Source organism: Lytechinus pictus, chromosome 1 (assembly GCF_037042905.1).
Source record: "Lytechinus pictus isolate F3 Inbred chromosome 1, Lp3.0, whole genome shotgun sequence".
NCBI classification, from domain to species: Eukaryota; Metazoa; Echinodermata; class Echinoidea; order Temnopleuroida; family Toxopneustidae; genus Lytechinus; species Lytechinus pictus.
In genome coordinates, this window is record NC_087245.1 from 2,481,203 (window position 1) to 2,543,122 (window position 61,920).

The 61,920-nt window shown below is 36.6% G+C and overlaps 1 protein-coding gene across 4 annotated transcripts; it reads left to right on the top strand.

The window, feature by feature from the left end:
- Positions 1-17,655: 17,655 nt before the first annotated feature.
- Positions 17,656-59,367, top strand: LOC129255749 (uncharacterized). 4 transcript variants are annotated; one of them, XM_064105398.1, is made up of 7 exons: positions 17,656-17,897; positions 41,189-41,294; positions 43,811-43,931; positions 48,005-48,109; positions 50,904-51,512; positions 51,782-53,650; positions 56,480-59,367. In XM_064105398.1, the coding sequence occupies exons 4-7, from the start codon at positions 48,047-48,049 to the stop codon at positions 57,758-57,760; spliced, it is 3,822 nt and encodes a 1,273-aa protein (XP_063961468.1). In that variant the 5' UTR covers positions 17,656-17,897; positions 41,189-41,294; positions 43,811-43,931; positions 48,005-48,046; the 3' UTR covers positions 57,761-59,367. The 4 variants fall into 4 exon arrangements, with proteins under 4 accessions (XP_063961468.1, XP_063961522.1, XP_054750056.2 ...); XM_054894081.2 differs by lacking the exon at positions 17,656-17,897 and adding an exon at positions 34,238-34,303; XM_064105452.1 differs by lacking the exon at positions 43,811-43,931 and having other exon boundaries at positions 17,711-17,897.
- The last annotated feature ends 2,553 nt before the right edge of the window (positions 59,368-61,920 follow it).

Here is a 61,920-nt window from a genome sequence, read left to right on the forward strand (position 1 = left end):
ATGTCAGCTCTACTTTTACTTACATTGGGTTTAGTATCGCTCCACCTCCCACACCTCACTCAAACACGTAGTGTTGGGGCAAAAAGTAGCCTACATCCTTTATAAAGCATTTCAGTCTTTTTTATACGCTCATAATTCGTAACGAAATATATACCCTTTTGTCAGTATTTTTTTTTACTACGTTCAATCTTGAAAAGGAGATCCTTTTTACGAATTTTTACGCCTGGTATCGACTCATCAATGGAAGGCCCCCCCCCCTCCAGCCTCAAACGCAGTGAAGAATACGGATTAACTCTTGAGATCCCAAGAAAACAAGTGTTTAATCATGGTTTAATTGAGGTTTGCAATCACCTCAAAAGAGAAACAAGGTGATAGAGTATACTGTCATTGACCTATCTCTTTTGTGTCATGTTAAAGGGCAAACCTTAAATCCAAGAATTGTGAAATGTGTGGATTGGAGACTTATAGAAATTAAATAAAAAGTGAAAGTTGTCCCATACGTAGTAGTTCCATACTTTCAGCTGTTGATTTACATTCTAATTACTGCCATTGTAAAGATCCTATCAGAACTAAAACTGGAGTAGATTTTATATACACTATTATGTTGTCTGTGGCAAAAAGAAGCTGCTGAAAACTGCTTATCTAAAAAAAGAGAGCCAATGGAGTAAATTAGAAAGTCAAAAGGGACCTAAGCTTTCGATCCTAGCAGAATCTTCGTCGGAGTCTATCAGACTCAGACAATTGCTTTCTCAACAGTGTAAAAGACAATCTTTGAAAATCTAATATTGTTGACCAAAAACACATTGACCTTTAGTGATGATGGAAATGTTATGTTTGCTTGGCCTTTTGCTCTGTTTTAGATGTATTACATGTAGGTCTCATGTAATAATATATTTTTGTCTCACTCACCAGAGGTGAAGGGGAGACTAAGGGATCCAAATGTCGTCCGTTGTCTGTCTGTCTGTCAGAAACATGACATATAACTTTGCAACCATAAGTCACTTTTCAATCAGACTTGGAATGAAGATGTATTTAGGGGACCTGCGTGTTCCGGTGCAGTCAGCGGTCATGTGGTAAGGTCAAAGGTCATTGTGAGGTCAATGTTTAAGTTTAGGTGAAAGACTAGAGACCTTTCGTTTTCTGTGACAAGCCATGTGGACGTATGAGATTATGGAATTTTGGGAGCTCTGCGCATGCGCGAAGTAATCTGTGATGAGTCCTCTCCTTCTCTGCCCGTATCTGTGACTCGTATTTGAGGGTTTTGAGGTTCGGTGTCATAGTGCTTGAACGAGCTCTAGGTCGTACATGATGACGTCAACCAAACTGAGGAAAAATGAATGAAGCCGCATCAACATTTGACTTTCAGTGATTCAGCAGGGCTGGTAAACGGCAAGTTACCAGCTTGTCTATTACATTTCGTGTGTCATGTTTTCAGCTTTTACATCACTTGAAATATCACTTCAAATTGTTGTCTACACTGTGGGATTCATATTGGTGTATGTTCTCACATACGTAAACACGTTTTTAAGCATTCAAAGAGCAAGAGTGCAAATGCTGCACCCTCATGTCGACCCACCGGTTCGTGGCTTGATGCTACGCCTGATTCTCCGGCCGAGCATCGGCTCACGGCCCGCTGGCAGTCACGCTGGTCTATGCTGTGGCCTGGTACGGGTACGTCGACTGAAATCGAAACTGTTTTCATCAATGTACGAACGTGATACTGAACGAGCGGTGTCACCACTTCCGGTCAACTAGTGCTACGTTGCAGTCGCAGAGAATCGAAAGCTCGGAACTCTCTTATGACACATAACTCTGCAACCCTCTCTCACTTTTCCACCAAACTTCAAGTACTCTGTTCTCTTATTTTTTTCTGTAAATAATAAGCTCATTATGACACTACATCTTTTACTATACCACAAACACATTTTAATAATCTTAACGCATAAAATATCATTGCAATAATGTCATTCATATCAAAGTGGAGGTGGTACAGAGGAAGGTGAAAGGGAATAGCATTTCATGATCTAGCCCTTTTCAAATTTTATTTTGTTTTACATTCTATACTACATATTTCATAATGAGGTTTCGATACAATTCTGCTGCGGGACAAAGGAGATTACAATATTTATTCTTATTTTCACAAGAGAGCGAGACACATTATTGCTAATACCTTGTAAGTCAGTGTCGTTTCTATTTCCTTTAAGATGATTATAATCCACAGCAGTTGTATGGCATCACCTTTATTAAAACATTTGAAGATGCGGATATTCAAAGAATGCCCACTATAATGGGGTATTCAAAACTTAAAAAAAAATGATATTTCTGATTCATGCAGGTAGGGTATAAAATTTGGATGAAATTACTTGGATTAAATTCCAATAAATGAACCATGTGATTATGAGGAGCTATTCAACCTTTGTACAGATTAAAGCCAGCTCACTTTTAATCACTACACGTCTGTTTGGTTAATAGTAAGGAATAGGAGTGAATCATCCAGGTTCACTCATTCATTAAGTCAGCTCCCAATATTTGCCTTTCAATTTCTAAGAACACATGTCTACATACATGTTTGTTCTAGGAGTTGGCATTGGTGAAAAGGAATGCAGAAGAAAATGCATGCCTTTGAATGAGTAAGGATTCTTCCTTTGACTGATCTATGATAATTTTCATCATGTCAAATGTGTTGAGAATTTTACAAGCGAAAGTCAACTTTCAAAATTTCATACTTCTTTTAATTTTAAAAATACAAAGAGTACATGCTAACGCATAGTTCCTTTATACATGTAATATTGTAAATTATGGATTAAAATGACGGGCAGGCCTTCACTGTGACATTAAACAAATTGTACTCCTTTTTTTAATCAGGCATGATATTCTCTTGACTAAATTCGGAATTCTGATTTTTTTAAATAATTTTTTTCAGAATTTTTTACTTAATTTTTTTTTAAATGTGAAATCCTTTGCCCAAGAACAATCTCATGCTGTTTTTTACTGCATCTTTTGTCAACTGATAAAGCTACTATGCAGACTCGCCTTGAAAAATCACTTTCAATTTCTTCACTATGTAAGAGCTTGTAACCCCGACCGGGGCGTCTCGGACCTCGGCGGGGACTTACAGACCTGCCAACCAGTACGTTTTAGCCGTATTTAGTACGTTTTTGCAACCAAAATACGGCAGTACGTTTTTTCTTTGAAAAATAAAATTTTTGTAAAAAATAAAAAATAAAAAATAATTTTTTTATTTTTGTTTTTACTAAATCGTAATTTATTGAGAAAAATAATCTCTATATGTCTGTATTTCATAAAACGTCACAAATATGGTTATTAGATCAATGTAATTTCAGGTAACTTGTTTTTTTTTTCAATCATTTTGTTAAAACCAGGGTGAAGATATATACACATGTTTTAATTTTTTTTTTCCATCTGCAAGAGCAGTGCGCATTTTAGCTTGAGCTCAATTTAATATAAGGTGCTAAATGTCAATTTTCCATGAAATTATAGAGCAGTACTGCACCTTTGATTATTTATGCAAAACATAATTTTGTGACCAACATTGACAATGATAATATGTTTTCAACCTTGTTTTTCTCAAAAGATAGTGGTAAAAAAAATTTGCAGAAAAAACCAACAGGCTCTTTTTATTATACTCACCTTCCCTGTCAATTTTTTTAATTTTATTTGCCCCTCCATTGAAACAAAGTTCTACAGTTTTAGATACCATTGACTAATTTTCAATATTTATGTGTGATTTGTAATTTTTGTGATCATTTAGGTTGAAAAATTATTTTACATGCAAAATTGTTCACTCTGGCTCTGAGTTTGATGAGGGAGGCTGGTGAAGCATGAGCAGCGATGCGCAATTGGGAACCAAACGATCGGCTCTATTCTGTCACGCTGACCCGGGGGGGGGGGGGCACTTACATTGACGAGTGGATACCATGCGTGACCCCAAAATCATGTAAAAGGATGTCTTTTTCAAGATAGGGCATGTTACGTACGTAACGTAATAAGGGTGTCAAAAACACTAAAATAATGAAAAAAGGGTATCTATTTTTGCTAGGAAGCTACTTGTTTAGGGTCAAATTTGCGATGGTATAAAAAATTAAAACTAGATTGTTGTATAAAGGATGTACATTTTGCCCCAAGTGTCAACACTACGTGTTTAGAGTACAATTTGCGCGAGGTGTGGGAGGTGGTGCTGTACTAAACCCAATGATGTAGGTAAAGGTAAAACTGACAACCGACGTCTGGGCCGACGTCCGTGACAAAACAATTAAAATATTGCTGTATACTTGTTTAGGGGTTCAATTCAGGGAATACTTGCTGAGAGTATCGTTTTGTTTCCAATACTTGTTAAGGGTAGGGTTACATCACTCGCCAATACTTGTTAAGGGGTGCATTTTCAGAATATGGAAAATATGTGTTAAGGGTGCTATTCGAGACCCCATGGTCGCGCATAGTATCCACTCCTCAACGGAAGTGGAACTCCCCCCCCCCCCAGGCACGGTGGCAAGCCCTGTTACCAGCCACATGTGATCGCGCTAACTGAAAATGCGGCAGGGTCCTTAATATTTTGTGAGTACCGATAAACTTTTAAAAAACTTTTCCCCCTCCCTTCTGTAATTTTGCTGGTGAAATATGGGAAAATTTTATAAAATATCTTTAAACACTTGCTTGACTCTAATCTCTATTTTTTGTGTGTGGAAACAATAAGGAGCTCTTTCTTTATATAAGGCACCTGACTATGGCTTGAGAAGTGCGGTAGGAGTGCATGTGCAATCGTGCTCCTAAAAAATGAAGCCCTGTAAATGATTGAAACGTACTAATGAACTTTTGTAAGATCATACTTTCGGTTGATCAAATCTGGTACCCAAGTTATGAGATGGGCACAGTGCTAAATTCAAGAATCTGTTTGATGTCCTATTTCTAACACAAGCCATTCATGAGCTTAAACTTCTATTGCAATAACCATGTATGTTAATGAATTTGAAACTGGTACTAGGTCCTGAAAATCTCTGCATGGAACTTCAAAGTCAATTGGAATGTTTAAATACCACTTATTAGCTCTAAAACCCCATCGTGTTTTTGCAGAAATTAAAGAGTAATGGCTCCTTCCTACTTGTAACAATTCCCTGGTGTATGATAGTGATCTATTAATGCATCTATAACATCTTGGCTTCAATCGTGATCGCCTTGTAGTTGAAGTCTCGTGGTGTAGCAGTTCTGACTCTTGTCTTGTAATAAGAGGGTCGTGTGTTCAAATCCCACCATGGCATAACGTCCTTTGGCAAAGCATCAATCCACACTTTGCCACTCTCCACCCAGGTGTTGAATGGGTACCGGTAGGATATGAAAGCTTATGTAGTATGCCTAGCAATTGAGTCTTGAACTCTCGTTGGAATGCTTCTCAGGGAGTGTAGACAGTATGTTGGTATGCCAGGATCAGATGACCAGGGTGAGAATAAATTTGTAAAGCGATTATAGACGTCGTTCTGATGTATTAAGCGCTATATAAAAACGGATTTATTTTGTTATTAATTTCCTTTCAACACTTTCATTGAATGTCATGGGCCATCACGTATCACTTTAAAAATACCAGGAAACACTTCTGTTGAAAAAATATTCAACTTTGTTCTGCCACTCATAGGCCTATTTATCAACTGCACAATAACAAGACTCCCATTCCTGGCTCATCCCATACATGCACATAATATTTGCCTTCCATCTCTACTGTCCACTCGTCTGGCCTGATATCATTTTCTCATTGTCCTCTCCCCGAATCATCCTCTGTCATACAGACTATACGTACAAAGAAAAGATTTTCAAGGCTGGCAAAATATCAGAGTGTGGAAGAATGTCTATTTGAGAAATGTAAAACCCTGTCCTGCCCAGTGAGATCTTTTATGATGTTAGTAATGTGATTGCCTTGTAGATGGTTTATCTATATTGTCAGTCATTTAAGCCATGAAATTGCATTAATTCTCTACTTCATCTCTTGTGTGTGAACATTAACTCTTTTAGATCAGCATTAATGACACATTTGTGTTGTAGAAAATGAAGTTGTTCTCTTTTGTCTGGGCTCTTATGATGTTTCAACCATTACATCTTGATTTACTTGACTCCTTTCCCACTGATAGGCTGTTAAACCAGTCCCTAGTGTAATGCTGTCAATCAAATGAACGGTTGTAGCGATATGTTTGCTGATGAGCTATGTCAACCCAAGTGATAAACAGAGTTGGATTTATCCTACAAGTGGCTGGTTAAGCAAGACTAGTCGATTGACGTCACTAACATTATACATTCTGTGACGTAAATGTGAGCAATTAGGAGTGGAGAATTTCCCCTGGTGTCGTGCTCTTGTATCCGAGTTTGCTGCCAAATACTGAAGGATATCCAACCTTAAAGCTATAAATCAAGCAATTCTAAATTATTCTTTCTGATTAAAGAAATACCCAAGATCTTGAGAAGAGGATAAGACATTTTTGTGTGTCATTGCATATATATTGTCAGCTCTATTCTGAGAAAGGCTGTGTAGCAAGTCTTGCCACAAAAACACAATAGGTGTGTAGTAGGATGCTTTCTTACTATTTGTTTGCCAGAAGTGCTTTTCAGACTTGCTTCTTTTGTCATTGCTTCCCTATTCATGAATAGTCTTGAAGTCCTATACATGTACATGTACAATGCTTTCTTTGTACAAGTATCTCTCCTCACTTCAGTTTCATTTTTTATCTCCCCCTCTCTCTCTCTCTCTCTCTCTGCCTCTACCCCCCTCCCCATCCTTCATACCCCACTTGAGTTAATGCTGTTCATATTGGTGTTTTAGTGAGATGCCTATGCAGATCATTATGGATTCCTTTAACAATCCCCAAAACACAGTAATGATTACAAAATCTAAGCAAAGCTTGTATGTTTTTTTTCAATTCTTCCATATAGGCATACATGAGAGGTTTGAATATGGTGTCTATCGCTGGCCTGTTGAATAGTGTGTAAACCGTTTGATGTAGGACGACTTGAGTCTCTTCAGATGAAGGAAACAGCTCTGTCTCCTAGAGACTAGCAAGATTATTTGGGAATGTTAACTTCATTTTTTTCCACTTTCCACTGCTGGTCTCTGATTGCTCCATCATTCACAGAGATGAATACTCTCCGAACTAGCTCAAGATTTGACTGGCCACAAGAGCGTTTTAGCCCTCCAATATCTACCAATGCTAGTCTTTCACATGTCCAAGATCTAAAGATTTGTTAATGTCTAAATTATTTGGGCCAGCCGAAGTTTTATACTCTTTCCCATCAGAGTTCAATGCTTTCACATCTAACTTTTGGTTGGCCAAAAGGCTACACTGTAGATGGGATCAAAGAGGTGCAAGTTTGCAATGCTTTTCACAGAAACATTTTTGAGATGTTGCCACCAACTACTGAAATTTCTTGGAGACATTACCACAAGAGAAACCACTTAAAGAGAGTGGCAACTTTAGATTGGATTGTTTGTCACTTGGAAATATTATGGAAAGGTTTGTTGGCTTTGGGAAAACACGTGATTTTTTGTTCTACAATTCGCAGTGACTGATGAGCCAGCAATGCATCTTATCTACTATAAGAATTGCAACTTTAGTTGGTAGACTATAGGGAGACTTAGAAAAATCAACAGATTGTAATGAAGGCCTGCCCTGCACACAATAACACAGACAACTAAAATTTATTTTTAATGTAGACCTACACCCTGAGGCTGAAAAAGGTGTATGATCATCATGACTCTTCCCAATTTATCATAGGTACCAGATGGCAAAACAATTGTTTACTGCGTTTTAAACAAATGGCCGTATTGTTTTGATTAGTTTATATGCATATTTCACATGGAATCAAGTTGTACATGTATGTACAATTCAAATATATGAATATAAATGTTTACAGTAATGTAATTAAAGCACGGAAAATGAAACATTAAAATGATTTTGCTTGGATTCATATTAGCAATTGCAATTGTAATATCGGGGGGGGGGGGGGGGAGCTTAATATAATATCCCTGATATAACTATTTCACGATTACTCCATCAACAATATAAAAGAGAACATGGAAATAGAGACAATAAATCATAAGATTACCTTGGATCTCCTTTTATTACGCAAAGCGCCCTCTTGCGCTAACAAAAATTGCACATGTACATGACACCATGCATTATGAACTTGCCCCATTTTGTTACCTCGCCTAAATCTAATAGCACAACTTTCGGTATACAAATGGTCATAACTTAAAAATGATTACTCTATCGATACAGAAGTACTTGTATACTTTTACTGAAAGGAAATCTAAGGATTACAAAAAATGGCTTTAATAAATGGGGTAGGGTAAAATGCTTGATTCTTATAACTGAATATGTTTGACTTTCGAGGACCCCCATTGTATTTTGTTTTGAACATCCATTTTTTTCTGTATGCCTGTACCATAATTTTACTATCATATTTCTATTGCTCGTGAAATTCCCAATATAACCCAAAGGGATTTAATAATTTCATTAAGGGCATTTTGATAAGATTGTTTAAATTTTGGACATGAAATTCTGATAATTTCATCTTATTTTGTTTTTAGTTTGCATCAAATCATTATCAATTAATGAATTTATGTGTATTGAGGTGTATTATTAAACCTTTTATGTAATGAACCTTAAAAAGAGAACATCACATGTAATATGTACCTCTCACAAATTACACCCCACTTGTTTTTCTAGCCACATATCAAAAGTGTACTGGAGGCAGGGGGTCATCGGCATTTGTAACTTAACAAAGGCTTAGTTTTTGAAATGGCATCATTAGGCGGTGCTGCACCATCCCGAGTTTGCTCAATCTCGAGATTTTAGCCCGATCGGCCCACTTCGCGATTAATCTCGAGATTCAAGAAACCCCGTCTGCACCATCGCAAGACAGCGATTCCTGCTCGAGCGAGGCAACAAACCCGATATTCCGAGCATGCGCACTTTCGGATCTTGGAGTTTCAACGGCCCGCGCTTTTTAATAACTTCCCGCGATATGCAAGCAATGTACTCTTTTCACTAGCACTTTCGCCGAATTCGACCGGTGTTATGCAACAATCCTCTCAGCTCAGCGAGTGAAGAAGTGATGTATTCTTCGTTAAATATGATGGCGGAGTAGGAGGCAACGACAGAGAGAGAGAGAGAGGGAGAGAAGGAGGAAAGAAATGCTATTTGCTCACATTTTGCGAAGGAATAAGACGACACTGCTGTCAGTGTTGTTATTTAATATGACCATCGTCGATGAGCGCCTCCCCCTTCGGTCTGGTCTCTCCCAAAATCCATTCACTGGTGGGACACCATCGTTGCTGATTAGGCAATTGATGAATGCTATTCGCGATAAATCTATTCGCATGTATAAAGTTGACTTTCGCACGTGTTTATGTTTTGACCAAGGCGGAAGTGGAACGCGAATTGCATTATGGACTGACGTCATGAATAAATTACCCCGAGTCCAATCTCGAGTGCGTCTGCACCTACAAATTAGCGGGATAATTCGTAAAATAGCGCGCTATTTTGCAAATAAACCCGAGTTGACTTGGGATTGCAATCTCGAGATTAATCCTACGAACTAGCGCGATAATTGCGTCTCCACTGCAAACTATCTCGAGATTTTTCAGATCGGGATAATTTGCCGGATCAGAAATAGCGCGCTAATTTGAAAACTCGGGATGATGCAGACGGCCCTATTTTGAAAGTACATGGGTCGACTTTATGAAACTTCGGGTAATCAAGTATCACTGATCACCTTACATATGTTTTCAGTCACATGATCAAGGTCAAAGGTTATTAAGGGGCCAATGAAATGAGTTGCAGCAATTAATGTCTAATGTATTAAGGCACTTGTCAGTCCAAATTGTTTAGTCCTTGGAGGAAAAAAATGAATAAACATTATTTCATGTAGTAAAATACAAAAGAACAAGTGGATATATGACATCAATTTCCTAATTGAATATTAGAACTGTTTCATAGAAATATTGAAAATCTTTAAAATTGACATCAATTTCCTCATTGAATATTAATTTTAAAAAGCGCATAGAACTGTTTAATCAAAATAATGCAAATCTTTTGAAATGACATAACTTTGTTATTCCTTGTCCGATTTTGATCATCAAATTGTCAGTGTTTTGTTTGTGTGTTTTTTCTTTATCTCTTCATGTCATATATACGTTTCAGCCTGGAGTATTCATTTATTATAGGTGTTTCCAGAACCACTACGAGGTGTTTCCTTGAATCGCTTTAATAGGGTAGTTCATTAAACTTTAGTGATTAATTTTACCAGAGGCCTCAGAGCCTGGGAGAAATTTTGTTGGTAAATAAAGAATGTTGATCAATCTTTAGTATTAAAGAACACATGCATTGCCCTAACTTGACAGATCGGGGGCCTGTTGGAAGAGAGTTGCAATCATACATGAGCGGCACTGTAGAAATAAGAAATGAAACATGGAAATACAGTCTATATGAAAGCTAGTTCTTTTCTTCCTCAGGTTGTATTCATGATTGCACAGATTCAGTGGTTATACCTGTATACCTGACCTGATGAAAGGGTACAAGGCTCAAAGAAAGAAGTCATAAATAGAGAGGTTTAAGCAAAATGGAATACTGTGGACAATAGATAGTATTTGAGTCATTATAGAGATCACAAATGTCTTCATCCATTAATTGACACAAATGCTAAGTTATGAGCGCTGCCTTGCATGTATACCAGGTCAGTATCGTATCAGTTCTGAGCTTCATGTAGATAAAGAAGAGAGTTTTATAACTTTTTCCTTTAGTCACTTCTTTGAAATCGATAGATAACAGCTTTATATCTAGCATGTGACGCAAGTACTCTCCGCCACAGAGGTAACAAGAGGAGGATGTTTATCCTCACATTTTTTTTCCTTCCACTTTGCATTGTTTGAAGGTGGATGCGTATCATAGCTATATCGGACTACCGAGTCTAATTTATGCACTGGCAGGTACAATGTCTGTATTGGTTGCTAGGAGACCATTTCCTCTCCAAATGGAAAACTTTTCCTGGTTGGAAAGTTTTTCTTTTTATCGATGTACTTGTGAATTCAGTTTGAAATGGGTCATTAGATTGCTGGGGTCATTAAAGCGACATGTCCTACCTGTTCTCGCTTGCTTGTGTATGGATAAATGGTAGTTTGATTTTTAATAAGAAGCTTGTTTAACCCATTTGTCATAGGACCTTGGCCATCCTGTGTTCATTCAAGTTATTGTTCAGTAGTGAGAGAGTTGGTGCCTTGTACATATATGCTTTGTCAGCTGGAATAAACATGGCTGGGCCTACATAATTTTACAATCAAGGTGACATTTATTCATGCACATTTCATATAAGAAAACAGGATTAAAATAAAGTACCGGCAAAACATACTTTATGTCACCACCAAGCAATTTCCAGTCGATCCAACTTTGCCTTATGCAGACCTGCCAACCAGTACGTTTTAGCCGTATTTAGTACGTTTTTGCAACCAAAATACGGCAGTACGTTTTTTCTTTAAAAAATACGTTTTTTTTTTTTTTATACAAAATCGTAATTTATTGAGAAAAATCATCTCTATATGTCTCTATTTCATAAAACATACACAAATATGGTTATTAGATCAATGTAATTTCAGGTAACTTGTTTTTTTTTCCAATCATTTTGTTAAAACCAGGGTGAGATATACACAAGTTTCAATGGGTTTTTTTTTCATCTGCAAGAGCAGTGCGCATTTTAGCTTGCATGCAGCTTGAGCGCCGTGATGGGCGAGTGCGCCAAGCATTTTATTATGAAATACACTTTTTTGGGGGAAAATACATTTTTTTGTATCACAGAATACAGTTTTTCATTCCCAGAGGTTGGCAGGTCTGCTTATGATATCTTACAGCTTGGTTTCCTTGAGTTATTTTCCAGTTTCATTTTTCTAAGCTTTACAATGATGTAAGAATTATTTTTGTTTGACAAACTTAGCGTTCACGTTTAAGCTTTAAATAAACATACTTCAGACCACAAGCCAATGGCATAAGCTGTCATTATATTGGCTGGGCGTGTATACGGCTTAGCCTGACTTGTGCAAGGGGTCCAAACAGCGTTAAACACTTTAATAATGTTTTTTGTCTTTTTGTTTTGTTTGTTTGTTTTTGTCTCACCTGCATAGCAGAGTGAGACTAAAGGCGCCGCTTTTCCGACGGCGGCGGCGTCAACACCAAATCTTAACCGAAGGTTAAGTTTTTGAAATTACAGCATAACTTTGAAAGTTTATGGATCTGATTCATGAAACTTGGACATAATAGTAATCAAGTATTACTGAACATCCTGTGCAAGTTTGAGGTCAAATGATCAAGGTCAAAGGTCATTTAGGGTCAATGAACTTTGGCCAAATTGGGGGTATTTGTTGAATAACCATCATAACTTTGAAAGTATATTGGTCTAGTTCATAAAACTTGGACATAAGAGTAATCAAGTATCACTGAACATCCTGTGCGCATTTCAGGTCACATGACCAAGGTCAAAGGTCAATGAACTTTGGCCATAATGGGGGTATCTGTTGAATTACCATCATAACTTTGAAAGTTTATGGATCTGACTCATGAAACTTGGACATAAGAGTAATCAAGTATCACTGAACATCATGTGCGAGTTTCAGGTCACATGACCAAGGTCAAAGGTCATGTAGGGTCAATGAACTTTGGCCATGTTTTTGTTGTTGTTGAATTACCATCATATCTCTGTAAGTTATTGGTCTAGATCATAAAACGTGGACATAAGAGTAACCAAGTATCACTGAACATCTTGTGCAAGTTTCAGGTCACATGACCAAGGTCAAAGGTCAATGGATATTGGCTATGTTGGGGGTATTTGTTGAATTACCATCATAACTCTGTAAGTATATTGGTCTAGTTCATAAAACTTGGACATAGAGTAATCAAGTATCACTGAACATCCTGTGCGAGTTTCAGGTCACATGACCAAGGTCAAAGGTCATGTAGGGTCAATGAACTTTGGCCATGTTTTTTTTGTTGTTGAATTACCATCATATCTCTGTAAGTTATTGGTCTAGATCATAAAACGTGGACATAAGAGTAACCAAGTATCACTGAACATCTTGTGCAAGTTTCAGGTCACATGACCAAGGTCAAAGGTCAATGGATATTGGCTATGTTGGGGGTATTTGTTGAATTACCATCATAACTCTGTAAGTATATTGGTCTAGTTCATAAAACTTGGACATAGAGTAATCAAGTATCACTGAACATCCTGTGCGAGTTTCAGGTCACATGATCAAGGTCAAAGGTCATGTAGGGTCAATGAACTTTGGCCATGTTTTTTGTTGTTGTTGAATTACCATCATATCTCTGTAAGTTTATTGGTCTAGATCATAAAACGTGGACATAAGAGTAATCAAGTATCACTGAACATCTTGTGCAAGTTTCAGGTCACATGACCAAGGTCAAAGGTCAATGGATATTGGCCATGTTGGGGGTATTTGTTGAATTACCATCATGACTCTGTAAGTATATTGGTCTAGTTCATAAAACTTGGACATAAGAGTTGTCAAGTATCACTGAACATCTCATGCGAGTTTCAGGTCACATGACCAAAGTCAAAGGTCATTTAAGGTCATTGAACTTAGGCCATTTTAGAGGTACATGTAATTATTAGATTGCTGTCATAACTTTCAAAGTTTATAGATATAGTGTATAAAATGTGGATATAGGGGTAATCAAGTATCACTGACAAGTTTTAGGTCACATTATCAAGGTCAAATGTCAATGAACGTAGTATAGTATCATAAGAATGGTGTTTTTTGTGAATAATTATAAAAGGTTGTTTTTCAAAGTCAGCACTGCTGAGCTTGAATCACGTGATGCAGGTGAGACTGCCAGAGGCATTCCACTTGTTTGTTTTTTTGTTTTTTGTTTTTGCTTTTTCTTCTTCTTGGGGTATACTGCCCAACACCTCACAGTGGGAGCCAACCGAGCAGGAAGTGCGTAGATGTTGATGGCGCAGAGAGAGAAGATGCTTTTTAGGCTTTACTTTGCTTTGTGTAGATTTTAAGTATGTTTCGTTTTAATGTTTTGGTTCTCTTGATTTCAATTGTTAGGGGTGTGAGGGAGTTCCAGTCTGGGATGGTTCTTGGGATGAATGAATACTTGTACCAGTTTTTGTTGGTGGCGATGGGTATGAAGCTTAATATGGAAGAAGATTTCTGAAGGGGCCTATGGACCAGGCTCAGGACTTTTCATACTGGAATGGCTAGGCGACCGCAAGTGCCTCGCGCAAGGTTGTTACACGACTAACTTTCCGGCGCAGGTGCAGCGGTTCTCAGTCAAGCCTCTGTTTCATGGCCGAGACACTGTTATACCAAGAATAGTCTGCAGTTACAAACCGACCTGCTCCATTTGTATACCTTCAATTTGATTCAATAGTGATTGCATATGTTGTAAAAGAATTTCAGAAAATGATATTTAAATTTTCCCTTGGTGTCCCCTTTCACCATATACTTTATACATGTATAGCATTGACTCATGCATTTGACCTCAAGTTTTTTACAAATGCCTCTAAATGTGTATAACTTTGGCAAAAGCGTTCTAGTTTTGTGGTTCTGATTATCACCTTTCAATCAGAGGGTCGTGGGTTCGATTCTCAAACATGACTTTAATTTTCTCCAGCAAGGACTTTTTCCTCACTGTGCTGCACTCAACCCAGGTTTGGTAAAGGGTTACTTGCAGGATTGATCTTGGAAATGCCTCTATGGTGTAATAGGATGTGGGGCTTAATGTGGGGAGATAGTATCCAAGGCCTTTGGAGAAAAAAAAGACATAAATGAATAATGGTAATACTTTATTCATTAACTATGCTGATAATAATCAAATATATATATTATTTATTATGTTCACAAACTCTGTACGCACAGCACCCACATGTGCCACAATTCCTCTGTATTCATTCGAGCTGTCGAATACCAGATATATGTTTTTCTTAAGTACACTCCCCAAAATTGCATTTAAATCTTGCATTTTAATTGAACTCTAATTTCCCTTTCTATTGTAGATTTGCAGGGTTCAGATGTTAGATAGTAGTATTTTTCTAGCTCATGACCTGTAAAGCAGTTTTAGATGCCTTTTCTGTTTGTTTTGTTGTTTGTTTTTTTGCTAATTTCGTAGCAAAGTTGTGGGTCGTTTAGTTTTATACTGTGAATACCGGTACAAGTGTAAACCCTACAGAACCTTCCTCTTACCACGGACCTATTACGAATGGACATTCAACGAGAGCATTTTATGACCACCACCTGTTTCCAGCTGTCAAAATCGCTGTCTAACCCTTAACTTTCTCTTTACACGGTTTTTACGACGACCGCCCGGGGCGATTGTTTACACAAGCTCCTTTCGGCCATTGATCGTCACCGATCGATCACTGGCCCTCTTTCGACCAAAGACGGTCATGTTTTAGCCCCGATCGCCAATAGGGAAAGTCCCTACATTACCTAGAATGCAATGCGCAATTCATATCAGGTTTTTCAGTACATTATTTTAGGCTGTCTATAATGTGCGATTGTTGTCTGACCATAAAAAAAAATCCCGTTAAATTTCATCAATCCTGTGGAATTTTATGCCCAAATGAAAATCAACTTCTGACCGAAGGTAAGCGCTACTATTGACATCAATACTGTCCGAAAAGATGAATTTTTAATGTTTTTCCGCACATTTCTCCGTCAAATTTCAACTGCGTTTTTGCCGTAGATATACGGATCTGCAAGGTGATGTCAATGCATTTCATGTGTGGTTGTTTGCGATGTACGTAAAAAATACGTTTATGCACGCCTGTTTTCTTGTTTCTGCTATCATTTTCATAGCGCTAACGTTCGCTGCTGTGCGTTGCTTTTGATAAACTGAACGAACAACATCGCAATGGGTAGGAGCAGCGTACAATTGATTTCCGCTGTCCATCAGTGAGAGCGTGTTTTACGACCGGCTTGATGGGCGTCAGCTGCCAGCGCTCTGTTTATGAAAGGATTAGCGGTGACGGTCTTCGACCCAAAGGAGGGGATTTGTTGAATGTCCATTCGTAATAGGGCCGTGCTCTTACCTAGGAGATCGAGATCACACAAAAATGCAGACCAAGATTAGGGGAAAGGTATTCTACACGTTAGTATTTATTCTCCATAAGTAATACAGATTTTCTATGTACTTTGCCCTTTTAAAAGAAAAATCACACCTTTTCTCATTTTTTGGACAACCTTAATGCATCGCATGTCTCACTTTCAACCAAGAATAAATGATGAAACTTGTATTTGATGTTGTATGAAACCTATGTGTTACACAGTGCACAGTGCATGCCACTATAAGTCATGATATTAGGGCTATTTCCTTGTTATTAAATGTAATATGTCTTTATTGCATATATGACATATTATTCCCTTCTTGTTGTAGAGCTGGGTTTATTTGATCCTGGTTTCATATCGTCTTTCTCAGAAAATTAATTTTCAGGAATCCCATTGTGTGTATGGGGATATCACATTCAGATTTAAAGTCACTTTGTTTTAGAAGTTGATGTGAAAAGTTGATATAATTATTATTCTTTGCAGATACTTGCAAAAAATTGTACAAGCTCAAATTCTGTACCTCTAGCAGATAAAAACAAACAATTGGAGGTACTGTTAAAGAAAACATCTGTAAAGAGACTAACCCAAGTTGGGAGAGCAGGAAGTCACCGAACACATGCCACCCACATATCACTAACAGCTGCATGGGAAAGAAATAAAAAGAAAGAGAGCTTGAACAAGCAAAGAAACTGAGACCTTGCCTTACCATACGGTATTTATGATATCCACTTTTGAACCCTAACTTGTATGACTTCTACACCCCCCCCCCCCTCCAACAAAAAGTCAGAATTATATTAAGGGTCATCTAAGGTCACAAACATGGAGCACACACTGAGACAATCTCATAACACACACACTCATGGTGTGCAGTTCAGTCTTAGCACAAACAATAGTAGTGTTTGCGATGTTTGACACGTTCCCATATATCATACACAAGCTGAGGTCCCTATTGCTTGGAAAAACATGGTTCTCTCTTTCTGGCTGAGTCTCCTAGTTTCGTTGGAAGTGACCTCGGGGACGTATTGATCCGTTTCACAGGAAGCCAATCCGCCATTTGTCTGAATAACACAAATGTTGGGATGGCACTGCTGGAATTTCCCCTGTGGTACTCTCAAAGATATCTGATCTAAGAATATTATGGACAGTATAATAAACCCTAATTCTAGATCTAATATTGCAATATTTACTAATCATAATTTATAGATTAACAAACTGTAATAAGTTGTAGATGTGTGTGAAAGTGTATCATGGAAGAATGATCTCCTGTTTGAAAAAAAAAACTGTGACTTGAGATGAGCTTGTTTGCTTCACTGGAAGTGTACCAAGGACTTCTTTTTATCACTCAAAGCAAACCAAACTTTGATCCTTTGTTAGCACCCCACCCCCTTCTGAATTTCTTATTCTTTCGCAAGCTTTGAGCCCTCCCCCACTCTCTTTTATACACACGTAGAAACACAAGCTGACACACCGGACAAAGAGTATTGATTTGTGTGTGTAAAAATACACATATACATCATCACGCATGGAAAAGCGGTGAACTGAATTAGGCATACACAGTCTGATCTCGTATCTTTCTCTTTCGCTCTCTCTCCCACTCCAGCACGTTTTACAGAGGAACTAGACTACCAGGAACTCTACACAAATGCAAAGCATGCCTTGACTGCCTCGCTCTCGCTTCATTTCCAGGAAAACTACTCAACAGTCAGAGTCTAGAGGCAGACTTCACTGTTGACTCTCTCCTGAATACTGGGAAATTCTCCAGCACAGCTGCAGTCCTGTGAGTTTAAATTGATAAATACTTTACTTTCAGACACTCTGTTGATGATTTATAATGATGATTTGATATGGGAAAAGGATTGATATGATATTTAGAACTTTTAGAAAGGGCTTGTTTTCTTTTATTTCTTTGCAGCGCAGTGTGTGTGCATGTTTTGTGTGAAGAGTTTGGCCCTAATCTGTCTTTTGACTGTGTGTATAAAGTGGGCCGGTATACTGGCTGTTTCATGGACGGGGGTTTAATGGGGAGTTAGTCATACTAAAGTATTCATAAAGCAGTAGTTGAAAAGAGTTGTACTTCCTAGAATGACGGAACTCATGGGGAAGATAGAGAGTCTGTTAATCTTGTTCATTTCCCTATTGATTAATGAATGGATTGGAAATCTTGCATAATATGGTGGCATTTCTAATATTCTGAAATATGCGTGCTAATTTAAAAGGGACTATTAAATAGGATTATACGTATGCAACTTGCAAACATGAGAGAAAGGTAAGTTATATACTTTTATTTGATATTCTATTTTGACTTGATAAATGATTGCCAAATAGTTTGTTTTCAAAGAAAAGAAAGTCACATTTAATAATAAGCATAAAATATGTTTCATTCGTACGTTTATCAAATTTTTAATTTTCCATTTAAACAGTGGAAAAAGAATACTCCTGGCAGAAATGAGCTACGGTTTTATCATGGAAGTATAAACCAGAACCCTTTTCTTATCAAGAATTATAAAGTTGCTGAAATTCCCAACAAGTTTTATTAAGTTAGACTTTTTTAATCGAGTAGGACTATGAAATAGTTTTTCACTGTCAGGATAATTCAGAAAATTTGGTTATTAAAATAGATAATTAATGCCAATGGAGAGGGTGGGGAGCAGATATGGGCAAAATTTTTGGAGGAATATGCTATTTAAGTTCAAACAGTCAAAATCTGGCAAAACTTCTATGGTAATTCTGCTCTCAGTGCTATTGAGATTTAGCTATTTAAGTATAACATTTTTTTGTGTGTGCTTCATTGTTTTTTTTATTTGGATGTATACTTTTCACACTTACACCTTAGATAGCCTGTATATAGTGATGGGGGGGGGGGGGTTTAAAGGTAACTGCCATTTGTGATACCTTTCTCTTAAGAAAATTTTGCTTGATCATTTCTTAGTCTTTCATTTTCACAATCCTAATTAAAACCAACTCATATAATTTTCAGGATGGAATTCCCCATAAACAGAGGTTGTGTCCGTGAATGGAAAGGGAACAAAAGGTTGAAGGGAGAGAGAGAGATAGACAGAGACACCCTTGTATCAAGAATTGCTTTCACTTTCTAACCCACATGATGATCATTTACTAAGAACTTTCTACTTACTATATACATGTATGTGTTGTCATTGTGAGAACCTCAATTCTAAGAACAATTATACTCGCTAACCACATGATAGTGATTTATAAGACATGGAAAGTAGAAGTCATATCAAATTGCAGTAAATTTGTGAGTGTGATATTGCATTTGAAGAAAAGAGCATCTGTCTCAGACAACATTTTTCCTAACCATACTGTTGATATCATTGCTTATAATTAATCAAATATGACCTTATATTTTACTAGTATACATGTAGATATGAGTTACCCCTGTTACTGAAATCTATGGCCTGTAAATAAAGTAGAGCTTCAGTTTGCAGGGGGGGGGGGTAGTACATATGGGACATGAAAACAATCTGGCAAAAACACCAAATGTTAACTTATCTAGGGATGATAATGACAATTGTATTTATGATGTTTTCTTTGATTCTACATTACGATATTGCACTTGGTACTGATAATTATTATATTTGTTAACCAAGAACTATGGATCTATTGTAATCTGGTGTTAAGGTGTGGGAAAATGCTAATTACCAAGATTTTTAGAATTTATTTTGATGAATGTGTGAAATTGCAACATTGGCGTAGAAATACAGGTAAATGCTAAATGATACCCCCCACAAAGTTTGCTTGTATATCCTGACCGACTCATGAAAACCCTGACACCTTTTTAATCAAATTTCATTTTTAATCACCCCAAATTAATAATAATAATGATTATAACAAATAGATAAATGAATGATAAAAATGCAAATGAAAAAAAAAATCTGTGGAACAAAGGTTTTTGTAAAAATATCAATTTTGATAGCAAGTGGTGATTTTGCTCCAAGATCAGTTGATGTTAATAATCTTGCTATGTACAAAAATGCAACCATCGTAATCGTAATATTCAGTTGCAAAATACAAAAGTAAGAAATGACTGGTTTATAATTCAGTGAATTTTGAAGCAATATATAGATGCCATGAAAGAAACTGACATTCTTGACATTTTGTCCCAAGAAAATTAAAATTCAAGACAGCTAGGACGTACATGTAGTTGGAATGGGCTAAAAATAGAGATGTAGAAGCAATTAATAGAGGTAAAGCAACATAATACAAAAAGAATTTAAACATTTTCAGTTTGCAAGGGTTGCAATAACCAACATCACTTAAATGTTACTGGAATGGAAATATTGCCTCCATGTTTGAATGTGGTAATGAATAGGCACGCATCATTTACAAATGTCAAGGTCGTTGCTTGTCTTTCCTGATAGAAAAATAATGCACGTATAGATAAATTATACATATTCACCCCCAACTGCTTTCTTTCCAGATAAATCGGATGAAATGAATTATAAAAAAATTGCTTCTAAGTGAGAAGATTGGGCCTATGTGGAGAATGGATATGACCGCCCTCTGCAGAATAGTGGCATCTCTTTTTATTCACGGACAGGTTTCATGTGCGTCATGTGAATTTACATAATTCATTGTCTACGTGAATACTGTCTTGCTCCAGTGAGTGGCTGGGGGACCACGAGCAAATGGCATGCTCTGTTTCTCATTAAACAGGAGAGCAAATTCTCATTATTGAGGAAACTAAATCTATATCTGCTATCTCTCCCTCTTACCCTCTCCTCATTTTCCTTTTTTCACGACAATATAATTTTATATTCTACATAAGTCCTCTTCAGTATACTATAATTGCTTGTTTTCATAAGCATCCTTAAAAGAGAGACAGAGAGAAAAACAAATGGGAAAGTTATGATACAAACATGAAGAGAAAGAAAGAGAGAGGAGAAGGATCCAACATGGAGCTGGGATGAAAGAGAGAGAGAGAGAGAGAGGAAAAGACTGAAGAGGAGACAAGGGAGAGAGATTGACGTCAGACTCTCTGAAGTCAAATCTTTTGTGGATGTGTGAGGAAAATATTAAAAGCACATGCTTGTCCAGCATCTAGACTTATGCTTCTTTCTCTGATGACTGTACCAGCTGTATTATTATTCAGAGCATGTATGAATAATCAGGAATAATGTGTATGGTACATGTACATATGAAATGAAATTTATACTTTGTTAGCTCTGGGTATAGCCAGGCAGGTAAACAACTGTATTCTCTGTCATCTTAACCATTGATACGATGATGAATCTCAACATTACGGTAATGCATTGCTTATATATTGATAATTAGTTCTGAATTGTGTATGATACAAGGGCATACACAACAACCAAGGATGTTAATTTGCTCTTCCTATGCATGCGGTGGATGCCATGTAAGTCCCATTTTGTCTCATGGGGGAATATCATAATTGAGCTGTGTTTATTCATGTATTCCTTTCAAAATGGAGACAGAGGTTGACATTAACGCAGATAGATCAGTCTGAGCTAAACACGACGCAGAAAAATTGTTTTCCAGGAAAAAGAAGCCGCTTGCCATTCCCAATGACGACAATGGTGGCATTTGCGTCTTTGTTGCGCCGTGCCTAAGAGACGGTGCGGGATATGAATCAGAGGCATCTGATTAGCGCTGAATATCAGTTTACCTCCTATTCTAGCTACTGATCAAAGGAATACTCAAAATGTGTTCTTCATTTTTAGAGGCATACAGCAGTCATTGAACAGGGTATACTTTCCTTCCCACTATTATTAACCACCCCTCCCACTCTGATTGTCCAACCCTAATTTTATAACAAGACCTTCTTTCTGGATGCTAGGTTTCCAGTTTTTGGTTTAGGGGATGCACTCTTGTTTCATCTTTTTTACCCTTCTCTACACCCCATTCAGGGTAAAGCCCCCCCCCCCCCCCTTGACCCTTTTCATGCTTTGTTTGCTTCCACCTATCCTCTACTATTATGACTTGACAATTATGATGACTACTACTCCAAAATATTTTCATGAGAAATTAATGATAATCATTATTTGTTTCTTGCACTATTTATGAATGCAACTGGAACTTTGAGAATAGTCACATGATCAAGAAAACTCTGGATGATTTCCTGTATTTCATTGGCTTATATTTCCTCCCTTCCCTCATCAGTCACATGAATACTTCATTTGGATCTCAAGAAAGCATTTGAAATGTCAAATTGACAAAATTTGAAGAAGCATTTCTTGAAACAGAGAATTGGTGTGTACTTTACACCTACTTTAGTTTAAAATCTAAAAGAAATCAAGTTAGTCGGTAAAAGTCAGATAAGAATGTAGGCTGAAAAAATCTCACATAGGCCCTAATGGTTTTTTTTTTCAATCTTTTGAAATTAAGTAATAAAACTGTCTTAGAGATTCATAAACCACTTTCGTTATCATCTATATGTACTTTTAAAGCTAAAGTCCTTTTAAGTTCATTATGATACAGATTTATATGATAACTCTTGTTTAGCGCCTGTACATCGTCAATGGGTTGTTAATACCTTGTATCTCAAACTTACAAAAAATCAGGAAAGCTCAGTCAAAAACCTATGTATTTTATGGCCAGTGTAATAGCTAGACCCATATTAGTGGTGGTCGCTATTTCATGGAATTACAAAATTTTTCATGCTGAGAGAGAGGTATTAAAGCCAAATGAAAAGAAACATCAATGTAATAAAAATCTTACATGAGCAAATCTTTGAATATAAACAAATATTTTTCAAATATAAGAAAATTTAATGTAAAGTATGCAAATAAAACAAGATTAAAGATGGAAATGAATGCAAGAGCAATTCCCCTTTTCAAAGAGTTAAGTTTTGAAACACTTCATTTGAAATTGATCCTGTCATCCACCCCAGCTATAACTGTTTATGGCAATGGTGATAATGTGGTATGGTCTGAAAACAGTCTCCTTTGTTGTAGAGAACCCTTTCTAGGTAAAAGAAGGGATGACACAACATTTGCTCCTTCGACAATTGCTCTGGGCTTATTTCGTCCAAGATGTAGGGTTAAGGTTGCAATAGGGTCTTTAATAGGACAGGGTAGTGTTAAACCCAGGGTTGAAATTGGTTATTTGATTACTGTGTGGAATTTAGAGCAGAAGAATTGTCGCCAGAGCAAATGTCATAGAACCAAAAGAAACTGCCACTCATGTTTTCTAAAGATAGATTTTTCTTAAGATGTCCTCAAAATTATTCTTTTTAGGTTTAATTGAAATGTAGAGTCCTCATTGGATATGTTTCATTAGCTTGACATTTCAAAGAATGAATCCTAACTCTGCTGGATGTACAATGTAGGGGTGGCAAGTTTCTTGCTGAAGGATCGTCATAACACATTGCTCAATCTCAAACCATCCAAATGTGTATTGTATCTTTTATCTTTATTAGAGTCATAATTGATTCAATAATGTTTGAATAGCAGATATCTATTAAGTAATGATGTTTTCTAGTTGAATGTCAAATGCAATTGAAAATGCTAAGTCACATTGTATTACATTTGTACTATATGTTTGCTTGTGAACTTGGTAGCTTTAAGAGGTTAAAGAGCATGATATTAGTACTCTACCTTTGTACTTTGGTACCCCCCTTTAGTATACCTTGAATTGAACAACAATTACGCTTTCCTGCACCCCACTGAACTGATTTAAAGCCATGGCTTGTTCCTCTGAGGAAGGAAGGAAGAGGCTCAAAGTTCACAAATCAATGTCTTTGTTTGTTAATGCAGATAATAGTGTAAAAAGTAAAAATTTATTTTACAAAAGAATATTTGATGGTTGATACTACAGCTACCCTTTTTGAGCATTGCTTTTTATACACAGCTGAATTCCAAATATTTATACTTCAATACATGTACATGATTGTACACATAATACGACCTTCTTCTTGCTACTTTATAGGTAACCAGAGAAGGCTGCAACTTGTCAGTCTTGTAGAATCGTACATGTATAATTGCAGGCTAAGAATTCTAGCATTGGTCATCATGGATCTCAACACCCGCATATACTAAATTGTATCTTCTCTTGCGCTGTAGCTTTTGGTCTTTTAGCTACCTTGGCTACTTTTCCCTGAGCTGTTGGTCTCTTGGACTACATGTATCTTCCCCTGACCCGTTGGTCTCTTGGACTACCTTCCACTGACCTGTTGGTCATTTAAAGTACCTTCCAATGGGTAGTAAGTCTCTTGGACTACCTTCCAATGAGTACATGTAGTTACTAGTCTCTTGGATTCCCTCCCCTCAGCCATTTGTCTCTTGAACTATCTTTCCCTGAGCTGTTGGTCTCTTTGACTAACTTCCATGTGTTGGTATCTTGGACTACCTTCCAATGAGCTTTTACTCTCTTGGACTACCTTCCAATGATTCCCTTCCCCTGAGCTGTTGGTCTCTCATACCCCTTTCATAAACCCAATAAAACCCAATTATGCGGCTAATAGGAGCATAATTTGGTCGTAAAATCAGAGGAGGACAAGAGTTATCCGCATTTTTCTGATGCTGCTATTATCTATTATATAATATAATAGCGGCATCGGGACAAGATTTTTAGTTTATGAACGTATTTCCAAATAATGCGGATAATTGCCATGGTGCAGTCACAAGGTCACCCTTTTCCAACACAACCGCATCGGAGGGGGCGTGTCCAGTTGTCATGACGATTATCCGCCTTTTTCAGGACGGGCGCTCGTAAAAATAATGTGGATAATTTTCGGAGTTTGTGAACGCAATTTTTATTGAATTATCCGCATTACTCTTACGCGGCTAATTGGAGGATAGGTTTTATTGGGTTTATGAAAGGGGTATCATACTAACTTCTCATTAGCTGTTAGTATATTGGACTCCCTCCCCTGAGTTGTTGGTCTATTGGATTCCCTTCCCTGACCTGTTGGTCTCTTGGACTACAATCCAATGAGTAGTTAGTCTCTTGGACACCTTCCCCCCTGAGCTGTTAGTCTCTTGGACTCCCTTCCCCGGAGCCATTGGTCTCTTGAACTATTTTTCTCTGAGCTGTTGGTCCCTTTGACTAACTTCCCTGTGCTGCTGCTCTTTTAGACTACCGTCCAGCGAGTTCTTAGTCTCTTGGACTACCTTTCAATGAGTTGTTAGTCTCTTGACTACCTTCCAATGAGTAGTTAGTCTCTTATATTCCCTTTCCCTGAGCTGTTGGTCTCTTAGAGGCTGTTCTCACTCAGTTCCTTAAACTAGTTTAGTGGAAACTAGTTTAACGCTAAGTGAGAACGGTCGAAGCGCTCTTGGAAGCGCTCTTCCAAACCAGTTTGGAAGACCACCTCGCGATGTAGTTTTCAAGATCGCTTCGCATCGGAAAAGTGGTTTTAGCGTAAGTGAGGACACAACCGTTCTTCGGGAAGCGATCTTCGCACATTTTGAGCGCGCTACTCCACACGACAGGTGTAGAATGCCTATGCTGCGGTTTCGAATTTCGCGCGAAACGTGTCTCCCCCACTGAGAGCGTTTCCATAGCAACAAGAGCGCTATACGTGAAGTGATTTTGAAAACCACTTTCGTGTGATCAAGTGAGAACGCTAGCAAAGCGATCTTCCAAACTGGCTTTCTGAACCGTTTCCCAGTAAACTAGTTTTAGGAACGTAATGAGAACAGCCTCCTAGACTAACTTCTCATATGCTGTAAGTCTATTGGACTCCCTTCCCTGAGTTGTTGGTCTATTGGACTCCCTTCCCTGAGGTGTTGGTCTCTTGGACTCCTTTCCCCTGAGCTGTTAATCTCTTTGACTCCCTTCAACTGAGCTGTTGGTTTCTTGGACTACAATCCAATGAGAAGTTAGTCTCTTGGACTCCCTTCCCCTGAGCTTTTGGTTTCGAGAACTACCTTCCACGATTAAAGCAGCTGGTCTTGGAGAATTCTTTCTGAGTTTGCAAACTCTTGGATTAACTTCTGAGTTTTTGGTCTCTTGAAAAACAATATCCCTGAGGTCTCTTGAACAGGAGCATATCATTGTGCACAAACAACACTGTCTGTAAATGGTATTTAAACCGCCCGGATAATATGTGACTGCGCTTGAACTAGGTTTCCCTGAGTGAGCGTTCCCATGAGTTGTTGGTACTAGACTAAATTCCCATTAGCTGTTGGTCTCTCATTTAGTTGAAAGTTTCATGTACCTCATTTGCTTTGCTCTCCTGATATCTTCACCTACCCTTTGACATATTGTGTGTATATCGAGGAGGGAGGCTTCATATTGATGTGTTCGTAACAGGTACACCAAGTTCAAATACAAAGTATACACCACTTCCTGCAGCCATCATTGGTTTCCCTTCTGTATGAATTGCTGGTCCAAAAATGATTTTGAGGGTGCATCAGGGAAGTGCTGCTCTCTCAGGGTCATTTCCGAGAAAACACGATTGAGCAAGAACAAGCTATTTTTATGCATCATGAATTGTCGGTTTCTTTTTTTAGTTTAACTATTTGTAATCTTAAAGTGCTTTACCACTATTGAAGGACTACCCTTGATGTGCCTAGATGAGAAATATGAGCCTTTCATATTTTCACTTCCAGGAGATAGCGTGATCTATCATCATTATCCATTATAGTGTTGCCTAAGCCTATCTCTTCAACATTGTAGAATGAATATTGTATGAATGATGATCTTTTTTGAGGTTACAACTACTTCAATCCTGTTTTGCTTGGTCCTTACTGATTGGCCTATTGTGTGGTGCTACACTAGTGTACATGGTAGCTCACCTGTAGTAAAGTCTAACTCGGTATCATTTTATTGTCAAGATAGTTTTGCTGTATCCTGCAAGTGAAAATCTGACACGTACCGTCCCGTATAATCCAATGATTTGCAGGCGGGACCCGCTGAACCGTCGGGTTTGAACCTGGGGTTTGAACCACACAATCTATGTCTTCTATGTGCACCCATTCAATCAAATGTGTTTACCTTGACGGGAGTGATATCCCTACACTCACATCAGGAAAAATATTTGAACTAAGCTAAAGTGAATCCACTTCCAAAATATCTGATTAATCCACTTTTATTCCATAGTTCTGTGGGTGACATTGATCAGAAATGGGTCTGTGCCGATCTCGAAGGCATTGCGTAATAACTCTCGGAGCCAATTTAATAATCACCAATTGCGACAGTGATCATTACTATTTATCTGTTATACGCTGCAGGCTTCTACAACAGGGCAAGTGATGAAAAAATTTGCTTGCCCGATAGAAAAAACTGCTTGCCCGATTTGTTTTTTAATTTTTTCATGACGGCACTACTCTTATCTTTAAAGGTCATACATAATAACAACAATTGAGAATCGTGTACAGTATATTAAAATAACACATTTAAAAGGTGGCCTGAGTCATTACGTTAATTTTGGAGAAAAAAAAATCGCTATTTTATGGGCATTTAAGGTTAAAAAAAAAAACCTTCACCAAAAGTTGCTAAAATCTTATATTTTGCATATTTAAATCCACGAAATGGTTATCTGTTTGCAATATTTCCTTTGAACTGTTTTCATTAATTGGAAACTACTATAAAGAAAGCCAGTGAAAAATATTCAGCTCTTTATTGACTCAGAAAAAAAATCGTTTTATGATGAAAAAAAAATCATCATGCTAAAATTTAATATTTTGCATCTTTAAATCCATGAAATTGTATTTTTCTTATTTCCTTGAATTTTTTAAAAAATTAGTTGGAAACCATCAAGAAAATTAAGAATATTCACCTCTTGTCTTTTCTTCATCATTTTATGATGTTGCACTCGGTCAATTCTTTTTTTTATCTACATGTACATGTTGGACTACAATTTGTAGTCCCACATGTAGACTTTCATGTTTTTGGGGGTCAACACCATGAAAGTCTACATGTGGGACCACAATAAAAAAAAACATTTACCGAGCGTAACATCATAAATCAGAGTCAAGAAAGAGCTGAATATTCTTCATTTTTCTGTAGTTTCCAACTATATCAAAACAATTTCAAGGTAATATGGAAAATAGATGGCCATTTCATGGATTTTTGCAAAATGTGAAATATTAGCCACTTTTGGTGTTTTTTTTTGCTTCGGCAAATTGTGCAAGATAGTAGCGCATGTGCAGTCATTGCACACATAAAGCGTAAGATGCGATGGCACGTTTTTTTTCGAACCAGGTACCTGGCGATAAATTATAGGTAATTGGCGCTGATTTTACATCAGTTTCCACTGTTTTTTTTTTACTAGTTTGACATGATATGAGAGATAGTTGTGATAATTGGAAATTTAGAGGGTCTACTGATATTTTATTATTTCATTTCGAAAACAACCACTTGCCCGATCGGGCAATTGACTTTGAGAAATGCTTGCCCGCACATCATTTTCACCTGCCCCGGGCAAGCGGGTTTGTCGCGCCCTGCGCTGTTACACATGTGCTGCAAAAACAAGCTTCCCAAATTGACAAAAATAATGAAAATCAATTGATAACCTCAGCAGCAGTGCATGCGACGATGGTAGGCACTTGTGAGGCTAATGTACGTTGAGGCGGTATTTGCCGAACCCAAACAAGACCAAAAAATGCCGGCAATTTTTTTAAAAGGAAATATCAGCATCTCTAAAATGAATCTGCCATGTAAGAAACACAGTATCCTGAGTAAATCAAACTCAATTTTCTTTTACCTTCTTTCATTTGTGTGTTATGATTTTTTTTTCTTTTCATACTAGCCGGTTTGCGGGTTTGCAGAATGAACTACCGGCTGGTTAAACCGTACTGCAAGTTTGGGTAACAGCACTACAAGATAGTGTGCAGTAGATCACAGTAAAGTTGTAGGGCCTAGTATGGTCTACTTCATTGCTGCACTTTTAGAAATAATGTACAGAGTGTCACCATGGACTTGTTTGAGTGTTTCCCAGTCTCAACTTGGCCAAACAGTTGCCATATTCTTGAAAAAGGATCCACTCGTGCCCAACTTGCAATTTGGATGTTTGTAAAATGCACATACATGTATGTGATAAGCTACAAGTCACAAGAAGAGTCCTGATGATACTGGTCATGAACTTACAGCCAAAGAGATTCAAACATCCCTTGATATGTCACACTTCACTGAAGATGAAGGAATCGGGCATTATCCTCCTCTGACTTTAAAAATTCTGTTTGTTTTGGATATATTTTAGATTGGATGAGAGCAGCTGTGCAGGTGTTTTTTACAATTAATTATTTTGAGCTCTTGTTAGGTTAATGCTGCAGCCTTTTATATAATTGTGTGATTTAATTAATTTAGGTTCGATGTACAGTACCTGTAATCATGGGTGTGAAGAAACCCATCAACAAATTGATATTTTTAGTCAGTGTCAATATCATATGAAAACACAAGGTCAATATGCAATTGGTCTTACCAATATTTACAATTTTTGCTTTAGAAACAAGGGATGTTGATTATTCTATTCATTTTCAATCCATATGGTAGATATTCATACAGAATAGCATTTGGAATTAATATCCTGCCTCTTCACTTGCCTTCACTGCTATAGACCAAAATACCCTCATTTTGAATTGCATTGATAACACACATATTTCATGTGCAATTTGCATTTGACTAAATGCATAGTCTGGCTGAGGTTTTCGTTGCATTTTGAATAATTTTGAACTGCATTTTATTTACCAAAATATGTTTTGAATCGCATCACTCAAATCATTAAAAAAAAACTAAAAATTATTATGGCAATTGTAGTGTATTTAATAAATTACACTTATCCTATTTACAGTGCATCATGTTCAGAATTTGAGAACACTTCTTGTATGCATGGTCTATTCTGTGGAAGTTGGAAGTGATGTGTAGAACAATTTTTCTCATTTTGCGAATATGTGCTTATACACGTAAAATGCTGACCAGTGCATTTTGGGGGAATGGATACGCTGCTCTCTTCTGTTGAACCCACTTTATGAAAGGGACAACAACCCCATTATATTTGAATTACGTAATGAATATAAATGTGATATCAAAACAAAAAACAGAGAATTCCGGCTGTCAGAACCTGCCGAGAAAATAGGAAGTGCGTGGTACCCAAGGTGCAGTATGTTCTGTAGTCAACCAATCAACATTGAGCTGGTTTACTGAGGAATCATTTCTATCTACCAATTATTTTGGTTTTGTTTTGTTCTGATGTACAGTTCATATTTTTTGTCGCCATTGCAACCTAGTTTAGTTTCCAAGAGAAGAATTGAGAGTGGGATTTATGAGTAAACTCAAAACCCAGATAGACCTTGCAATCATATCTGTTGCAAAGCTTGTGAGGCCTGGCCCTGTATATTCATTCCAAATAAAACCACAGGTTTTGATTTTTTAATTATCAGTATTATATCAGCTACTCCTACTCACAAGATAATCTCACAGATGTTGTAACCTATTTCCCCAGACTCTCGCTCTGTATAATGAAGGCCCAAAAGTTTGCTGTTATTGATAAGATTTGTATTTTCATCTATATTTATCTATTAATTCTTTTTCTCCTTTTTTATGGGGGAGTGAGGTATGAAGCGATCAGGGGACTAGGTCTGAGTCTCTTGATACTAGTCACCAATAAAAATCTTTAATAATAATAATACATAACATTTATAAGGTGCTTACTCCTGGCATTTTGAGGCGCACTTTGTTCTGTTTATGGTTTATTCTTGGTATTAAAAGAAAATAAAAAAATGTCATGTGGGAGGGGAAAATGACACAGCTAACTATACTAATAATTAAAAATCAAAGCTGGTGTGCACCTCCAATTGACCGACCCGCAACTGTGAATCATCTATAAAACAGGTAGGTTTTGAGTAGGGTTTTGAACTGATTCACAGACTTGGCATTATCTTTACACAACATTGCTGTGCAGACTCAGGGTGCGTTTATCCGCCACTTTTTTACCCTAGAATCATGATCTGAATCATGATTCAAATCATGATTCTGCAGAATCACGATTGCGTTTAGTCGAAATTGAATATAATCATGATTAGAATCACAAACATGAAACACGAAAAAAGGGGCGTTTGGAAAGACATTTCTGCAGAATCACGTACGAAATTGTTCGAATAAACGATATCGTGATTATAATCATGATTCTATGACCTCACTTGTAGTGTCGGGCTACTTTCGGTTTGACTCTTGCCAAGCTCAGGGTGCTCTATATGCTCATTGTATGTACATGATTAAGTACTATGCATTTCTTGTCATGTTCAAGTTCTGTGTTGGTCATCGCATCGTCCACTACTTTTCATTTTTTGGTCATGTCTTCAACTTCAAGTTCTAGTAAATGAATTAACTGGACAGACAATGATCTCAGTTGTTGTTAAGTATAGGCCTATACAGTATCAACATTAAATTGGATCTACCCTGAAATTCACTTCCGAACACCATTTTGGATAAACTAACAAGATGAATAGAAACATATGGACCCTATGATAGAAGTAAACAAAATGAGGTATAGACTGAATTCTGGAAGCAAATGATTTTTTGAGAGCCGAAACACGTGCGAAAAACTTCCTCTGTCAAACTGCGCACTAGTGATGCGCACTGGATTGGCCCGAATCTGAGGAGAAACAGCATTGGAATGAAGGTCGTCTAAACGCTGATTCTGTGATATTGTGATTCATGTTTGTGTTTTGAAACATGATTCAAATCATGATTCTGGCTTGAGGTCGCATAAACGCAGCCTCAAAGATATACAGAAGATAATTCTACTGACAAACAATTAAATTCAACTCAATATGTGAAAACTACATGTATTGTAAATTGTAATAAACAATAATTTGTCAAATTTACAAAAAAGAATAAGCATAGCGCATTAAATGTGAAAAGAAGAAATAGAACCATCTGAAATTTTTAGAAAAAGAATAAAGAAAGTAAAAAGAAATAATAACACACCACTTCTTGAACATGCCTTACCTTGAACATACCTTGAAGTACCACACTTCAATCTTCATGTAGATGGATATTAGTGTGGCAGCATGGTTTGGTTGATAGTCATTTTAGCTGTTGTAGAAACTGATATGCTGGGTTTTTTCTTCGATTTAAACTACTTATTTTATAATTATACATCGTTTTTAATTGGGAAGGGGGTATATTTGAAAAGAGTACATGTACATTATACATACAAAACTTTAGTTTTTTTATTTGGTTTCTGAAACTGATTCTGCAAGTTGGCAGGCAAAATTCCTAGTATGTTAAAGGGAAGTAAATTTCACAGTAATTGACAAGACAAAAGTAAACATAGTCTTTATGACAATCAAAGAAATTTGTCCTGTTTGGTGAGCTTTATATGAGAATTTCAGTGTTCTCAATCATGCTAAAGATGGAAAACTAAATCCGAAAACTGAGCACTACACTGTAAGTGTGTATTCAACTAACTTTTTTTCAGAACAATAGTATACAATTTAGGGCTGGAAAATATGGCCTAAACCTGTCACCAAATTTCTGGGTAGGTCTACATTGAATGCATAGAAATTAGGCCTACAGGTTTGAGACACTACACATTTGGTGCCACTATTAAGGGTATCAAAGTTTATTTATTGATTTCTCTATTTCAATATGGCAAACTCATGATCTCAAAAATTGAAAAAGAGAGTGAAGTGTCCTTAGTTAGCTCCATATGGACATATCATTGTTTTGATTTGAATGGAACATTGATTCAAGATACTAAACTTGATTGCCACATTTTGTGTTGTACATGCAAGTTTTTTTGTTTTTTCATTGTATAAACCTTTTTTCTTGCCACTAAATGTTGATTTCTTGATGAGAGGGTTCTGGAACTATTATCTGATCAAAGGTGATGTGAGGCATATTGTACAATAAAGCTTGTACGTAAACCAAATGGGAGGCTGAATGAGCAACATTCGTACTGTTGCGCATGTACTGTCCAAAATATAGTGTTGCACAGCTTAGGAGGTGATGTCAAAATACGATCCATCCACCTTGCCCTTAGTAAATAAATGCAGGTCCATTGCATGTGGGGTCTACTGCTTAAATGCTCATTAATATATAATGCATGCGTTTAATAGGGATTTTGCCTTTTGCTTTCAATGATTCTTTCTTCACTTTCATAGATTTAACTTAGGGAAAAAAAACGATTATTCTTATTTACGAGACAAGAAAAATAACAAATATTCTTACTTGTGCAATAATACAACATTTCATATTTGGTGAAAGAAAGAAACACTGTATGCCTCGTTGAAGAGATCATATTTCTTAATTTTCTTTCACCTCATGGGAAATCTTGTACCATCACACACATACCTACTGTATTTGCTATATGCAGTAGCATCGCATCCAAGCAGACGACCATCATGCATCAGCTATGGAGCAACTTCACAAACGATAATGTATTTCGTTCACGATAAATGTGGATGTGCATTGTAGGTTAAGAAGTTTGTGACACTAAAAATGATGTTCTTCAGGTTAATACCAGCATATTTTATTCCCAGGAAATAATAGATGAAAATAAAACAATAAAAATTCCTTTTAGTCCTCACCAATCATATCCTCTTTCTGATAAAAAATGCTTTTATTATATTCTAAAGAAAGTTTTAATGGTTGTCATTTGATATGCTTTTTATGGACAAAACCAGAGGCCACGTTCTGGGTATTCTTCAGTTTCCATAGAAAGTTTAATCAGCTTTATTAGTTCCATGGTTTTTATTTCTCAGGAATTGGGAATGGTATCTTCTTAAAACAAGTTGCGGTTTCATCTGAGAAGTTATGTGGTCAGTAGGGATGCTCTTCATCTTCTTTAATAGTGGAATGAATATTACATTTCTAGATTTATGTCCTTACATTATTACTATTTGAAGTAGTTTTGAATGAGGCCTGATATTTCCAATTGAGGGTTATTATCAGGATATCATTCCTTCATTACTCATATTTGAGGAGCGTAATGTTTATGTGATTCTGTTTCATTTTTGTTTTACATCTGTTCTTCCAGATTGGGAGGGAATTGTTAAATCCCACAATACGGCCAAGGACTCATTTAAAAAATAATATAATAACTGCTTCTAAGGCCTGCGACATATAATTTTTTCAAGTAACTGTTGACATTGATTTCTTATTTTTATTGATATAGAGTAATGATGTCTCAACTTACATTGTACACGTTAAAACCCATGTTTGTTATGTTTTTGTTTTTTTTGTTGTTGTAGGGCCTCCAAGGACAACAGTATACCAATTACTGATGGAGCCACCCTACTAAAAAAGACTAAATAAGTAAGATAAATAAATGTACATTTTGTCAGAAACTTACAATATTGTCCCTGATATATTGGCCTGCTGCCTCCCCCTTCTGAATACTTGTTTATAGATCTATACCAAATTGCTAGGATGCAATGACAAATTTAGTCTTTAATAGGCTTAGGCTTAGAACCTTGAAAATTGTCATTTCCACATACATGTACTAATATGAAAGAGGGTCCGTCATTTTTAAACTAGATTCAAATTTTTCAATTTCATAAAACCACTGGGCTTTTGTCTTTTAAGTTAGAATTTCTTGCTTAAAATATATACCGCACAATAATTTTATGCTTTCAATATTCAAAGCTTTGAAATACCACATACTAGATTACATTTTTTCAAGGTTTTTATAAAGTTACTACTACTCTAGGGGAGCATTTCATGAGAGGAGTAGTTAGTGATATTCCCTGACAACTGTTATAAACTATTGCTAATGCTTGCATCTGATTGGCTAAGAGCATATTGCCAAGTAAAATTCACTGACTAATCTTTTGATGAAACTCTCCCTTGGTCGCAATCTGCATTGGTTGAATCGCTGACATCCCTAGGCTACTAGCAAGAGTTGAAGTGAACTGTGTCTGTGGGTCTGAAAAAATGAGGACCTGGATGGACTACATGTAGTATGAATTGACACGGTACCAGCAGAAAATTTATATGAAGGAAAAACCTCAAGTACCATCGATCGATATCATACCTCTTCACTATATTCACAGATCATGTTCACATATACATGTACATGTATAATACAATGTATTTATTTTTTTGCTGATTTGATAGTCCTACAGTTTCATCTGCACTGTTTAAAAGTAATCTAGTCTGCAAGCAATGCTGGATTACGGTGTAGCTGTTATTGAAAGGCAGTCGTAAGAAGGAGAAAGTGACACTAAGTAGGATTTTCCCCTAGAAATACATGTTGGATATTTGAAACAAGTGCGAACCTGGGGCTTACTGTATACTGTAGCTTCATCCAATATTCAATATAGGATTCAAATTTCATGCATGACATTGATGAGGCATGAATTACATGTTAAGAGGGTGTATAGAGTGTAACACTTCACACGCAATAGCTACACCTGAAGAAGTTATCTGCTCTGGTACAACTTTTTTTTTAATGACAGTAGTCAGTGAGAAGGGGAGGATAGAAAATAATTTTTATCATAATTGCATTGCACAAATGATCACACGTATGTACTAAATAATGGTGATAATGAGGGAGAGTAGCTTTTTTCATTGGGTGCCCTGTTGAAATATTGTTAATAGATAAATGAATAAACACCAAAATAGATAAATCAATTAACAAATAAACGGATAAGTGAATAAATAAATAAAGGTGCTGTTGGTGGTGATTATGATGAAATTGATGATTGATCTGATGATTATGATATTGATGATGATGATATTGATGATGATAATGATGATATTTATGATGATTATGATGATGGTAAAAGACTAGCAATGGTAAGGATATGAATATGAAATCTGTACAGTAAAAGCTGTTGTATAGTTTTATTCTCTTTTATTTTCCAGATCTATTTGAATTGCCAAATTGATAACTTCAGGAGAGCATATTTTCAATATAAATTTGTCGTCTGTCAGATCAGACAACTTTCCAGTGATTTTGATTGGCTGAGAAGTACATTTGTCTGACTGTTGATATTAAATAGCGGATAAAGCAGACTTTGACACCGTTCTCACTACCTTCCTAAAAATAGTTTAACGTGTAATGATAACGGTCGAAGCGATCTTCCAAACCGGTTCAGAAAACCACCTCGTGATGTAGTATTTGAGATTGCTTTGCCTTATTAATCTGGTTTTAGCGTAAGTGAGGACACAACCATTCTTCGCACAATTTGAGCGCGCTACTCCACATGACAAGTTAGAATGCCTACGCTGCGGTTTCGAATTTCACGCAAAATATGTCACCCCACTGAAAGCGTTTCCATAGCATAGCAACAAGATCGCTTTACGTGAAGTGATTTTGAAAACCTTTTTAGTGTGATCAAAGGGAACGCTAGCACAGCGATCTTCCAAACTGTTTTCTGAACCGGTTTCCAGTAAACTAGTTTTGGAAACGATGTCTATGAGGCCGTTCTCATTACGCTTTCTAAAATTAGTTTACTGGAAACCGATTCAGGAAACCACTTTGGAAGATCGCTTTGCTAGCGTTCCCACTGGGGTGACACGTTTTGCGCAAAATTCGAAACCGCAGCATAGGCATTCTACACCTGTCGTGTGGAGTGGCGCGTTCAAAATGTGCGAAGATCGCTTCCCGAAGAACGGTTGTGTCCTCACTTACGCTAAAACCAGTTTAACGAGGCAAAGCGATCTTGAAAACTACATCGCGAGGTGGTTTTCCAAACTGGTTTGTAAGATCGCTTCCAAGACCGCTTCGATCGTTCTCACTACGCGTTAAACTAGTTTCCACTAAACTAGTTTCCAGTAAACCAGTTTTAGGAACGTAGTGAGAACAGCCTCTATGTCTCTATAAATATCTTACAATTCTCGCTACCCCAAATAGGAACAAAAATCTCATAATGCGCGAGACGAGATAATTTTCACTCCGTCGGGTCGTCATCACCACTTCCGGTTTAGAGTCATGCTCGCGCGAGGTTCGCGATACTGAGTTTTCCACCACGCTGAAATCGATGCCAATCAGCGTAATATGTACAGAGTATAATACCTTTTATTGCATTTGGTCAGTTTTGATTCCATTTGAATTATAAATAAAAATAAAAAATATATTTCACGTGAGAATAATTTTTATTCATGCTTTTATTTGGTTATAAAAAAATCAAACAAATAATGAATATCTTAAAATTTTGCATTTAGCGACCGGCCTGACATCATGATCGTATTCAACTAGACACTAAATATATTCAGCATTCATTTCGTTCAATTTTTCGTCGACCACAAAATGGATAAAAATCAGTTTCGGAACTTAAAAAAATCTTAACTGACAGATGAATACCATGCAATGGAAAGCGTCAGGCAGAATTAGTGACTTTAGCAGAAAAGGCTGTAAAACTGTTAGTGAAAGAGAGGGTTGTGATCACGAACTTTCCGAGCGAAAGCTACGTTGTGTTGTTGTGCATGACGGCACTGTTGATCTAAATGGCAAATGCAGTGCGTTGGACTTCCGAACAGGAAGTTGTAATACCGAAAAAGCTATCCCATAATGCAATGCACGTTACAGGGATTTTCCCGGATCTCGGCGAAATCGCTATTTGGGGTAGCGAGAATTCCTTTAAATGCTTCCCAAGAGTACATGTGAAGTATATAAGCCTACATAGATATACTGTCATATGCTTGAAAACATACTTGTGGAATTTCTCAAGTCTGAATTTCTGAATGCAGGCCGGGTCAAAATAGTAAATTTCTGCTCTTGTGTGTCAGTAATATCATGGACCTGTTACTGAAGAAATCACTTGAGAGATAAGAATGAAAAGATAAAGAAGGATTTAATGAGGATGTTTTTCACTCTACTGTGGTAATATAGGCTGCGTTTATCCGACCTCAAGCCAGAATCGTGATTTGAATCATGATTGGAATCATGATTCAAATCACAAACATGAATCACAATTACTACAGAATCAGGGTTTAGACGACCTTCGTTCCAACGCTGTTTCTCCTCGGATTCGGACCGATCCAGTGCGCATCACAGTGCGCAGTTTGACCCAGGAAGTATAGGTCAACGTTGGACATTGGAGGTCGGCGACGTACATGTGATGTGACAACGTGGGGCGCGCGCCTTGGCAAGAACCGGAAATAGCTCGACACAATGACGTCATATAATCATGATTCAAATCACGATATCGTTTATCCGAACATTTTCGTACGTGATTCTGCAGAAACGTCTTTCCAAACGCCCTTTTTTTCGTAGTTCATGTTTGTGATTCTAATCATGATTATATTCAATTTCGACTAAACGCAATCGTGATTCTGCAGAATCGTGATTTGAATCATGATTGGAATCATGATTATAGGGTAAAAAAGTGGCGGATAAACGCACCCATAGTCTGTATTCCAGGAAACCTGTAGTGAGAGAAGAAGCCACAAGTCCAGCAAATTGTGAGTCAATATCTTTTTAAAGGGCTACCTCCTGGGCTTTGAGGTTTCTCTCTCTTATTTCCTGGTACCTCTTTTACTGGCGAGGAATAATATTTAGTGCAAAAATTAACAGCTTATCCCAGACCAACTATCCAAACTAGTAGAGTTCAGGATTATTTGTGTAGACCCTTCTCTTAAAGATTCTTTTGACCTGTTCAGATTGGGTATTTTGTTTTCACAGTAGGGGGTCACATGAAAAACAGAATGCAATATCTTTCCAGTGCTCCTGATTTCCTGTTCAAGAGTAATTTTGATATCATTCCATCTCACTTATTTTCATAATAATAATATATGACATTTTTTTTGGCAATTTCCAGCCATTATTTACCAGGAAACTTGTAGAATGCTGCTGACTAGAGTTCTTATTTTTTATTCTTCACCCTTTTCACATATTGAGTAAAAGCTTTTCACTTTCCATTTTCATTCCTTCTACAAAAAACAGGTTAATTAATCATAAATGATTAGGAGTAAATAAAAAAGGGAATATTCTACAACTAATAGATCTATAATCAATTGATATTGTATAAATGGTGTCCCTCTATATATCAAAAAGTTATCAACCTTGGGATAACTAGAAATAGTGAAAAAAAATTAGGAGACTGCATCCTGTGTTTTCATTGCATGTTCAGAGACCCCGTTCTCATTACGCTTTCTAAAACTAGTTTACTGGAAACTGGTTCAGGAAACCAGTTTGGAAGATCGCTTTGCAAGCGTCCCCATTTGATCACACGAAAAAGGATTTCAAAATCACTTCATGTATAAAAGTGATCTTGTTGCTGTGGGAATGCTCTTAGTGGGTGACACACTTTGTGTGGAATTCGTAACTGCATCTTAGGCATTCTACACAGTACACAGAGTGTACAGTAGCTCGCTCAAAATGTGCGAAGATCGCTTCCTGAAGTGTCCTCACTAACACTTAAACCAGATTAACGAGGCAAAGCGATCTTGAAAACTACATTGCGAGGTGGTTTTATGAACCGGTTTGGAAGATTGCTTCGACCGTTCTCATTACACGTTAAACTAGTTTCCAGTAAACTAGTTTTAGAAAGGTACATGTAGTGAGAACGGTGTCTGAGGAAGCCTTATCAAGTATCTTCCTTTTCTGTCACAAGTATTAAAAAGTATTAAAAAGTTATCTCGTATGGCGTATTCTGAAGATTGCATAACTATTTTGAAACACTATCCCTTTAAATCTTTGTACAAAGGGTAAATCCTAGAGCCACAAGTTTCTGGGAAAGGCTTTGCTTGTTGGATGTCATGTGCTCATGTTTTCAAGGGAAAGGGCCATCAGACATTGCCCGCAGTTATTGTTTCTTGTTACCCCTAGCAACCACAGCTCTGCCATGGAGAAGGAGAGGAAACTGACTGCTCTTATAAGTTATAGATTTTAGTATAGAAGAGAATGTATGTGACCAACCAGAACCATGAATCATGTTAGAGATGAATACTATCCCTAACCTTCTTTCCATGAAGGTTTGTTAAATTTTATGCAAAGCACAATGCGTAGGTTGCTCGATTTGACCACTTTAGGAACTCACTTGGTCTTGGTTGCAAACTGTGTCCATGTTCTTTTGTAAACCACATCCACTCAGTAATAATTTCCTGTTTAGCATGGTAAATCGTGGGCTATTGTATCCTGAATGAGTATATTTTGGAAATATTGAAAACAGTTAAAGAAAGAAGATACATAACATTGCTGCATCAAACTTGGGTATAACAGAAAAATACATGTATCGGCTTCAGACTTCAATATTTCTTCTGATTTGATAACCCATAATTTTGTTTTTGAAAATTTGTTACAAAGTTACCAATATTCTGACTTCTTATGCACAGCTGAAAAAGTCACACTCTACATGTAGGTTCAGTATGTTGCCACTTACATTTAAACTTAATGATGAATAAACCAAACTCACTGGTCTATTTCTTTGAACTCTTTGTGCGCTAGGCCATGAACCCCTCTGTGCTGAATTACTTTCAGGGAGGGATCAGGAGAGGTAAATGAAATGGACTTGCTCAATTCAACTAGCTATAACTTATCACTGCAACATTTTGAAGGGAGATGTTTCATAGCAAAGTTGTAGAGAATTTCACCCGCTTTCTGACTATACAATATATTTTGGAAAATAATGATTAAAAATTTGGTAAATAATGCCTAATATCACACATATATGTTACTATTATGGTAAACATAAATACAATGGATTGTTTGTCTGAGAGTGAAATGCAAAGTTTTTCATGGCACCGAGTGTGCATTGGTGCGAAGTATGCGTGGAAACTGGAAAGAGTTAGATTTTTTTTTTTATAGGGCATTATGTTTCATATTAATGACTCATTCATGGGGAAGGGGTAATGGGCAATCTTTAATGTAAGCCTGTACATGTAGGCCCCCTATATTGAAAAAAAACTACACCATTCTGTTATGTTTTGGGTTTTTTTTTTGTTTTTTTATTTTGGGATATTTTGTGTTACAGTAAATAGGGGAAAGTAGTTATGTCACAAAAAGTGATATTTTCAATACAATATTATTGATACTTGCAGTATTATCTGTTTTGAATGAAGACTTCTTAAAAGTGATCCATTGGAATACACTATAGATAGAGTTGCAAGTGACATATTAACAAGTAGGTCTGCTCTCTGCAAACAATCATTTCTCCTCCCTACGGTATGTGGACTCCATTTTAAGGTCTGTGCAATTTCTCTGCAGATTAAAAATAGCAATATGTTTTGGAACTTTCCTCTTTTCTCCTGATACAGATTACCCACCGATTCCAGGGGAAATCAGGATAAAATGGCGGAGACAATACAGGACTCTTCTGCTGTCTGAAAACAAACTTGTCTTGGGCCAGAGGATATATCTCAGGTAAATATGTACATCAAGTCAGCATAAGATAGGTCATGTGAAAGTAGGTTTCCAATAGGTCAGATCTTAATACATGTACCATTGTACGATCGGTTAAACCTAGGAAATGTAAGAATCATTGTAGAAAAGGTGATTGCTGCACACTTTCTGTACAAAATCCCACATGGCCAATGTTTGCAAGGATGATATCATCACTCTTCAATGAGATACCAATTTTGTGTTTTAATGTGTTCATTCTTTATGTCATGCAAAATGCATTTGCTTTCTGACTACAATGGATTAAATGATTTGGTATAAAGCTCCCACAAATAGTTTCCCACCTTATATGACGCATGGTACAAGCATACTTTTGTCAAGTAAACCATAAAATGGGCTCCTTTAGAGTAAGAATTGATCCTCTCTTGACAATTGTCCTCAGTGACATACTTACATGCACTTGATAAACTATAAAGCTATTTATGCATATAGAAATAGTATATCATCTCAAGATCAGGAACAATACAAGGCATCCCAGAAAAAGTGGAACGGTGTTTTTCAATCACTTTGCCAGAGAATACCAAAATCATCAATTTTTGGTGAAGTCATTCCCTTTTAATTTATGCATATTTTTTTTAATTCATACATGTTCAATTTTCACAAGTAAAAGCTATGAAATTTGAGGAAAAAATTGTCTTAAATTGCCTTTCATATAGATGTAAGTTATTTGAGGAACACCTGTTTATATGCCTCAATAGGTGGTTTCAAACCGCCTCGATCACAAGAATCCCCGTTAAATTACGAGAACTTTTTTAGGCTGAAAAATACCCATTAATTATTTCTGCATTCACACCGCCCTGAAACATACCCTTCGGGATAAGTTCCTGAAGTAGTTCCTGAAGTTACGAGCATGCGCAGTATGGTCTGATAAGCAAGCAAGGCGCGAGATTCAAAATCACTAGCCCAGCAGCCACCCTGGGCGCCGCACCCAACGACACGCTGGGCTAAAAGTTCCCGTAATTTGCTTTCAGACCGCCAAAATACCCACGACCTTGGAAAAATCCCCGCGAAAGTTCTCGTAATTTCGCCAAGTACCTACTATTTATCGGGTATTTTCTTTCGGGGATATTACGCGTAGTTTGCTTTCAGACCGCCAAAATACCTGGTATTTTCTGATCGGGGTAAATTTCCCGATCAGAGAATACCTGGAACTGGCGAACTTCGAGGCGGTCTGAAACCACCTAATGTGAAGCAAATAAAAGGCCTCCCTCCCCACCCGAGAAAAAACACTGTCCAGTTCATGATTATAAAAAGACACTTTGGACAAAATTTTGTCTAAAAAATATGGATTTTTTTTCTTTAAAAAAAACATGGGAAATGCGAAATAGATTGGATTCAACGATCTGGGTATGATTTTTTGTACAAGATGCCATAATCAATATTACGGGGGGGGGGGGGTAATAATCTTCCCTTTTTAAAGGCAAAGTACAAAATATAACTCAACCATCTCACTTTTCTGGGTCATACGGTTATGGTAAATATGGGACATATGGTTATCTACATGTATATATATTTTGGTTTTCGACATACTTAAAAAAAAAAGACATAAATCTTGAAATATTAAACATTATGATATACCTATCTTAGTTTAATTAATAGAAAGGAAAGTGATCTGAAATATTTCTGATTCTTCAAAAGCCATTTCTTTACCTTCATAGGTATATTTCCTCCTGTTTATCCAAAGTTTCAATACTTAATACCATTTATGTTGGGAGGAATTTTTTAGGACAATACTTAACTTCAGAAGGGAAGTGCTGTAATGTACATGTAGCTAGGGCGATTCTCTTTTAATTTGTCTTTTTTCTGACCTCAAAGAGTGTAATTTAATGAAGAAATACAAGTGGCACACAATTCTGGGAAAAAGGGGTTATTATATTAAAGGATAACGTTTAAAAAGTGCTGATCATTTTGGCAGCATATTTGTATATTACACTAGGTAGTTAACACCAAAAGCTAAATGTGGGCATGTGAATCTAGCAATTGCTCTAGCTTCATTGTCTTTCGGGAGGGGGGGGGGGGGGGCAGATAAGTATGCCCATATGAAATTGGCAGTCCAGACACTCTGACATACGTGGCATGCACATGTATTCTTTTCTCATGAACGATTGTTGGAAAAAAATAAATAACAACATACTAAGGCTTGACAGCGAAATTACTGTATGTCGCCTGACCACCATTCAACAGTAGTTTAATTAAACTGATGATGCATCAAAATGTAATTTATCCATTGAACAAGATCTTTTCCATTGCTACTCATCAGTTTTACATAGATCAGTAATTAATTAAGTGCAGTCATGTGTGAAATTACCCAGCTAAATTGGGATCCATCCTGTATGCTTGCCTGCAAATATTAATTTTTGATACTATACAACAAAACGGTGCCTGCTCTTGCATTTTATTTCAATTATATTTGTCTTTATTATGAGTAGTTGCATGTTACCATCATTAAAATTATTTTCACACCCCTACTGTCCCAATAGGAGTGGCCCAAAGAACAATACCCCTGTCATCCACGAACCCTGCTCAATAGGACCATACCACTCAACCTTTGTGAAGACCAAACAGCATCTTTCTGGAGGGAAGAGACAAGCCACAACAAAGGTCTTTGTGTGTTGCCATTTGCATTTCTATGTTTTTCCAATTGATGTTGATGGACAATATTCCATGTATATTCCAATAAATTATATGTGAGTGATCAATTAAAACAGCGCAACTTTGTGAAAATCTTGTCAAGAAAATTATAAACAAAATTAATCAGTTATGCCAAAAGTCCTTCATGTAGTGTTGGCTCTTGAAGCTACCTTTTCCATTAATGTGTTTTGCATGGCTTTTATTTTTTGGGTGACCATTTCAGCTGTGTTTGTTACAGGTTCTACTCCGGTTTATTCTTATTTTTCCAGGCAACATAGCCTCACATTATTATCAGAGATGAAAGGAGAATTATGATTGGCTAATCTGATCTAGTCAATTTGTGATGTGATCAGAAGCTGAAAGGCTCTCTTTATTTATTTACCCTTGGGTTTTTTGAAAGCCTTCCAGGCCCTTAAGCTCGGAAACCAAAATAATTCAGGCTTCCAAGAAATTTGGATGATTTCCTTTCAGTCCAAGATTAGCTCAATTATGGAAATGTACTCTAAAAATTGCTTTGATCAGCTAGCTTGGGTTTTTTGCATAGGAAGGGAACAACAAATGTTGACAAGACTTTTTTTATTTTAGGATTCATGATTTATGTTGTTATTGAAGCTTCCAAATATTAAAGATTGATGGGTAAGACTTCAAAAATCTGTCCTGATTTTGTAATTTTTTCATGTTATTTCAAATTGGTTTTGTTCTAGTACTAGTTATGTTCAATATACCAAACTTATATTGGCTAGCTTGAGCTGTTGTATCATTCTATCACAGGGTAATTTGACTCCAACTCCAGACCTGCCAACCAGTACGTTTTAGCCGTATTTAGTACGTTTATGCAACCAAAATATGGCAGTTTTTCTTTGAAAAATACATTTTTTGTAAAAAAACACAACTAAATTACTAAATCGTAATTTATTGAGAAAAATAATCTCTATATGTCTCTATTTCATAAAACGTACAAAAATATGGTTATTAGATCAATGTTATTTCAGGTAACTTGTTTTTTTTTCAATCATTTTGTTAAAACCAGGGTGAAGATATACACATGTTTAATGGTTTTTTTTTCATCTGCAAGAGCAGTGCGCATTTTAGCTTGCATGCAGCTTGAGCGCCGCAATGAGCGAGTGCGCCAAGCATTTTATTATGAAATACACTTTTTTGGGGAAAAATGCAGTTTTTTTTTCACAGAATACAGTTTTTCATTCCAGAGGTTGGCAGGTGTGCATATTTATCTCACACGGTAAAAATACTGATTTTTTTGACAAAATACTGATTTTGGGGGATAAGAATACTGAAAATGCAAAATACAACTTGGCAGCTCTGCAACTCAAGTAGTAAGAAATAAAAAGAAACTTTAGGAACTCCACCATTTCATATGACCAATGAGTGAAAAACATCTTAAAATGAGTTTTATTGATTCCAGTATTATGATATCTCAGATTGACAAAGAAGATTCATAAGATCTTGGAAAAATGGAATTCAATAAATACTCTATATAAAGTGTCCTTAGAGCGGTACTCCAAGCCAAAATACTATTATCAAAGAAGAAAAAACACTGAAAATTTCATAAGAAGTTATGGAATGTAAAATTTTCACATTATTTTGATGAAAGAGTTCTATGCAGCGAGCTGATGGCATGATGTCTACACTTTCCTTTTCCTTTAATATTACATATGCAACAACATTTTTTCCTCAAAATACACCATAAATCACTTGTTATCCTATTTTGTTGTCTGAGAAAGGAAATTTCCTCTCTGTGCAAAAGATTTTCAGTAGATGGCTGAGCTCCACATTATGATTGCAAACAATTTGTTTTGCAAGTGTGCATGTAATGAGATAATTTTGTGTGGGATTGTAACAGGCCATAGAGGAGTAGGATTAGAATAAATTAAAGATAAAAAAAAGCTTGAGTGTAGCATTGTAAATCAGATATGGCAGTCATGTAAACCAAGCCCATTTCTTGTTGTTTAGCCGGTGTAGTCTTGTACGCCCACATTTAATGCATCCCCTTTATTTCTGAGAATTCTAAGTATTCTTGGCCGTTGGATAGAGCTGTCTGCTCAGATTTCAATCAAATTTCTATTCCACAGACATCAGAGGTCCCTGGAAACTATACTCTCAACAAAAGTGAAGTCTAAAAATCACACCTTCAACCCTGCTTAATCTTTAATGTCATATACTGTATAGTCTATTTTTAAATATTTAATATGTTCATATTCAGAAGTATTATATATATCATATATTTCCAATGATTATAGGTTACTTCTAAATTCATTAATTGTACTTTTCATAACATTTAAACAGAAAACTGTTTCCCATTTCTTTTTTTAATCTGCATAAAGAATAGCCTAGCACTTTATTCTAAGAAAAAAAAGATTTATATAGCAGTAAGCATTACAAGTCTAATGCAGTCAAACAACTATTTAACTTTCTTGATATTTTAGTGTGGTTAGTTGACCGGAATATACACGTAGATAACAATGTATGTACACATTTTTTCTCTGAATTTCCCATTTTGATTTACCAGTAGTATTTACTAAGTTACAAAGCCTTAAATGCAGAAGAACACAAATGAATCGTTTTATATTCTTCAGATGACCCTTTATTTTTCAATAATTTTCACTTAAATGTACTGAATTGATTTAATTCTATGTAAGTTCTATATACTTTTAATTTCCTGTCTTGATTTATTGATTATCATCACTTTCATTACCCTTTGATAAAATATGAACTAGAAATGGTTTTCTTGGACTTGTCATCAAATTCAAAACCAATTAGAATCATGTTTGAACAAAGAAGCAATTGGTATTTCAGTTTTGTGTTTACATTGATTTCTTTGGAGTAGCCACGGTAGCCATTTGAATATTCTGAAAGTTTGAAGTACTTTGTCATGTATTTCCTGGTTTTTTGCATTTCTTGGAAGAGATACTTTTTATGGTATTCATTTCAGAGTTAGAAGGCGTGGAGATTATTATTGATGTTATTCTTCTTTCTTGTCCGATAACTACACAGATGATCTGATATTAGGTTGTGATCCAGCACATAGCAGTCTTCTCATTTGAAGTCATCAAATCATCCTGGCTGCTATGAACTTCAATGTTTGAGCAATGATAACAGGAGATTCTTCATGTTTAAGACAATTCACAGTAACAGTTAATGTTTTCAGCCATCAGTATATCCCAACTTTTGCATATTTGCATATTAGTCTTGTTAAGAAGTCGGTTAAGGCACTTACATGCCGTCCAGTCTTGCTGGTGTCCTGTGGATAAGTGCTCCCTTGTAAGGAGGAAACTTTTCAAGATTGTGAAGCAGGTTTTAGAAATGGTAGATGTTTTAATTCAATAGCTGATCATTGTTTGGTCTTTGATTTGGAAGAATATTTAAAATTTGTGTGATGATAACGTTGCTAGTTTGTTCCTGATGTTTTCTCCAAGCTTTAGTCTTTGCTGTATTTCATATTTTCATTTCAATAGTCATATGTTTAGTACAGTGCTCATGTATTGTTTAGACTCTCTCAGTATGAGCAAATGTGTTGTGAAATGTCCTCGACACACCCTCATTCTCAAACGTAAATGATAGATACAGGAAAAATGCACATTGCTTCATTGTTAAATGGACTTGCAGTGTTCAAGGTGAAATGTCAAGTTTGAAGGACCAGTGATATTCCTTTGATATTTTGTATGAGATCAGTGGTATTTTTTTCTTGAAAAATAGTAATAATATCTTTAAGTTATATACTGTTTTGCTAAAGGATGCAAAGCAAAACTATTATTACCCTAGATTTAGCTGGAGCTACCACTTTATCAGTAGTTTTCATCGCATTCAAGGAATGAATCGTATCGATTCACCTGGGTTGAGTGCAGCACAAAGTGGATCAATTTCTTGCTGAAGGAAAACATGCCATATCATGGCTGGGACTTGTACCCTCGACCCTCTGTTTGAAAGACAAGAGTCAGAACCACTAGACCTCAATAGGCATGAATAATACAAATGTTACTTTGTTAGAAAACTTGCTTTAACTGTATATGCTTATATCATTTCAGATTCCAACCAGGTCTTCAGCTAGGAGCTGTGATTTAAGTGCAATGATGGTTAAGCCAGTCAAGAAACGATTCATCCAGGAATGGAAAATGACAGAAGCAGTTCAGGTATATATTTATGTATAAAAAACAAATCATTGTTTTGTGGCAATTTCAACAATATTTGGTTTGATATATCTTAAAGTTTTATTGGTAGATGAAGTTTGTATGACCTGCAAGAAATGAGGAGGGCAATGTTTAGATTTATTTTTATAGATTTGATGGCAAAAATGATCTCCGTGAAATCACCAAGTTCTACATAATATGTTTAACAGAATTAAATATTTCACATAATGAAACAAAAAGAAATTTGAGTTTTTGACATCATCGGTTACATGTGCGTGCTTATCACTTGTGATAAGCATAAGTGAAAATTTAGAATGTCATAGCTTTCTTATTTTACTACAGATTTTGCTGATGTTTGATTTTTCTCCCATGTATTAAAATGAGCACAGAGAATTATGGGTATGTCATTTAGCACAAGATCCTTAAACAGCCGTGTATGAAATTGTGAGTTTACAAGCGACGCTTAAACAAACCACCCTGATCAAATTGTCATCAGTTATCAGTTTCGACAAAGTCCTGTTTTGATAGATAAATAGAAACACTGGTCTCTGACTGTTTCTATGAAAACTGTACGACAACTTGTATCTGTTTACAAGATTCATGGAATAGTGACGAGCATTTACTTTTGATTTCTATTTGATGCAGCCTTTATAGATACAGTCATGAGCAGGAGAAAACAAAACTGGAAGTAGAGGCTGTAGAAAATACCCCCAAGAGAAAAACAAACAAACAAAAAGAATAAACATGAATAGAAACAATAAATTGTCTTTATATAGCGGGAGCAAACAGAAACTGTAGTGGTTTACTGTGGCTTTTTGTCTCACCATTAGTTGCTGATTATGCTTGCCTACTTCCTTTTTGGGATGGGTTTATTTTATGATATTTTGATTTTCATAGGAAAAATAGGAATAATTAGACAAAGTCACAACTAATTGAAATTGACCTGGTTAAAAGATTCCATATATTATTGTACACTTGGCAGCTCTTTTAGGTTTGATACTTTGTTAATTTTTTTTTTATTGATGACAAGACACATTGAAAATAAAAAGAAGCCTTTGCTTTTAATTCAAATGAGGCCTGGCTAATTTGGCTTTGTAGATGATATGGTCAGAAGGGGAAAGTGCTGGGGCGGCTACAACACCCTCCCACTCAATCTTTTTTAAAACCTTTTCCAAGTTTAGGAAAGAAGCATAAAAGAAAGATTTGGGTGAATATCAGTGATTCTGTTAGTTATTCTTGGATTATTTATTTTCGTGATATAAAAATGTGTCTTGACTCTTTTTTTGCCTGTGATCTTATCCTTCATATAAATATTCTGATTGTCAAGATACATGAAGAAGGAAATAATCTAATTTTCTTGGGAGTTTACAACCGAATCAAATTATTTCCAAGGAAATATGAACAATACAGGGACATTTTATAGATTTAAAATTTGATTTTTCAGCAAGTTTTTGACAATTTTTTTTTCAATTGAGTTTCCCCCAACAATAAACCGAAACTGCCTGTTTTCCAAAACCAATGATCAACTTGATGTTTAGGTAGACTCTTGGTCTTAATGGTAAGATTTTGTAGAAATTCTTGCTACATGAAGGGAAATTAAAGAAAGCGTAACAATACATGAAGCTCGAAATATATATCACCTACCAGAAGAAAAAAACAAAAACAGGACCATATAGTATACCAGTTGTCTGGCGGTTTTGAAGATTGATTGATTTCATTCAATTGACCTACAAACAGCATGAAAAAGGTGTACCAAACTATTATTCTGGAGAATATTAGATGTATCAAAGTAAAAAAAATGGTACAATTTTCCTCTACCAGCATAAATTCAACCTGTGAGCATTTGAAATGATAAATTGTTGATTGTTAAAGGCTTCATTGGGTTTATGCATACCCTGCATTTAAAACAATATATATCATGACTTCATGTTTCTTTTCTTTTTGGTTATTCTCTATCTCTCTTGTAATTTATAATCTCTACCTGTTCAATCTTTTAATTTCAAGGTATTTTCATTTCATTATATTATCTCATAAAAAAAATCTATTATATAAATTTAAAAAGGAATATTATTTACATAAAGTATCTAAGTAGCTAAAGTATATAGCTCTGAAATGCTTACAGATTGTTATCATTTATCATTGCTTGTACACGTCGATTCCATTGATTGTGATATCTATCAATGAGTATGCACAAGACTAAGAAAATATTTTTTTAAAGGAATATAAAAAAGAAGCCAGACTAGGAAGCATGATAATGGTAAAGCATGAAGTTGATTTACTGTGACAAACCTTATTGAAAATGATAGAATCCATAGTGTGAGCTGAATCTATGATATGGGGATGATAAACATGTCCACAATAATGGGCCCGTTGCATAAAGTTACTGTTATAGTAACTTTGCCATTAATGGTAACTATCATGGTAATTCTGATCAACAGCCAATCAGAATCAAGGATTCTAGCAAGTTACCACTGCATGGCAAAGTTATCATAGTAGTAAAGTTTATACAAGAGGGCCCAGGTCAGTGCCATGCATTCAATAGGGTTCCTATCTTCAATCTACTTGTGGTCCTTTCAGAGACTAGCATAGGAGGACGAGACTCAAAACTCATTGTTTAGTAATATAAACACTGTATCCTTTTCTCATGAGTGTTCTCTATAAGTTTGATGATGATGGCCTAGATCTTATAAAAAGCAGACTGGTTTTAACTAAAATTGTGGTCATTGATATCAGTGTTAAAGTGCCAGCAGCATTCATGCAATTTCACTAGCAATTTCTATTTTTTATTCCTTCACAGCACAAAGAGAAGATACCAGAGCCTTCTCCTAAAGCTGTAATGAATCACGTTGAGAAGTATCCCCATACAACCACAGCAAATCTCTTGACTCAGCAATCAGTCATGCACCCAACCCACCCATTTCGCATTACAGCCCCCGGTGTTGCATGGGGTACACCTCCTGGTGACCCCCATGTGGCCATGCGTAATCACTACGTTGAGCCCATGTACCTACATCATCAGTCCATCCCTAGATCAACGGGACCACCCAACGTCATCATCCGTCCACCAGAGAGGCAGAATCACCCTACGATGATCAACCCAACGGACATCACAGGCTTACCCGGTCGTGGTGCCAAGCGTCCACAGATGCCCCAGGACATGGCTGCAGTGGATGCCAAGGCAAGCAGGAAGCGACGCAAACCAGAGGGCAAGACTGAACTTGTTATGAGTCCATTCCTGAATGGTGGCGTCAACGGCAGCGTGCATATCAATGAGAAGATTCCTCCAATCCAACCAATTATCTTAGACTTTGAGGTGCCCCTGCCGCCTATATCACCCACCAACTTAAATCCTGATGAAAAATTGGGAGGATCCAGGGGAGACAGTAGTGAAAAAAAGAGCGCTCAGGTTAGTTTATTATTATGTACTTAATGTCATTGAATGTACTCGCAAAGTAATGCTTCTTCGTCTTCCTTCTATTTGTTAAATATATATATCTTCCAGTTTTCATTAAATTATTTATCAGTGATTATTCAGTATTAAAATACCATGAATTTAGGCAATCAGATTTCAAGATTATAACTTTTGGTAAGCAGATGTCTCTGGTTTTTTTTTTTTTTTTCGCAAGTTGCTACACTAATCATTGATTATACCTACCATTTGATTTTCATATGCAGGCCATGTCTCCTGTCCACTCTCCTGCCAGAGAGGATGAACCAAGACATCATAATAGACATCCAAAACTTGCTGGTTTAGCTGATCGACAACCATCCAAGCCAGGAAGTGACAACCTAACAAAGAACTCTCTCTTCAAAAAACCAGACATTGATCATTACAAGTCCAGTGTACAGACAGGTGGAACCCGTTGCTTCATCTGCCAAAACGCGATCATTCCCAATCCAAAGGACTATCCTGTTGCACCTAGTGGTCTTGTTATATGTACAAAGTGCCGAAAACTCGCAAAGTCTGGAAGTCCTGTAGCGATTGGCCCACCACCCAAACTTCAAATACCCAGCAGAAATAACCAAGCACGGTCTCAACCTCAGCAGAGGATACCTCGTTCACCTGTCGCTAAATCCCCTGCTGCCAGCCTTACTCTCCCTCGATCACCACTTCCCCGATCACCTTCATCTAGGTCTCCAGCTCCTACTTCCCCTAACCCAAACTCTTCGCCTAGTTCTCCTGCAAACACTTTATCCGCACCTAATTCTCCAGCTTCTACCTCTGGACTGTCTGTGCCAGGTTCACCACGATATTCTGCTCCAAACTCACCAAGGTATTCAGCACCGAATTCTCCAAGGAATTCAGCACCAAGTTCACCGATATCACGACCACCAGGTTCTCCTCTGCCAAAGCATCCTTCTATAGTAGTTTCACGATCTCCTTTTTTTAGTTCCAGCTCTCATTCACAGCCACCGTCTCCACATCCTATTGAATCTTCTAGTGGTAGAAGACACAGTATCAGTGGTACACATTTAGAGGTGCATGTTGGCACCAGTGCTTCAAAGGCATCTCCCACCGGCAGTATCGGTGCAGTAGCAAGCCCACGGTCGGGATCTACTGCAGATTCCCCCGCCTCAATGGAAAACTTGCATTTACCACCTGGTCGAGAAGGTGATGATACAACAATCCGTGCTCTACTGCAGCTTGGTCGTATGAAAGCAGACAGTGAATGGAGATCAGGGCTACATGGAAACAGAACTCCTGATCAGGGAGATCTTGGGTTACCACGGAATCTTGCAGATATCTCCAAGTTAGACCAAGCTCAGTTGTTAGAATTACAGCACAGACTCAGATATGCTGGGTTGCCTAGCCGTTATTTTCAGCAAGATTCACATAGATCTGCCAATCCTGATGGTATGGAGACAAAAGTTTCAACTGGCCATCAGTTATCAAAGTCATCATTGAGTCCCAATAGTGCCAAGAGTGTGATCCAGTTAGGCTATCAAAGAAATGGACCACCCTTAATGAGATCAGAAGGTGTCGTTGGCACTGCTCTTCCTATTACCGCACTACCATCAACAGAAGATGCACCTTTGAAGATCAGTCGGGTTGCTCGCAGTGCTCAAGGTAGTATGGATCACAGGAATTCTCTTTCACCTAGCGACCCTCAGAGTAGAATTGAAATGTTGCGTAGGACCGGGCGACAATGTGCTGCATCCCATTTTGAAAAATATGGAAAATACTACAAGAAAAATGGAAACAATGCAAATGCCATCATAGACCTGTTCCGAGACCGTTATTCTGTGTTCCAGTGCCACTGCTCCAGTAGTGAAGTGTTCTTCATCAGGTGTCCTGAATGTGATTTCATCTGTAATAGTATATTTGGGATGGAGCTTCATATAGCTGCCCAGAGACATGGTGAAGGTAGTGGACATCCCCCTCCACAACCTCCATCCAATGATTCAGACTATGTGTGTGATGACCAATCTTGTAAGGATAGCAGAGCCGATAGTGAAGCTTCTCATTCTTCATTTGAAACCCAATCAGCAGACACAGAAGCTGAGGGATCAGTCAGCGGCTCACCCCCAAGAACTACCCAAGAGGTAACAACCTATTCTCTTGTTCCCTTTTTATAATGACTTTTATTTACCATAGCATGAACATATAAAATTGTTTGACCAGTCTGGTTATTATGATAATTTCTATAACATTCCTAGCTCACTATTTTAGCCAGTCAAATCAAATGATTTCAGTTGCTTGAAATTTGTTAATAACAAGTTTTAATGAAATGGGCCTCAGATAGTTCACATTTTCATATAAAAGCATTTCAAAGAGGTAACCCCTTTTAGTAATGATTCATTATAAGCAGAGGCATTAATTTCAATGTATCAATTGTTTGAGCAAATCTAATATTTTACTCTTTCATGTCGAGACTTGTTGAGACAGGATGAGACAAAGCTATGTCTCTACTGATACTCGGACAAAACTTTGATTTCAATTTTTTGTCTCACTTGCATAGCAGAGTGAGACTATAGGCGCCGCTTTTCCGACGGCGGCGGCGTCATCAACACCAAATCTTAACCGAAGGTTAAGTTTTTGAAATGACAGCATAACTTAGAAAGTATATGGACCTAGTTCATGAAACTTGGCCATAAAGTTAATCAAGTATTACTGAACATCCTGCCTGAGTTTCAGGTCACATGACCAAGGTCAAAGGTCATTTAGGGTCAATGAACTTCGACCATGTGGGGGGGGGGGGGAATCAACATCAAAATCTTAACCTGAGGTTAAGTTTTTGAAATGTCATCATAACTTAAAAAAATATATGGACCTAGTTCATGAAACTTAAACATAAGGTTAATCAAGTTTTACTGAACATCCTGCTTGAGTTTCACGTCACCTGACCATGGTCAAAGGTCATTTAGGGTCAATGAACTTTGGCCAAATTGGGGGTATCTGTTGAATTACCATCATAACTTCGAAAGTTTATGGATCTGATTCATGAAACTTGGACATAAGAGTAATCAAGTATCTTTGAACATCCTGTGCAAGTTTCAGGTCACATGACCATGGTCAAAGGTCAATGAACTTTGGCCATGTTGGGTGTATTTGTTGAATTACCATCATATCCCTGTAAGTGTATTGGTCTAGTTCATAAAACTTGGACATATTAAGAGTCATCAAGTATCACTGAACATCTCATGCGAGTTTTAGGTCACATGATGAAAGTCAAAGGACATTTAAGGTCATTGAACTTTGGCCATTTTAGAGGTAATTTTTATTAGATTGCTGTCATAACTTTCAAAGTTTATAGATATAGTGTATAAAATGTGGATATAGGGGTAATCAAGTATCACTGACAAGTTTTAAGTCACATGATCAAGGTCAAATATCAATGAACGTAGTACTATTGTATCATTATATGAATGGTGTTTTTTGTGAATAATTATTTTATAGTAGTTTTCAAAGTCAGCACTGCTGCTATATTGAATCGCGTGATGCAGGTGAGACTGCCAGAGGCATTCCACTTGTTTATTTTCTTTTGTTGAATAACATTGGGGAATTTGACTGGTTCTCAGCTTTTGTTGCCAGGTGCCCCCCAAAAAGAGAGAAAAAAAATTGTTCCACTACAAGTAGTACAACATTGTTTTATTGTCTTCTTGTATCCCTTTGACCATACAGAAAAAATGTTGCTGAGATTTGTGTGATCAAGCCATTTTGCGGTTTCATAAAACACTTCACAAAGTTCTTTATTTATAACTGTGTGATCTACTTGAATATGTTAGGCTAACATATTATTTTTGGTTGCAGTAATTTTAGTTTCACCCTAATTTGGCAACTTGAATTGCAGTCACTTTTTGATTCAATGTATGGAAGATAATGGCATAGAGTATTCTTTCTTGCAACCTTATCTTTAGGTCTGTTGAAAAGTAATTTTATGAATAATCTTATGACACACCCTGATGTTATTGAATTGAATTCATTTATTTTCCATTTAAAAAAATGGGCAAAATCAAGAATATACAAACATAAAGTATAAAAATGAGACATTATACAAATGACGTATCATACTATAAAATAAATGTAAAATACTTTGTTTTACATATACATATTAGGAAAATTGGATGCCCATGGAAGCAGTATACTTGTAGGGTTGCAGTATGCTTGTGTTCAACTTGCATTCCTTTTGTAAAACCTAGAATGTATAGAATTTATTTATTGAAACAAAAAGAGGAGGCACATTTAGGCTTCCAAGGGTTATAATATTTTTTTTTCTTAATTTACGTGTATGGACATATATATTTCATGTAGGGTTGCAGTATGCTTGTAGGGTTGCAGTATGCTTGTGTTCAACTTGCATTCCTTTTGTAAAACCTAGAATGTATAGAATTTATTTATTGAAACAAAAAGAGGAGGCACATTTAGGCTTCCAAGGGTTACAATATTTTTTTTTCTTAATTTACGTGTATGGACATATATATTTCATGAACAAGTAAGTATACATGACACATACTGTATTTTGCATTATACAGGCATTTATTCATATCTCAGCTGAAATGAATTTGTTTAATATGATGAAAGCAAAATTATAAATTATTGAATATTTATGCTGGTATTAGGGCTGCACGGTCTTTTACATTTGGGTTTTGGATTATTGAAAAATTGCAACAATATGGTGATGTATAACCAATGTTCAAATTTTAAAGCAGAGTAAAGTTGGTGAGGCCTGACACTTTTGTGATTCCTTTGACCTTGATGGAAAGAATGTTTTGAATATTCTGTTTTGTCTAAAACATTAAAATCTCAATTTTAGTACAATATCATGAGAGATTATGTATTCTGCACTCGATTAATATTATTTGGTTATTAAAGTTTCAATGTCATGATATCTTTTCCTCTTCTTTTTCTTCCTTCAATCGTTGTCTCTGCAGACCTCTCAAAATGTTTACAGTCCTTTACCTGGCAGTATTCCTGAAGCTTGGCAAGTAGCCAGTCGTGCAAGATCTGGAAGTGGAGTGGTGGACCTTGGTTCTACTGTTCCTCATGTCAATATCCCCCGTCCTTTACCTCAGGGATTAGGGGAGCATCTGCTTCCACATCATAGGCCTGCAGAGCTTCCCAGCCCCCTAGATCTGAGTGGAAAGCGGTCAGCTGAGCAGTCACTCTTTGAGCATCGAGAAAGAAGCGGAAGTAGAGTGAGAAGAAGTCATGAAGGCAATGGTCCATTGGATCTGTCTGGCTACAAACACATCCAGACTCCTCACAGCCAATTTGTGTCCAGCCAGAGATTGGGATCAGTTGGAAATGTGATTGAAAAGTCCATTTCTACAAGCATTCCCAGTCTTACTTTATCTGATTCAGTTTCCCAGATACCACCAGGCATGCAAGCAGTGGGTCCCCCAGGTATTCCATTTGCCTGCAGTGCAAGCACTTCTCAACCACCTTATCCGATTCCAACCATGCTCTATCCTTTATCAACTCTAGCAGGTACAATACCTCTCTTAACCCCTATCCAGTTCCAGTCAGCATCTGCACCACCAAGTCCAAACTACCCAAGGCAACTAGAAATAGGCCAGCAAAGGCGTTCCTCCTTCTCCTTAGCTCCACCTTCTGAAAGATCATCAAAGAGTGCAAGCCCTGCTCCATCGATGTCTTCACCTCAAGAACAGACACGTCAGTCACTGTCCATACCGCAGCAATCGTCACCCAAACCCTCCTCCCAAGGTGCTAAAGGAAAAGGATTGAGTTATCAAGGTGGCACAATCACTATCCAACCATCCAGTCTATCCTCATCCATTAATCAGAAAACTGTGACATTAGATTCCCAGTTCTCCCATTCTTCCCCGGCCACACCCCAAGGCTCCCATTCCCCTCAGACCCCAATGCCAAGCTCACCCGCACCTCTTCTCTCAAGTACTGTTCAAGCTCAACCTGTCTTGGTCAAAAGTGAACCACAAAGTGATGAAGAAACAGACAGAGACAGAGTAATTCCAAGGTTTGGAAGGGATAAAGACACTTCAATCAACAAGGATGATGGGACAGAGAGTAAGAGTGATATGCCAGCAAGTTTAGAGGGTAAAGATACAGATGCAGATAAGGACAAAGAAAAGGAACAAGAGGTAGAGAAATCTAGTGTTAGTCCAGAAATCCCAACCTCTTCACACTACAACACCATCCCACCTGTTCAGATAAAAATTGAATCAGAAAATTAGAAGACATAGTTGATTATACTTAAGGTTGCCCCACTATGGTGTATAAAACTCTCTCATAAATACAAATCGTGCTTATATTCAGGTTTAAAACAATATTGTCTTTCTAAGCATCAAGAATTACTTGACTTATTTCATCCATTTCAAGTGAAGGGGGCATTGAAAATCTCCACTAAATTGTTCTTCCGTATGTTCACTCAAGGTAATATCAATCACTCCATGAACTTTCAATATTATGCATATTGTACTCACATCACTGTTGAAATGTGCAGAGCTCATGTGGAAGGTGAATATGAACAAATAGACTACTTTATAAAGAGCTTAAGATCAATACTGGATCAAAAGTGTAGTGTGTATCTGATTGAGGATTATCATGTGCCAAGCACTGGGTAATCATATTCATTTGGAACTCACAGAGGGACTATAAAAGAACAAACATGCATTTTCATTAAATGCTAGCTTGTAATTTCAGTGAATGCAACATCAATGCACAGAAAATATATCATTGCTGTTTTAAAGATTATTGTGTGCTCTATTTGGAGTATGCATTAAGAAGGCTGTTTCATGTTTTTTTTTTTTTTTAATTGTGTGGTAGATGGTTACTTGCAGTTTATATGATAGACATCTAGTAATCACCACCTATTTTGAGCTGTTGTGATGGTTGTATATGCATATAACATATAAATATACATATCAATATATATATAAAGATATAGAATATCTCTATTTTACTGCTGTTGTGTTGTATCTGACTAGTAACTATTAGTGTTACCTCGTTTTTATCAATATGCTGCAATGGTATTTTTTTTTCTTCATCATAAAAAAATAAAAAATCATTGAAAAATGTTGGCAAGGTAGTAGCATTGGTTTGCTTCTCTTTGATGCTATCAAAATCTCTAAAAATAGTTTATCGGATCTGTTTGTCAACAGAACAAAAGTGCCCCCCACTCCACATTTAAATTACTTTTTAATGTAAAAAAAAATGAGGTGCTATTTTCAGTTGCAATTGTGCAAAGGTATCCCTAACCATATTGATGACTCCCTTTTTCAAATCGATTCTTCAAAAAGTGGAATTGAAGATAAATCTTGAATGGTGCTTGTTTTTCTTTGTTCTTAATGCTTTTAGTACTTTCTTCATGCCAACTGCAATGTCAGTAGGGCAATAAGATATTAGAACTCAATTTTATGAAATAAATATAATAACTTAGATGAGTCTCAGTGTTTCCACTTGAAGAGATAGAGCAGCTACCAATCTATGAATAGTGGTTTCTAGTAAATGGTATGGCAGATTCTTGGTTCAGATTAAAGCAATCAGGTTTTAAAGAAAAGGTTAATTTACCATTGCTGCCAATAGGATTCTTGGTTCTGTTATGACAGTAAACTTTTGAGGTCAATTGATATTTCCATGGAAATCTTGATTTTGAAAGGCAAAATGAAACAATTTTGGTTATGCACTTAAGCTGTCACCCTCAGAGGAAACTTCATAATATAGTGGGGAAGGTATTTGATTAAGTTTTCAAGCTTTCCATCAATTACATAACCCATTTCAATTTAGTTTACTCATGTAAATCAATGCTACTAGCTTTGTCCGGCAAAAAAAAAAGTACCTCAAAAGAAGAAGAAAAAGAAAGTTATGACTTCATCACCTGCCTCGGATTTGCCTTATGAATTATTTAATGCTTGATTTTATCAGGGACAATTAACTTGTAGCAAGTTGTGATCTGACAAGGGGTGCTTTCAGGTATGATGTTAGTGTTGGTTTTGAAAATGAGGGTGCTTCAATGAGTACCAACCGATTATGTGTTTGGTAGTGTGATACCACTTACATCATTCAGCAAGTAATTTAATCCTGGCATTAGCCTCATTTCAAGTTACATTTGGTGATTTGTCCCCTTCACTAACACTAGCATTTCACACTGAATTGGAAATTGTTCATGGTGTTTGTTAGATTTCAATCAAGAATGTTAATGGTGTGGAGAGAACAAAACAAATACAATTGTCTATAGGAGAATGACATTAAGGCATTTAAAGAAAGGTTGGCCATGCCAATCATCAATTCTACATTTTTTTCTTTTTCTTGGGGGGATGATAACATTTTGTATTATGCAATTTCAGAAATTGTCCACTGTGCTTGACATAGTAATTGTGTTCTTGGAAAAATACATATTTTTCTATGTGATGGTAATTGTAGTATGAATACAGTAATGTCTGACATTAACATTTCTCACTAAAATCACATTTGAAAGTTGCAAAGCAAGTAATTTATAATACAGAGAAGACACTTATGTTTATATGATAAGTACATCATTTCAGATCTATTACAACACAAGTCAATTTATTTTAAGAATTCTGCAAGTTCATATAGATATTGAGATCGCTATAAAATTTGTTTACACTTACTAAGTAACAAAAAATTTGCCCTGAAGAAAGTGCTTTTCCTAAAGTTAATCAGTATTTAGCATACGATCAATATATTCTTGGTGGTATCGACACATTTGCTACCAGGGCCCAGTAGCATAGGAAACTTAGTATTATGATAACTTTGTCATTAGGAGAACTAGCATGGAAAATTTGATTTTGATTGATTGTTCAGCCCTCTTACCCATTACTATGAAAGTCACTTTTTATGCATCAGGGCCCAGATTCCTATATCACACCTAGGTGTGATTGCGTTTTGTTATATCATCTCACACAACCTTTTTTTATTTTGGTTGCTGCCTCATTATTTATATTTTAGTTTATTGTTCATATTTAATCGTCTTCAAGTACTACACATCACTGATAACTCAGTCTACAACAATATCAGTATACTGAATGCTGCTTTAGATATTATAGTAATTCTAAGATGTGTAGAGAAATCTGGTCTATCCTGTGAATTTGTTACAAGCTTGTACAAGGTCTTGGGTCATAGGTAAATAGAAAGTGTCACTGGTTAAAGGTCAAAGGTCACACAGGTATTCATCCAATCAGATGTGAGAATCATAATCACCATATGCTACATACAGCTTTCAGGAGCTTTGTACTATAAAGGTTGCAAAATGTTAAGCTAAGTCCACTGCAAACCACATGCCCAGTCTGTATCTTTATTTGAAATCGATTGCCTTTTGTACGTTTAGAAAGAAAAAACATGTCAAATCATATTATAGTTCAGACAGTATACAGAAATGCAGATTTTTTTTTTCAAATATGTTTTTTATTAGGTTTCCATATATTTGGGTTAAAGGCAAGCATTGATTTTTAGTAAATAAGCCAAATCAGTGTGAAACTTTTAATGACTGCATTACTGCTGAGACCTCACAATGACAAAGAATTGATTTCACTTTCATACCTAAAAGGGTCTTGCAGTAGTCATGGATATCTATTGAAGCATTCTCACTCAATTCAGAAATGATGCTTATGATTTCCCATGAATACATGTAATTATTATTCATATCAATACAATTAATAATATTTTCTGCAAGATATGGTCACGGACCATATCTCTGGGCTTTAGCATTACCCCTTAGAAGTCAGTTGGACAACAGACATGCTTTGCTCTGACTGCTTGTGAATTCTTCAGAAATGTTTAATATGCCCCAGGGGCCCGTTTACTTACAACTGTTGTAACTTTGCCATAATGGCAACTGACATGGTAACAGGGCTCAGCAGCCAATCATAATCAAGGTTACCATGGTAGTTGCCATAATTGCAAAGTTAGAACAGTTGCAAGTTCTTTATGAAACGGGCCCCTGGTCATGCTTCTGTATCTGATGCACTGCAATGTCTGTGACAGTGGATAAATTTGTCCAATTAACACTCTTGACCTCAACTGCTATTTCTATAAAGCTATGGGTATGATGATACATGTATTCCTTAGTTTGTTTATTCTATTTTGGACGGGATCACCAAAACGGGTTCAAAATTATTACAGGTTTTTACTTATCATAACATTTTAATCATCTATGATATGCAAGGATGAGAATACAGACTCTGTTTTTATGACTTTTGAATGATAGAATTCAGTATTTTTTTTAGTGATTTCACTTTATTGCAAAATTGATTGTAAACACTAATGGTGTACTTATGCATACATTTCTGGCGATCAGGACAGAGTTCTTGTTGTATCAACTTAATTTATATGATAATTTACACCTGATTGATTTTGGTTCTGCCACATTTTTCCC

Excerpts from the sequence above, each read along its gene's own strand:
- LOC129255749 (XM_064105398.1), top strand. The coding sequence starts at position 48,047 with ATGATGGTTAAGCCAGTCAAGAAACGATTCATCCAGGAATGGAAAATG. Across the intron at positions 51,513-51,781 it reads GTGAAAAAAAGAGCGCTCAG|GCCATGTCTCCTGTCCACTC; the intron begins GTTAGTTTATTA and ends TTTCATATGCAG. Across the intron at positions 53,651-56,479 it reads CCCCAAGAACTACCCAAGAG|ACCTCTCAAAATGTTTACAG; the intron begins GTAACAACCTAT and ends TTGTCTCTGCAG.